Below are 63794 nucleotides of genomic sequence, written 5' to 3'. Positions count from 1 at the left end.
TGGCTGGCTACCTGACCACACTGGAGGTGTGCTTGGGCAGGCAAAGCTGGGGCAAGTGCTCCCATATCTCTAAAGTCCCCCAGACCTGGGACTGCCAGGCAGCTCTAGACCCTCTAGACAGGATGGGCAGGCAGCCAGCCAGGTGCCCTGGAGTGTGTCCACCATGCTGTCCATTCTCCATCCAGCTAGAGAGCAGTTTTGTGTCCACGGAGGAGAGCAAGCAGAAGCTGGTTCCCATCATGACCATCTTGCTGGAGGAGCTAAATGCCTCAGGCCGGTGTACTCTGCCAATTGGTATGTCCCAGCCTCTGCAAGGACCATGTAGCAGGGGTAGAGAATGGATGGCAAAGTGACAAGAAGAAATGAACCCAATCATAGGGAAGAAGGATAAGACTTATAAACAAATTGGGGGTCAGGAAACAGCCATAGGCTAGGCTGATGATGTCCAGAATCCAATGTGTAATGGAGTGGGGTTAAGGAGCCAGCAGAACCCTCCAGCTGTGCCCCCTGGGTATATCCCTTCACCTCTCTGGACTGTAATCTCTCACTCTATAAAAGGGGAAGGTTGGCCCTTCCTAGGGCCACTACCTGCCTCAAAAGATATAGGGAAGCCTGCAGGGTTATGGATGACCTCTTAGAAAAAAAACGACACCAAGAATGTGGGTGGGGACCCTTGCAGATGAGTCCAACACCATCCACTTGAAGGTGATTGAGCAACGGCCAGACCCTCCTGTGGCCCAGGAGTATGATGTTCCTGTCTTTACTAAGGACAAGGAGGATTTCTTCAATTCACAGTGGGACCTCACTACACAACAGGTATGTCAGCCCTTCCTGGGTATCATCATTTGGGCTGGCCACAGCCCTGGCCTCATCCTACCCACACTGACCCTGCCCTGTCCTGCCCAGATCCTGCCCTACATTGATGGTTTCCGCCACGTCCAGAAAATCTCGGCTGAAGCAGATGTGGAGCTCAACCTGGTGCGCATTGCCATCGAGAACCTGCTGTGAGTAGGTCTAGGATCATGCCCAGGACAAGGTTGCCAGCCAAGGCAGAGCCCAGGGGACTTGGATGTGGAGGCTGGGACGGTATGATTCCATGAAGCTGAACACAGCTGTCTCCCCCAGGTACTACGGCGTTGTGACACTCGTGTCCATCCTTCAGGTAGATGGATCTGGTGAGGTGGAATGTGGCTGGGCCAGGCCGGGGCTGTGAGATCCCCCAAAACCCCTTACTCAGGCCACTGTGCCTCCTGCTACCCTCCAGTACTCCAATGTATACTGCCCGACGCCTAAGGTCCAGGATCTGGTAGATGACAAGTCCCTGCAGGAGGCATGTCTGTCCTACGTGACCAAGCAAGGTAGTGTCCAGAAGACTATGAGCTCTGGGGGAGGCTATCTTGGAGAGGGGAAGGCCAACTGGTAAACTGACTCCTGACACCCACAGGGCACAAGAGGGCCAGTCTCCGGGATGTGTTCCAGCTATACTGCAGCCTGAGCCCTGGGACTACTGTGCGAGACCTCATTGGCCGCCACCCCCAGCAGTTGCAGCACGTTGATGAGCGGTCAGATGGGGATCCCTGGAGCATGAGGGGGTTGTTTGAGGTCAGAGAGATCCTCTGCATCTCTCAGGACTCCCGGATCAGGTGGGAGGCAGGGGATTCCCAGTGACCGGAACCATGTGGCACTGCCAGTACAGGCAAAGCTTCTTGGAGGTGATGGGCTTGGTATCCAATCTGGCCACTGAGATAAAATTGGAAGGGAGATGGCAGGAAAGGATCGGTCTGGCTGGCTGGAAGCCTGGGCAAAGCATCACGCCTCTCTCCCCAACCCCCACCTCAGGAAGCTGATCCAGTTTGGGCTTATGAAGAACCTCATCCGGCGGCTGCAGAAGTACCCTGTGCGGGTGTCTCGGGAGGAGCGGAGCCACCCTGCCCAGCTTTACACAGGCTGCCACAGCTATGATGAGATCTGCTGCAAGACAGGTGGACGCAGACAGGGCAGCTGGGGTGGAGTTGGGGCAGAGTGGCCAGGGTATGTGACCTCATCTCCACCACCTCACCCAGGCATGAGCTACCATGAGCTGGATGAGCGGCTAGAAAATGACCCCAACATTATCATCTGCTGGAAATGAGGCTTGTGGGGGCCGGACAGAGCATACTGCTGTGGCCACTCCCTCCTGCTAAGCCCTGCCTCCTGCCACATCCAGACTTGCTCGAGGTTAACTCTCAGTGTAAATAAATTCATTCATTTCAACCCCTTTATTGAATACAATTTCTGTATCATCCACCCAGGGCTTCAAACCAATTCTTCCAAGTTCAGTCATGGCCAACGAAGCAAAAATGAAGTAAACCCAAATTTGTAAGATGTGGGTGTAGTGGAACTAACTGGAAGAGGAAAAATGACAGGCTGGCACCCTGCTAGAAACTGAATCTGCCTCTTAGAAGACAAGGGCAACGTGCCATAGCAACCAAATCTCTGGATTAGCAGAGGTGTAAACAATAGTGGCCCGCTCAAAGATGGTAGCCAACTGTGCCACTTTGAATGTATGGAGCTCTCCACAGTCCTGGCAATAATCCAGTCTCCTGCATCAGGCTCCTGAAAGGGCTCACTACACCTCTTCCTGGTCTCACATTCTAGGGCTTCAACTCATAATCTTTCCCATTCTGGTTATCATTCCAGTACACCAACATTTTACAAATTCAGACCTGTTTTGATTTTGCTAGATCAGCTATAACTGAACTGGTTCAAAACCCTGCATCCACCAGAGACCCAGCAGTGAATGAAACACAATCCTGCACCTCTCCACCACTCCAGATCGCCACCTGGTGGTCAGGGCCGACAATGGACAAGTAAAACCCAAACCCATTGCCATGGAGTCAAATTCTGACTCATAGGAACCCTATAGAACAGAGCAGAACTGCCCCCATAGCTATGGTTTCCAAGGCTATACATCTTTACCAAAGTAGATTGCCTCATCTTTTTTATGTGGAGCTGCAGGTAAGTCTGAACTACAGACCTTTTGATTAGCAGCCAAACCCTTAGCCACTGTACCACCAGGGCTCCTTCCCAATAATTATGAACTAAAATACGGAGAAATAAACAGTCGAGGGGTTGTGATAGAGTGGGTTGGGACAGGAGCAAGGACTGCTCTGAGTTAGATGGACAAGGAGGGCCTCACTGAAGAGGTGACTTAAGCTAAGCCTTGAAAGAGGAAGAGTTCCAGGTAGAGGTAACAAGTATAAGAGCTCTGATGCAGAAAGCACTTTGGGATGTTGAGGAAGCCAAGACTGGAACACAGGGACAAGGATGAAAAAGGCAAGAAACAAAGTCCCCACGCAGAAGAAGAAAACCAGATCCTGCAGAGCTGTTGGTAAAGCACTTTGGACTTAGCATTCTGAGGGCCAGAGGCAATCAGAGAGGTTTCTTGCAAGTACTATCTTGTGTACACCTTTAAAGGACTCCTGGCTGTTCACGAGGGTCGAGAGTGGAAGTGGGTCCAGTGAAAAGGCTGCTGCAGTTATCCGTGGAAAGTGATGGCATTTCGGAGGTAGATCCAACGAGTTAGGCACGTGAAGTACTGAAATGAGAAAGCCATTATGAGAAACAACCAAATGGACTGAGATGGTGGCGCAGCTGTTGGAGGAGCAGATAGGGGGCAGGATTGCCCCCGAAACCGTGCAGGCTGACTGGACATCCGAAGAGAGAGAGGTCTAGGAAGCAGCGGCCACCGGAGTCTGGAAGTCAGGCGAGGGCCGTTGGTCACAACTGGTTGTAGGGGAGAAAGTTATGGAAGTCCAAATAGGGTTCTTACCTGCAAGCAGTCCTTTGGTCTGGGCCTGGAGGGCTCAGACCTTGCGCAAGTCGCCGGCAGGGGGCGGGGCTCAGTCCACACTGCGCAGGCGCTGAGCTAACTCGTTTCCGTGGCAACGAGGGCCCACGGGACAGCAACCGCTCCACAACTGTCCTGTTCTGAACTTTTGCCCCACCAGAGCCTGTCGTCTCCAAACATAGCCCTGTGTCAGATCCCCCAGTGCCTCAAGTCAGCCGAACCCCAATTTTCCGTTTTCTGCCTGCGGCCCCCGACATGAGCGACTTGGAACTGCTGCTGCCAGGGCAGGCTGATGTGCTGGTTCGGGGTCTGCGCACCTTCCAGCTACGGGAAATGGGCTCCGGAGGGTGAGACAGCCAGGTTGAGAGTTAGTCGGAGTCCCGGGGTCAAAGTTCCTTGTTGAGAAGCTTTGGACTTGGCACTGGGGGAAGGGGTTGCCAGGGTGGAGGAGCCCCCCAGGTGAAGAGAGAAAGCTCTCTGAGATAAGGGTATATAACTCCTGACCCCCGTCTGTCTTCTGGGGATCAAGTTCGCCTTCAGTAGGACCCAGACCCCACCCCCACTCTGACTGCATACCCAAATGCACGCACACTCCCTCTGGGGCAGGTGGAACCAGCAGCATGAGAATTTGGAGAAGCTGAATATGCAGGCTATCTTGGATGCCACAGCCAGCCAGAGCGAGCCCATCCAGGAGCTGCTGGTCACCCATGGGAAGGTATGCAGAAGTCACAGGTAGTGTTCCTATCTTCTTCCTTTGCCAAGCTGACCTCTATAACCCTCAGGAACATGTTGGGTACCTGTTCTCTCTGGTACACCTGTGTTCCCCAAAGGGCAAGGGGTGTGTTACACATTTATTCTGCACTGTTAGGCAGGACCCTGCTACACCAGGCCTGGTGCAGAGCACGGATTGATTAAGAGGACAATCATAGATCCTAGAACAGCTTAGGCTGCAGGGGGAGGGCCAAGTGCTAAAGGTATCCCTGAGTAGACTGTTAGGCTGGAAGGGGTCCCTACTGAAGTGTAGGTGAGGCTTTGACATGGAAGGAGGCAGCCTTCCCAATAGAGGAGTCGGGATTACACCAGGGATCCACCTGGCTAGAGCATGGGCTTCACAGTGGCCGTCGTAGATGACCTAAGATATCACTTAAAGAGGGTTCCCCTGCAAGGAAAATTTGAAACCCACTATTGGGGGGGGGGAGGTTCTGGTGGTGTAGTGCCTAAGGCACTTGACTGCTAACCAGAAGGCTGGCTGTTCAAATCCATCAGCCACTCCTCAGAAGGAAGATTGGGCAATCTACTTCCGCAGTGATACCGCCTCAGAAACCCAAGGAGGGGTCGCTATGAGTCAGATCTGGCTCGACAGCAGTGAGTTTGGTTTTGGTTTTATTTGGGGGAGAGGAAAAGGGCTCTGTGAAAGGCCCTATGGCTTAAGCTAAGACATTCAACAACCTCCAAGAGGGAGGCCTGCATAGGGGGGACAGGGCACAGGGAAAGGGGGAGCAAGGTGACTCCCAGCAACCTGGGGGCAGGGCAGGAGTAAGTCACAGGCAGCACAGGGGATGTCTCCAAAGATGTTAGCAACTGGAGAGATAGGTTTAAGGTTCAGGAGAGAGATCAGGGGGGAAAAAAATGTATTCATGAGGCCTGGGAGATTCTGAAGGTCCAGGGGAATTTAAGGATTTAAGGGGAGCTGGGCTGGGCCAAGCAAGCCAGGGATGATGTGGTTACAAGGCCAAGGCAAGCCTGCCTCATCCCTATCCTTTCCCCAAATCCTTGAAGATTCCAACACTGGTGGAGGAGCTGATCGCAGTGGAGATGTGGAAGCAAAAGGTGTTCCCCACGCTATGCAGGCTGGAGGACTTCAAACCCCAGAACACCTTCCCTATATATATGGTGGTAAGCTGGGCCCCCAGTTCATACCCCCACCCACCTCTTCAGAAGGTCCTGGACTGAAGAGGGCAGCTAGTAGTCCCTAACCATCACTCAGCAGTCCTGACACTGTCCGTGTCTTGGGATGGCAGGTGCATCATGAGGCCTCTATCATCAACCTTCTGGAGACAGTGTTTTTTCACAAGGTGAGGCAAGTGGAAATGAGTCAGTGCCCCAAGCCAAGGCGTGGCAGGAAGGGGGTTGTTTCTTGATGGGGAGAGTGTCAGAGCCAGGCTTCCCTTCCCCCTGCCCCCAGGAGGTGTGTGAGTCAGCAGAGGACACCATATTGGACCTGGTGGACTACTGTCACCGCAAACTGACTCTGCTGGTGGCCCGGAGTGGCCGTGGCCCCCCTGAGGAGGCGGGATCCCAGGACAGCACCCCTATGCAGGTGGGCTGAAGCTCCTTAGGGCTGACAAGGGCTTGGGCCTGAGCTCCCTAAAGTCTGGGCAGGCAGGGAGTGGCTCATCACAAGCACCATGTGGCCCCCCAGGAGCTGCAGAAGCAGGCAGAACTGATGGAATTTGAGATTGCACTGAAAGCCCTCTCGGTTCTGCGCTACATCACGGACTGTGTGGACAGGTGAGCAGCGCTGCTGAGCCTCACACCTAGAGTGGAGAGCAGGGAGGTTAGGCCTGTAGCCTCTGCTCACCTCCCTCTATACCCCCTGCCTCTAGCCTTTCCCTGAGCACTCTGAGTCGCATGCTCAGCACCCACAATCTGCCCTGCCTCCTGGTGGAACTGCTAGAGCACAGTCCCTGGAGCCGGCAAGAAGGAGGTAAGGGCCTCCCTGACCTGTCTAAAGCCTGACCCACTGTTTCTAGGGCATTCTCTAGGATTAGCAGTAATTGGTAGTTTGTACACAAGCAGACAAACCCTGCCCACCCCCCCAGCCCACAGAGGATACCAGGATGCCTCACCCAGGGTGGCCCTGGACCTGGGCGCTATAGCAAGCAAGACCTATGTGCCCATTACTGAGATCTCAGCCTGTTCTTGGGCCAGCAGCACTCAACCTGGGCAAGTCCTATGACCCAATGTCTCCCTAACACACCTGAGTAGTGGTCGGTACCCTAACCTCCACAAGTGGTTCACTCAAAGAGCACTCTACACCTATACTCAGTGTACTGGTCTCTTCAGGAAAGCTGCAGAGATTCGAGGGTGGCCGTTGGCAGACTGTGGCACCCTCAGAGCAGCAAAAGCTAAGCAAGCTGGACGGGCAGGTGTGGATCGCCCTGTACAACCTGTTGCTAAGCCCCACGGCCCAGGCCCGATACTGCCTCACAAGCTTTGCTAAGGGTCAGTTGCTCAAGGTGAGGAGTGGCCCCAGGCTCCCTCATGCCAGTGTCCACAGACCAGCACTGGGCTCCATGGGCACCCACAAGCACCCTCAGTCCAGCCTAGCCCTGGGGCCAGCACCTGCCTCACACTGTTTTCCCCTGGATACCCTTGCAGCTTCGGGCCTTCCTCACAGACACACTACTTGATCAGTTGCCCAACCTAGCAGACCTGCAGAATTTCCTGGCCCACCTGGCCTTGGCCAAAACTCAGACACCCAAGAAGGACCTGGTGTTGGAACAGGTAGGCACTGGGAAGTTACTCACTCAAGACTACTCCCCACTTTGCCCACTCCTCCCTGCCCCTCTCCACGCCTCTCTTCCCCACCCCCAGATCCCAGAAATCTGGGAGCGGCTGGATAGAGAGAACAGAGGCAAATGGCAGGCTATTGCCAAGCATCAGCTGCGGCATGTGTTCAGCCCCTCAGAGCAGGACCTGCGGCTGCAGGCACGAAGGTGAGGTCTCCTGAGTGGCAGAAGAGGTGGTAGGATGCAGGAGGTATGGGGGGGGAGCTCTCTAGCCCCCACCTGCAAGGCCCAACCAGGCCCTGCCAATCTCTTCCCCAGGTGGGCTGAGACCTATAGGCTGGATGTTCTGGAGGCAGTGGCTCCAGAGCGGCCCCGCTGTGCCTACTGTAGAGCAGAGGCCTCCAAGCGCTGTTCCCGGTGCCAGAACGAGTGGTATTGCTGCAGGTGAGGGAACTCGAAGATCCTGGGACCCTGAGCCCCATCTCCCACAAGGACGCACCCCTCACTGGCCCACCTGCCCACAGGGAATGCCAAGTTAAGCACTGGGAGAAACACGGAAAGGTCTGTATGCTAGCAGCCCAGGGTGACAGAGCCAAGTGAGGGCTGCAGCGGCCAAGGGATTCCACAGGGAGTGCGCCCCTGAACCTCGACATTTCTGCCCAGCCCAAGCCTGTTGGTGGGGCTCCGGGTGGGGAAAGACGCCAGCAGGAGTAAAGCTGCTGACACATCCTCCACCCCCACCCCCCAGAGAAGCGCTCTCCGCTTCCTGCCCCACCCTGGAGGGTAGGCCAACAGACAGTGTTGTCTCAGCAAGCTGGGGCTGGGGACCTGGGCTGTGGGCGGGGACCAGGGCGAGGGCCGGATGTGAGGACCCTCTTCCTCTAGCACAATAAAGCTAGCCTCCAGAAATACACTTTTCTCCGTGTGCCCCATCGTAGTCGTCGTCGTGGGCATAGGGCGGTGGTGTTCAAAGGGATGGAAGGAGGGAAGGCAAGGCGGAGATTCTTTGAGAACTTCCCGCCCCCAGTCACCCCCGGCTCCGCCTGCGGGCGGACACAACCCCTACGCCCAAATTTCCATTGCGCTGCTCCTCTCAGAGCTCTCCCACCGCCCAGTTTAGATCCTAGAGGCGGTGCCGCAGTCCAGTCCCGCCCCGCGGCCCCGCCCGCCCATCGCTCGCGCCCAGTGCTGCTCGCTTGCCGCCCAAAGCCGGCCAAAGTCCGGTCCGAACCGAGTCATGTCTGCCGAGCCTGAGCTTATCGAACTACGGGATCTGGCATCAGCACAGCGCGCCGGCCCGGGCCGCGCCCGCCTAGAGCGCGCCAACGCGCTGCGCATCGCGCCAGGCATCACGCGCAACCCCGCAAGGCAGCTGGCCCCCGGCCGCGGCCACCGCTTCCAGCCCGCTGGGCCCACCACGCACACGTGGTGCGACCTCTGCGGCGACTTCATCTGGGGCGTCGTGCGCAAGGGCCTGCAGTGCGCGCGTGAGTAGCGGCCCCGCGCACGGGCAAGAGCAGAACAGCGCGGCCGAGGGGCAGCGCCATCGCTGTGAGCCAAGTCGCAGCGGAGGGGGGCAGTAGGGACGGCCTCCGCAGACCAGATCCGTTACCTTTGGCCCACTAAGAAAATGAGTGCGGGAAGATAGTTTATCTCCTTGCCATAATTCACCCGCGTCTGGGGCACAGCTGGACAGGGGCAAGTTGCCTGTGAATAACAATGTGCTGATTTCAAGTTCCTTACCTTCTCTTTAAAGTGCCTTGGTCCTTCTTGGAAAAGGCTGTAAGCCCACTGGTCTCTGAACCTGCAGGCCTGCCTCTTCTCAAAGATTCACTCACTGCGTTTCCCCTCCAGAATCCCTGAGGTGAAGGGAATTAAGTGTCCTATGGAAGGGGACCTGGTAAAAGCTGAGGACCGTGGGTGGGACCCCCTGCAAGCAAAACTTTTGCTGAATCTTTGTTCAGCAAACACCTACTTAAGGACCCACTAACCCAGATACTGAAATACAGAAGCTAGCCACATTTCAGCATTGCCTCTGCTGAAATGACAGGCTTGCAGAGGTTGCCCTCCCACTGGCTGCAAAGCTGTTTTCCTCACCTGGGGCAGTTTTACAGCCCTGCCACCCCTTATAACTGGATCTCCCCTCAGAGCCATTCAATCAATTGCTGGGAGATAGGCAAGTAGGCATCGGTGATTTAGTACCATTCCCACATCATTCGGATGTGCAGCCTGTGTCCAGGGTTAAACGTAGAGGTGGTGTCCTATCCAGTGTGTGCATGGAGACTATCTGACCCAGTTCTTAAGTCTGTCCCATACTCAGCAGGGAGAAGCAGAGAGTTGTGATTGAATACAAAGCAAGAACAAGTACTGGAGACACTACAGTATTCCCAAGAAGGTACAAAGTGGCCATGAAGATGAGAAATAGGACAATTTGGGTGTGTTTCAGAAGACAGAGAAAGGAAGGAATCAAGAATGAGTTGGAATTTTGCCTCAAATAAAGAGGAAGACTGGGGAATGGTGGCTATTTTTTATTAAGATGAGGAACCCTGGTAGGATAGGTGTGAAGTGGAGGCAAAGTTAAATTTTGGTGTTCTTGATTTGAAATGTTTGTTATATATTCAAGCGAAGATACTAACACACAGGATTTTATCTGAGGGTAGAAATTAGAGCTGGAGCCTTGGATCCGGGAGACAAAGCAAACGGATGAAACAAGGGTAGGTGAGTGTAGAAAGAACAGAATCAAGACTGCGCCCCAGACACTCTGCCATTAACAGATGGGGGAGTTAAGGTGGAACCAGCAAAGGAGCTGAGCAGAAGCTGCAGGAAGGTAGGCGTGTAAGCACCTGAAGCCAAGAGAAACAAGTGTCACATGATGCAGTAGAGGTGGAGAATGAACTGCTAGATTTGGCAGCACAAAGGTTGCTGACAGCCCTGGCTAGGGCATTGTTGCGGAGGGGCAAGTCTTACTGGAGTGGATGGGTGGAAGGCAAGGAATTGAGTGTATTCAAAGCAATGTTGATAAGTTATGGTGTAAGGGGAGAAGAAATAAGTGACAACTAGAGGGACAAGTGACAACGTGAGTTAAAGGTTTTCGTTTTACCTTTAAGTAAATGACAGGGGAAACTAACAATCTAGAAAGGAAGAAATCCTGCGCTAGGCTCTATAGATCCGACTGTTAAACAGGCCTGGGTCCCTAACCGTTGCTTGAGGTCTTCCAACCAGTTTTCAGACGACCAGAGATCGGTATCAGTCTGTGTAACTGGACGACTAAAGAGTCCGGAGAAAACACCGGTCATGCGGGGCCCGCAGGCACAGGCCTTCACCTTGGGACTTCCCTTCTGTCCCGAGACGCTTTCGCGAGCTGGAGCTGGGAAACCTCCGCCTCACGACCCGGCCTTTCCGCAGACTGCAAGTTCACCTGCCACTACCGTTGCCGCGCACTCGTCTGTCTGGACTGCTGCGGACCCCGAGACCTGGACTGGGAGCCAGCGCTAGTGCGGGACACGAACGTGGTGAGAGGGGTCGGGGGCGTGCGGGCGGGACAGAATCGGAGGACGGGCCACAGCGCAGGTGTCCCCAGCTGCCGCCCCGGCACTGCGCACAATGAGAGTTCTAATAGCAGTTTTCGCCGAGGCCAACGTAGCTAATTTTGTGTGCGAGGTCCGCGCGGAACTCACAGGCCGGAAGCCGACCGCAGCAGACGCCGCACAGCCTAAGCTCTGCGCACGCGCATTGTCCGCACTTTGCCTCACTCGCATCCGGTCCAGAGGCCACGCGGGTGCACATGCGCACACGGCCACACTCCGACACGTCCCCTACGGGAAGTGGGTTTGCTAGATGAAGCGTGTGTTAAGCTGCTTGGGCGATGAGGTCATTCCTGGAAGTGAGGCGTGTGTGACCCCGCCCCTCGGTGTTCCTTCCCCAATGAGACAAGAGCTGGCTCCCGGCTGTCTACGTTTCAGTCTTAACGGTTGTGGCCGCGGACACTGGTGGTCTTAGCTCACGGGCCTACGTGCGCACGCACGCGCGCCCAACTCGGCGGTTGGCGGCTTCGGGCGCACGCGACCGGGGGACCGGGCGGGCGGGCGCGGCGATGGGCGAAGCGGACGCGGGCACGCCTTCTTTCGAGATGACTTGGAGCAGCACGACTAGCAGCGGCTACTGTAGCCAGGAGGACTCGGACTCCGAGCTCGAGCAGTACTTCACGGCGCGCACCTCACTGGCGCGCAGGCCACGACGGGACCAGGTGGGGGCCGGGGGCTGCCGGCGGCGGGCAGGGGGCGGCAGTTGGGACCCTGCCTCTCCGCGGTATGTTATCATGTGAGTTGGTGGACAGCCTCTTTTATCTGTTACAATACCCCCTGCCCCGGCCGGGGGACGACTCGCTCAACAGTGTGTGCGGCTTACAGCTCACTGTTCCAGCCCCTCGGTACCAGGGAGGCCGGTTGAACCGGGGAAAGCAGCTACGTGGCTTGGGGTCAACCAGGAATGGTCATTATTCACCCATGACTAAAGCCGACTGCGCAGTCTGCTAGCACCTCGATTTTCTCCTTCGGGCTCTCCCACCCCCTCCCTGGGGGACCTATTGGAGGAAGTGGAGGGGAGGAGCCCTCGCCCGGAGTCTGGAGTTGTGTTGAGGAAGAGGGAGAGGCAAGGAAGTTCCAGTCCGTTCATTAGTACTCGTATGTGTAGTGAGCTGAGCCCCCACCTCTTACCTGTCCTGGCCAGTCACTTGCTGCTGGAATGTGGAGGATTCTAATCCCTCTCTGGGGTGACGTAGAGAAAGGGATTTTGGGAATAGATCAAAGGAAGCCTTGCTTTGGACCGAAAACATCAAGGAGCACTTTACTCTTCTTACTTGCAAGAGGTTTACCCATCTCCATTGAAAAATGTCATGAGAGGGTTTAGGAGAAATCAGGATTACTAATCCAGAACTGTAACATGGGAAGGTTCCTGAGGTTAATGTCAGAGGAGCTGAGCCTCTCAAAGTCTTATTGTATTGGGTGTCCTCAAGCTGCTGATTCTGACTCATGGCGGCCTCATGTTACAGAGTAGAACTGCCTGGTGGGGTTTTCTTGGCTGTAATCTTTATGGAAGCAGTTTGCCAGGTTTTTCTCCCTCAGAGCCTCTGGGTGGGTTTGAACTGCCAACTTTTTGGTTAGTAGCTGAACACTTAACCATCATGTCACAAGGTGTTTCCATTATCATAGCCCCATGTGTCATGTGTCAGGATGTTAACTACTGGGCTCAGATAACTGTCCTCACACTGGGACCCTTTGGGGGGGCATCCAGGCCAGGGTGTTAGGAAAGAGATGGGAACCATGAGGCTAAAGAACTGGGGCAGAATCTCTTGTGTGAGCCAGGAAGAGTGGACACCAACTGTAAAAATGGCATGGTGGCAGTGTCAGACCTCCTCATCTAACTTCACAAGGGGGAGAAGAGAGAATCATCATCAGCAACAGCTGCCCAAGACCAATTGCTGTGAAGCGAAGGTCAGAGAGACCACTACTTTCCAACATTTTTACCAATTCTGACATCAGCTGTCCCTCTCACATCACTCTCTACTTCTCTGCTGGGTTAGATAATTCATTGCATTGGCCACACAGAACTCACAGAAAATGCAGTTAATGGGGTTTATTAGGGAACTAACAGGTTACGATTCAGGATCAAGAACCATGAAGGAAGGATACTGTTCTTCGCTGAGGGCAGCCTCTTCTCAGCCAAGCCCATAGGCAGGCCTCTCCCTGGCCCTTGGCCACTTGGCCCAGTCTCTGCCCTGCTCTTTAGCTCTGCCAATAAGTGCCTGGGGGCACCCCACTCCACCAGTAAGCCTCGGCTTCAAGGTGCTCAGCTCTCTTGCTCCGTGGCTCAGTAATACCCACTGTAACCACCTTGTTTTGTCATTCAGGAAGCCCACTGTTCTGTTTCTTGCTGGTCTCCTTGTCCTGCTGCCTCTGTTTCTCTGCCACTGCTTCTTTCTGTCTTGCACTGACTCTGGTGTTACAGCTGTGTCTCATGGGTCTAGTAGGTTCTCATCACAGGGACCCTGGGTCCAAAAAAATGCATTATGCTCCTATCTCTTTTTCTTGATAGTAATGATGTTCCCCCTTTCTGGGATGGCTCATTTTAAGCTTAATAGGATGGCAAAACTAATCCCCACTTCAGGGTTCCATATACCTTATTTGTGTGGTCCCACAAGTATGCCATGCACCTTATTTACATTATTTGCAAGCTGTCCAATCTCCTTAGTAGTCCACAAGCACCTTATTTGCATAGCCCCACCCATCATTTGGTGGGTGTTACAGGATCATGGCAAGAAAGGCCACATAAAACCGATCTGTCATGCCACAGATGTTTGCCTGGAGAAGAGGAAAGGCTAGAACTGAGTTCATTGTGGTGACCTGGAAAGGGAAAAAGAGGGAGCAAGGTTTCAAACCATCCCCAGGCTGGCACTCAGAGCTGCCTCAGGGAAGGGGAGTGAGTTGGTACCATCTTTGGGCCCTCTGTTTCTATAAAGGAGCTCTGGCAGTTCAAACCCACCAGCTGCTCCACAGAAGGAAGATGGGGCAGTCTACTTCCATAAAGATTTGCCTCCTTGGAAATCCAGTGGGGGTTGCTGTGAGTCAGAATCAACTCGATGGCAATGAATTTGGTTTTTTCTGTTCTATAAGCAGAATGCTGTTCCTTTTTGCCCCGGCACTACGGTCTGCTCGGTGTTACTCCTTCCCCTAGCCCTAGAGCTTCTCCTGTCTGGGCATTCCTTTCCATCAAGGCACTCCTTCCTGCCCCAAGCCCCCTCCCTGGGCCTGAATAAACACATCTACCCTTTATGGCCATCATCCAGTCCTCATTTTACTCCCCAGACCCCCATTTCCCAAGGATCTCACCATTTGTTCTGACTAACTTGACAAGGTTGCTCATTGTCCCCAACAAAGTTTCTGCTAGATTTTTCACTCCTGGGTGTTCTCCATCTAGGAGACCTTTGGAAAATGGAAAAGAAAACAGAAACACAGGGGCTTCCCATTCCCACCTTTTCCCCAAAACCTTTGTGCAAAAAGGGAGTGAGAGGATGAAAATCAACATCAATGGCCCAAGGCTGATTCCTATGAGGTAGAGGTCAGACAAGCCTCTACCCTTCAATCTTTTTACCAATTCTAACACCAACTGTCTTTCCCATGGCACTCTACTTCTCTGCTGGGTTCAGTAATTCTTTGCAATGACTGTACAGAATATCTGCCTTAAACATTGTACTCTTTTACAGTACTCTTTTAGAGTACAGTTAGAGCAGTGAGTTGATGTTAATAGGGGGAAACAACTCAGAAAAGGTGAAAACAGTTGCACAATTTGAAAAATGTAATCAATGTCATTGAACGTATGTGTAGGAACTGTTGAATTGGTATATGTTTTGCTATGTATATTTTCAAGAGCAAGAGTAAAATAAAATATATAAAAGAAAGAACCCAGTCCCTGGCAGGGAAGGAGCCAAGTGGTACAGCTAAACCTGCAGATAGCAGGGATAGGCACAGCAGTCCACTAGTGTGACAGGTGCTACCAGTAAGCCGTCTGCAAACTTCTGGCAGATTGGAACCTGACCTGAAGCTGCCTTTTGTGCTGATTGGGTCAGGGTTAAATGGCATATCCCAATGGTTTCCTATGTCTGAGACAAACAGGATCAAGCCCAGGTTCTCAGGGATATTTGTGCTTTGTAAGTTGCCCTTCTGCCCACTGGTGGCTGGGCACCTGGTATGTACCAGTCCCCACACCACCTACCATACAGTGGGTCATGGCTCTGTTCTGGGCGGAGAAAGTGGGCTGCCTTCTCCAGAACACACCCTGATCCCACCCAGTTAGGGTGTCAGAATCAGGCTCTACAGTTAAGATGTGGTATTACTTTAAATTCCGGTAGCATAGTGCCTAAGGGACTTGACTGCTAACCAGAAGGCTGGCGATTCAAACCCACCAGCCACTCCTGGGAAAGAAGGTTGGGCAATCTACTTCCTTAGTGATACTGCCTCAGCAACCCAAGGAGGAGTTGCTATGAGTCAGGTCCGATTAGATGGCACATAATAACAACAACAACATTACTTTAAACAAGGATTCTTCCTCAGAGTCCCTTATCTTTTCTTGACCCCTGGCCTTGTGCCTTCAGCTGCCCCTAGTTAGGGATGGAGTCTTTGGCCAAGCCCTGTAGGCATCACCTCTCCTCAGGGACACACCCAAGGCTGAGGAGGCCCCAGGCTGGCAGCAGAGAGGAATCAAATGGTTCTGCCTTTGCTGTCTCCATCCACACACCAGAACCAGGAGCAGTGAAAGGCTCAGGGTAGGCACTGCTGAGTAGCTATGTACATCTGCAACAGGAAGTCAAAGGCAGCTGTGGGATCAAGCCACAGGGCCAGGGATTCTTCATTAGGCCTCAAGCTTAGTTGTCGATTTCCAAGGGCTACCCCAGAGACAGTTTTTCAGGAAGACCCTGGGTAGGCCAAAACAAGCAGGCATCCCAGCCCACCTCCCTGGAGGTGAGGGGTGATAACAGCCCCTCCCTCCAAGAAGCCTCCCTGCTTTTGACATGCATTACAGTAAGATGTGCTCTTCAAGGTCCCCATGTCATGCTGGTGCTCTTCTCTCTTTCAGGATGAGCCTGTGGAGTGGGAGACACCTGACCTTTCTCAGGCTGAGATTGAGCAGAAGATCAAGGAGTACAACAGCCAGATCAATAGCAACCTCTTTATGAGCTTGGTGAGTTGAAGGCCTGGAGCCAGGGAGGTGGTGAGGTGCATGATGCTCACAGTTGAGGTATTCTTGGGTGATACATTTACACCTAGCCTAGCCTCAAGTGGACTGACAATACCCAAGTCTGTTCCACCTTACCTGGGTTCTGCAGTCATGGTCTCAGTCTCTTCCTCTCTTCAGAACAAGGACGGCTCCTACACAGGCTTCATCAAGGTTCAGTTGAAGCTGGTGCGCCCTGTCTCAGTGCCCTCCAGCAAGAAGCCACCCTCCTTGCAGGATGCCCGGCGGAGTCCAGGGCGGGGCACTGCTGTGAGGCGCCGCACCTCCTTCTACCTGCCTAAGGATGCTGTCAAGCACCTTCATGTGCTGTCACGCACAAGGGCACATGAGGTCATCGAGGCCCTGCTGCGCAAGTTCTTGGTGGTTGACGACCCCCGCAAGTTTGCACTCTTTGAGCGGGCTGAGCGCCACGGCCAAGGTGGGCTTTCCACTGCACCCCTCCATCTGTGAGTGTATATGCATGTGCTTGTTCATGCAGGGGCTCCGGAGGCTGGGCCTAACTCTTGACTCACTTCCCCTCCCTTCCCACCTGGCCCCCAGTGTACCTCCGGAAGCTGTTGGACGATGAGCAACCCCTGCGTCTGCGGCTCCTCGCAGGGCCCAGTGAGAAAGCCTTGAGCTTTGTCCTAAAGGAGAATGACTCTGGGGAGGTGAATGTGAGTACACAGTTCTCTTTAGTTTCCTGGATGTCACTAGGAAGGGCTGGTGGGTTGCAGCTACAGTAAGGCTTGGAGAAACAACAGAGCTGGAAGTCAAGCCCTCCAAAGCCTAGAATCTTTCTGGTCCCAAGGCTGCACCTGTGGAGTGGAATTACACTCAGAGGCTGGGCATGACTTACTCCATGGGAGGCTAAGGAACATCTGGTGTGGTTGCCTGTCAGATTACTGCCCTACTTTGTGGGCATCCATCTTCTACACTGAGTGCCATCAGAGATCCCAGGCCATTCAGGCAAGAGCTTGGCATCACAAAACCCCAGCCTATCTTGTGTGACCACGTTATGCTGGTCTCCTCTGAAGAGGGTCTATTGGTTCAGCCCATACCTGCTTCCAGCCTGTGTTCTTCCTCTTGTAGTGGGATGCCTTCAGTATGCCTGAACTGCACAACTTTCTGCGCATCCTGCAGCGAGAGGAGGAGGAACACCTCCGCCAGATCCTGAAGAAGTACTCCTATTGCCGCCAGAAGATACAGGAAGCTCTTCATGCCTGCCCCCTAGGGTGACCTTCTCCATCCCAAAGGGTGGAAGGAGGAGAGTAGGCAGCACCAAGGGCATGCCGTGTGAATGTGACATGGCCTGTGGGGCCTGAGGAGTGAGTGTGCGTGGGAGTTCTCCTCTGTTGGGGATACGAGCCCAGAGAACAAGCTAAGGAGGTGACCTTTTTTGTCCACCAGTGGGTGCAGGAGAGTACGGCTCTACACCCCTTTGTACTTAATGTACTGGGTTATGGTCAGCCAGGGCTGTCCTAGAAAGCTGCTTCAGGCTTGGCAGCAGGAGTAGAATATTCAAGAGGCTCCCTAACTCATGGCTCTGATGTGAGAATCATGGAAACCCTACAAACAGGTCAGGAACATGTTTCCAGGGTGAGGACCCTCATCTGTGGGCAAAGATTGTATATCTTGAGTCTTAGATGGGGTCTCAGGATAATCCTATAGAGCCAAGGATGGGTGCTCAGGATAAAGTAGGCATCGAGGGAGAGTAGGTTCCCTCTAGAGTGCCTTCTGACCCCTCATACACCCTGGGGTCAGTGAATGCTGTTTCACAGTGCAGCAACGATGCCTCAGTGCCTTTGAGGAAGGTGTCCCTGGGCCAGAGTCCATGCAAGTGTGGGTACTGCCCAGATCTGTGCCTTGTTTGCCAACCAAAGCCAGGGTCTCCAGTATTTTTGATGATGTTGTGAATGTGTGTAATGTTTTGTAACCTCAACTGAATGCCTTCTGTCGGGAGAGGGGTGGGGAGTCAGTCATCACAGCCTGGGGCCTAAGAGAATTGACTGAATAAAGATTTGCGAATACTCCTGCTTTTGGACTCTTTATCATGGGCCCACAGCCACAGTTCCTCCTTATGCTAGTAGCTGCCAAGTGTGATGGACAAACTCACAGGGCACCTCTTTTGCCTGGATCTCCACTGGACGGATTTATAAAAGAGTGCCGTACTCAGTCAAGGATATACTCAAAAACAAACCAAACTCACTGCCATGGAGTCAGATTCGACTCATAGTGACCCCTCCCTGGGTTTCCAAAGCAGTATCACTACAGAAGTAGGTTGTCCAATCTTCCTTACCGAGGAGTGGCTGGTGGGTTTGAACCAACAGTCTTCTGGTTAGTGGTAAAATCCCTTAAGCACTATGCCACCAGAGCTCCCTAGTCAAGGATATACTCAGTCATTACTCAGTATCCTGGGGCTCCAGTAGTGATTAGGGCTGAGTATCAGCTGTAAGCCTAGAGAGAAATACACCAAGCTCTGGGGCGCTCCTCTTAATATTGAGCTGCTAATTTTACTTAAACCTGGTTTCTTTACATGCAACAGTGGCTGTCGAAAAGACACGGTTGTAGCAGGTCTTGGCGTAAACATAAGGCTTGGCAAACCCATTCCTTGCTACAGCTGGCCTGGGTTTGGGGGTTCAGTGGTTAACATATTTGGCTACTAACAAAAAGGTTGGCAATTCAAACCCACCACTTGCTCCAGAGGGAAAACATGTGGTAGGCTGCTTCGTAAAGATTACAGCCTTGGAAACCCTATAAATTAATTCTACTCTGTTCTATAGGATCACTATGAACAGAATCGACTTGATGACTGGGTTTGATATTTGGGGGGGGGGGGGGGCAGGTCCGCTGGGCCCGAACTCTGGGAGCAGGAGTGTAGGGGCCACCACACACACCACCGCGAAGAGGTCTTAAGAACACGAAACCTAGGTTGGACCTGCCCCAGACTGGAGAAGCGCAGCTTGCCAAAACCTGGCGTTTCGCAGCGCATTCTGGGATGTGCAGCGTCTGAGGGCCGCCATTGGTGTCGTTCTGCGGACCGACGAGAACGGCAGCTAATCAGAGGGAGCACCGATCGGGGCGTACGGAAGCGGAAGTGAGGTTTCCGTGGAGACGGCCGAGCCAGCGGAAAGCGACGGCGGCACCTGCGAGCGGAGGCCGAAGCAGGGCATGGCGGTGCCGTCGGTTCTGTGAGGGCGGTGCGGCCGCGGGGCCCGCCATGCGCCGGCGGCCCTGACATGGGCGCCAGCGGCTCCAAAGCTCGGGGCCTGTGGCCCTTCGCCTCAGCGGCGGGGGGCGGTGGCCCAGAGGCGCCTGGCGCGGCGGGTGCCGAGCAGGCATTGGTGCGGCCGCGAGGCCGAGCCGTGCCCCCCTTCGTCTTCACGCGCCGCGGGTAAGGGTACGGGCCCTGCTCGGGGTGGACAGGAGGGCGTTCGCACCATTTGGCACTCCCGCCGCCTCACAACCCACACCCAGGTCTGGAAGACTCCATATTTTAAGCCCTTACTGGAGCAACAGATGAAGAAGGATGGGCTGTTGGCTCCTGGTCTTTCTAAAAGGAAGGTCTTCCTAGATGAAGAATGGGCCTGAGTTTTGTCCCTGGGGTTGAGGCAGGCAGGCTTCCCTTCCTGCACTCGCTATAAAGCCAAGATAAGACCTCCAGGAGACCTGGGGGCCTCTTTCATTCCATCCATCCCAATCTGCAATCCTAAAGCTCCTAGCCCCACCCTCTCTTTCCCATTCTTCCTGGGGAGAATGGCCTTCTCTGTTCTGGCTGCTTCCTTTGCCCACAGTGATAGGGCTGGACCTTTGAGGGCAGAAACCCAGAAAGCAGGGGAGGGGCTGGGGAAGAAAGACTCTTACAGGAGTATATTCTCCAGACCTGGAGCACTGACATCCCTAACCAGAGACCCAGACAGGAGCACCAGATTGGTTGCCTTGATGGGCCTGGGGACAGACACTCAGGTGATGATGGAAATTTGAGTAGCTATCAGGGAGATCTAACAATGGCAGGTTGGCTGCACTAACCACCTCCTGCCTTTAGGCTCCCTCCTAGCTCAGGCATCTGCTGTCTCAGGCTTCATCACTGGACCAGCAGTGTCTTATGGAGTGAGATCAACATGCCCAGGCCATCATCCTGCCAACTCTAGAGATCCTGTGCAAGTTGGAGTGGCCTGCCCTTGCTGAACAAAACAGGGGTGAGAATTGGCCTTGGCTGCCTAGACAGTGCTCTGGTGTGGCCTCTCTCTTGAGGTATGACGGAGTAGCACTGCCTACCACTCCACTCCCCACTGCCTTCTAGTAGATCCCCTTCCCAGCAAGGGATTCTCCAGGCATATTAGCCTCTCTTCCTTCCACAAAGTTGTTCCTACACACTTGGGTATGGGCATACTTCACTATGGTCTATGTGGCATTTACCATGATTAGGTGTGGGGTTCCAGCCCAGTCTATTCACCTCTCCCTCTACACAGCTCCATGTTCTATGACGAAGATGGGGATCTGGCTCACGAATTCTATGAGGAGACAATCGTCACCAAGAACGGGCAGAAGCGGGCCAAGCTGAGGCGGGTGCATAAGAACCTGATTCCTCAGGTGAGGGGCAGGGCAGTGCTCACAAAGCCTAATTAGATATTAGGAGGTAGGCCCTAACAGGGTCTGCTGTCATAGTGGGAACCTTTGTGGGAGGAGCTGGGAGGAACCCAAAGACTTCCTGGAGGATGGGCCCTGAGCTGGTCCTCACTAGCCTCTGTTTCCATGGCAGGGCATCGTGAAGCTGGATACCCCCCGCATCCACGTGGATTTCCCTGTGATCCTCTATGAAGTATGAGCCCAGGGGGCTGGCAGGCAAAAGCACCCCTGCCCCAACAAGAAACTCCCAGGCTCAAGGTTTGGCTTCCTTTGAGGAACTCAGGCTGGGGCACAACCCTGAATAAACTACATTGGCCTGGAACCTTCAGCTGTGAGCAGGGCAATCCTGCAGTGTTGGTTGGATATTGGTTTCTGTATGAACAAGAAGCAAGACAGGACTACCCTGGTCAGGAATGCCTGGTTCCTGTCCCCTTGCCTGGCCTCTTTTCCAAGCTTGCCTAGGGCGCAGCCCTGGTAGAGGCTATAGCACTTTAGAAGCAAGGTCTGCCTTCTTCCAGCCCCTGGGCTGTGGGGGCTGTAAACAAGTGGAAATTTCCTTTCTTTCACTTCCCTTATCCCTTTGTTGGAGCATTTCAGCCATTTGCTACCTCGATTCCTCTTGTGTTGGACAGAGGCTAGGGGAAGTACCAGCCTGATGTTTCCTGGGTACCTACCTGTCTGTTCTCACTCCCAGATGGATAAACACTTCACTGGCAGTTGATAGTAGAGGGACTGGTGTGGGAGGATTCTTCTGCTACCTATGGCTGGGTTGACCTCTCCCCGGTGTAACTAATTGTTGCATTGGCTACCCGTTAGAGGGTGCAGACCAGGGTCAGGAAGGGGTGTGGATGCCTGTGCCTATGGGGAGTTGCTCCAACCCACCTACTCTAATCCCCTTTGCCTTTGTGCCCGCCCCCCCAGGGGACTGTCCACCACCCTGTGATAAGGGACAGCACCCCAGGGCTGGTGCCAGTAGCTCTGAGGAGCCCATCAATGCTCCCCCTATAGTATCCCACCCTTTCAGGATCAGTCAAGGGAAAGTACTGGAGCCCCTGCCTTTTGTGCCCTAAGTAGGGACAGAAAGAAGGGAAAACAATAAAAGGAAGACATAAAATGTGAAGGTTTGTAAATAGTCTAGTCTATAATGTAGGGGCAGAGTCTGATTTCTATATAGAGATGGCTTTTTTTTTTAACTCCTTACTGTGCAAGCTGTGTGCTTCTGAAGTGGGAAAATGGCTCGGGGAAGGTGGTCCCCCAGCCTGAGAAGGCTGCTGTGTTAATTGTTCAATTTCAATAAAAGGATTTGTAGATCCCACACACAAGAGTGACATCCTCTGGGACTGAGCCCAGCTTACAGCCAGCAGGTGGCAGTGTATACACAGCTCAGGAACCTTGCTGCTGTTGCTGGAGGGGGGTGTGTAGGGGTGGGGCTCAGGATGGAGGCTCATTGTGTTCAGTGTGGTGGGGAACCCTGGAACTGGGAGGCCTTGGGATGTCTCACTAAGTATCGGTCCCACCTGCCTGACCCCAGGTAAGGGTATGACCCCAGGTAGGTCTGGAAGAGCTGCCCTCTCCCAACAGTATCAGTGAGCGAGCCCAAGTGAAGCCTGAGTCCCATGGGCCCCCAAGGCTCAGCCCTAGGTAGACAACAGTCTGATGGGTACCATCATGTCCTCAGCCTGTTTCCAAGCTGTGCAGCCCAAATCTACTTGACACACCAACCTGGGAACACCAGGAAAGTGGACTCAGAACTTGTGTTTTAGCAGGCAAGGCTCAGTGCCCCAACTATTACAACTGCACCTTACTGCATAGTCTGCTCACTTGCACCCTGTCCCTGTGGACATTTCTACCTACACATCTCAGGGCCTGCTATGAAGCAAATTCTCTGCTAGGCTTAGCTCTTGGCAATCAGCCCAACTCCCAGGCTCCTGGGTAAAGGGAGCTGGCTTGCCTCCAAGTCTGGGGCAGGATCACCTTGTGCAGCTTAGACTTCCAGTCCTATGCACCTTCCCATTTCGCCCACAAGGTGCCAGGCTTAAGGCCCCATCATCTTCCACATAACCCCCTCTTCCCCCACAAGTGACTGACCTATGGCCTAGGCTCACCCATCCAGATGACATCCCATCTCCCACTACCACTGTCCCAGCAAAGGGTAACTCCCTGTGCTGGGCCTGCCCCAGCTGACCCCAAAGCTGGAAAACAATGGGGGTCAGGGCAGTGCTTCCCCACTCCCTCCCAAGGGCTGTGCTCACTTCCTTCCTGCTGACTGCCTGAGGAAGTATCCCTGGGACAGTCTGGTCTGGTTTTCATTTCCCTTGGGGCCCCCACCCCTGGAGTTCCCTAGACCTCCATACAGGGGCACAGGAACACTCCACCCTTCCATGCCAAGGACCAAGCTAGGTGCCCACCTCCTCTAGGCACCCCCCTTATCTCACACAGCCTGTTAGGAGAGAGGCCTAGGGCATCTGGAGGTGGGACAGTGGTGTACTGGAGGTAAGAAGGACCTTGGTGATTTGAGGGTATATGTCTGTACCTCTGGAGGGATCTGCTGGGATTCTTCCTTGGGATCAGCAGCATTATGGGCCCCCTACTCACAGAAATACAACCCTTTCCTCACCCACGTTGTACAGATCCTTCTGTTACATAGCAAGCTCAGTGAAAATCTCCCGGGAGTGTTCTCCAGGAAAGTCCCCTGCAGAACTCTCCCCCTTCACCTCAGTCACATATATTAATACAACTGCCCATTCTGGCACACTTGGGATGTTTCTGCTCTCAGTGGGAGAAGAAAAAAAAGACTTCTGTAAGTCCCTCCTCCAGACCCCCTCTTATTCTTTGGCACCAGCTCTGGAGAACCATCAGCTGAGCACTGGGCAAGTAGTCTGATTCTCAAAAGCACTACATCACTGGAGTGCCCTCTACTCACACTCTTAGGTTTGAGCATGAGCCCAACCCAAGGGAAGGCTGGGGAGGTGGGCCTGGGCCCCAACCGTTCCTGTCACCTGGAGCAGTTGGTGGGACCAGTGACCAGTCGGAGGAAGTTGGGGAGGGAAGCCAGCCAGCAACCATATGCCAGAGGGAAACAGAGTCTAGGCGGTTCCCTCCCCCGCGCCTGCTCCTGGCCCTTTCCTCCCGGAGGGCAGCAGGAAGTGAGGAGAAAGGGCTGGGGTGGGAGGCGGGAACGGGTGGGAGGGGATGGAGTTCATCAAGTCGCCCGCAGGCTGCCCATAGGGCAGCAGCTGGTGCGACTGGCTAGCCAGGAGAGGCTCACCGGGGAAGAAGGGAGGCCGCCGACCTACGGGGCCGACAGGCTCCCACACAGGTGAGCCTGCCGCAGGCTGCTGGTCTGCATCCCAGTAGATATGCCCCGAGCAGCAACCCCTTCCTCTCCCGGCCCTTTGACGAGCTAAGTCCCAATACTGAGGGAGCGAATCTAGAAAGAGGCGAGAAGCGCTCACACAGGGCTTGCCCAGCTCCATGTCTGCTTCTCACCAGGAGGGGCGTGCGGGGCTAGTAGGCCCAGGATATTGGATGGAGCTCCCCCGGAGCTTCTCCGGACCGTCTTCGCGTTCCATCCAGGAAATTCTGCAAGAGTGGCACCTTCCTCGGAGTTGAGAGGGAGCCTTGGAGGCTCCCACAAGCCCCTCCGCCGCCCCCTTTCCCCGCCGCCTAGAAATTGGGCAGGAGGGAACGTGAACCCAGGAATTGTCCCGCCGCTATGCGAGTAGGAGGCAGCGAGGCGTCCCCTCTCTCCGAGACCCCGCTGGGCCTCCCCGTTCCCAGTCCCACCGGTCAAACTGCGATCCGCAGACCGAGTTGCCAAGACAACCACTGCCTCTCGGCCCAGACCCTGGAAGGCTAAGAGGCGGATATTTGACCCCCTCCCCCAGCCTGGCAGAGGGCTGGGCTTCGCTCCAGACCAGGAGAGGGGGCGGAGCATAACTGTGTCGGATGGCCGAGAATAGGCTCTAGTCTGGGTCCCTTGGTCTGCACCGAGGATACCCAGAGCTGGGAACAATACTTGAAGGTGCAGAGACGGATCCGCTGGTCCATACAGGCACGGTTTTGAAGTCCCACAGCATCTCCTTATGGCCGAGCGAGGGGAAAGCAACCTCTTTTATCCTCTTTTCCACTGTCCCTTGTGCTTATCCCTTTAAGGGGCTGGCGAGGCCGCGGAGTGGGGAGGACTGTACCACTGGCCGCAGATTACAGGGGAATAAAACTCGGGTCTGAAAATCTCGGGCGTTCGTGTCTGAGACTTCGGCAGGAAACCTCCCCCAGAAGGGCTTTATGGTCCCACATTGGCCGCCACGCTTCCCAGCAGAGGGTGTGGGGGCCTTAGAGGCCGAAACCAGGAATTGAGAGCGCTAGAAGCCGGTGTATCCTCCCTCCCCGGCCAAGAGTCTAGCCTGGGGCCCGCCTCCTCCCTGGAGTCTTAAAGGAGCCGGGGCCCCGGGGGCGGAGCCAGCATAAGCGCGGAGCCGAGGCTGCGCCTGGGCGAGTGGCCGGAGTTTGCGGGGCTGGGCCGGGGACTGCGGTGGCCATGGAGGGGGTCCTGGCGATCCCCTGCGCGAGGTGAGGGCGGGCAGTGCAGGACTTGGGGGCTCGTTTTTTTCGGGCTGGGCTCTTAACCCTTCCCCGGGGGTGCGCCCAGAGGAACGACCCGGGGACCCCACCCCCACCAGGCCGGGTTCAGGCCCCACGTGCGGGGCGGGGGCGGGGTCCCGCACAAAGGCCCAGTGGTTTGCACCCTGCCGGGGACTAGCCTGGCGGGCAGACGCGCGAGTTCCCAGCGACTGCAAAGGTAAGGGCCGGTTGGCCGGAGCCACTGTGGGAGGTCCGCCGCCCCTTTGTCCCCGCGGGTCCTCCACCGAGCCTGGGAGAGAGTCTGTGAACGAGACAAAGTCTTGACAGCTTCAGTTTTCTGCCGGGCTGGCCCTACACAGATAACAGCTTCCCGGCGTGAGTCTTCACTTTTCCGTGAGTCTTCACTTTTCCGAGAGTCTGCATTAGCAGTGCTCTGCCTTACCTGGATGATAGCGTTTCTTGGGACCAAAGGTTCTTTACAGGGTGCCAGATGTGCCTCAGGTTCAAGGCCCTCAGAACCATGTGCTGGGTATATGCAGGCATGTGTGTGTCTTTTCACGATGGGTCTATTGCCCTATTTGTCCCTTCTCAAAAGGGTCACAGATCTGAGAGATCCCTGCCAAGTCATAGGCCACCTGCTCTAGGAAGGAACCAGATGCTCCTAGCAGAGTTTCCAAGATGTCTTGGTTATAGCCATGTATGGTCTTAACAGCCATGGTCGTAGTACCCATGCAGAATGGGTTTTGGGAGTGGGGATTGGCTTGTGGTGAGTAACTCTAGGATTCTCCAGTCTGACCTGCTCTCCACCAACCTTCCCCCAGTTCCTGAACTGGTGCCAGTCAAGTGACACCATCTTCCTGCAGTCCCCAGCATGCGGGCAGGCCCGAGCCCCGCCGTCACACTGGCCCTGATGCTGGCGGTGGCATGGGCCACAGAGCTCAAGCCCACAGCGCCTCCCATATTCACGGGCCGGCCCTTTGTGATAGCATGGGACGTACCCACACAGGACTGCGGCCCACGTCACAAGGTGCCACTGGACCTGAAGGCCTTTGACGTGCAGGCCTCACCTAACGAGGGTTGGGTGAACCAGAACATTACCATCTTCTACCGGGACAGGCTGGGCCTATATCCACGCTTTGACTCAGCAGGGCAGTCTGTGCATGGTGGTGTGCCGCAAAATGGCAGCCTCCGGGCACATCTGAAGATGCTGCAGGACCATGTGGAACACTATATCCGCACGCAGGAGCCTGTGGGGCTGGCAGTCATTGATTGGGAGGACTGGCGGCCTGTGTGGGTACGCAACTGGCAGGACAAGGATGTGTATCGCCGGTGGTCACGCCAGCTGGTGGCCAACCTCCACCCCGACTGGCCACTGGACCGTGTGAGCAAGCAGGCTCAATACGAGTTTGAGTTTGCTGCTCGGCAGTACATGCTAGAGACACTGCGCTGGGTCAAGGCAGTGCGTCCACGACACCTCTGGGGCTTCTACCTCTTCCCTGACTGCTACAACCATGATTATGTGCAGAACTGGGCCAGCTACACGGGTCGCTGCCCTGACGTTGAGGTTGCCCGCAATGACCAGCTGGCCTGGCTGTGGGCTGAGAGCACAGCCCTCTTTCCCTCTGTCTACTTGGATGAGACACTTGCCTCCTCTTCCCACGGCCGCAAGTTTGTCAGCTTTCGTGTACAAGAAGCTCTTCGTGTGGCTCACACCCACCATGCCAACCATGCACTCCCAGTCTACGTCTTCACGCGGCCCACCTATAGCCGCAGGCTCACAGGGCTCAGTGAGGTATGTGTCTCACAAGACCCTGCCTTCTGCCTTGTCCCTTGAGGAACCACTGGCAGGTTTGTGCTACTAAGCCTATGTTGTTATGTGCCGTCGAGTTGAACATGACTCATAGCGACCCCTCCTTGGGTTGCCAAGGCAGTATCACTACAGAAGTAGATTGCCTAACCTTCCTTCCGAGGAGTGGCTGGTGGGTTTGAACCGCCAGCCTTCTGGTTAGCAGTCAAGTGCCTTAGGCACTGTGCTACCAGAGCTCCTATACTAAGCCTATACTTAGTGGCTATTTTACATCCCCTCACCTCATCCTCTCTGCAGTCATATGAAAGGATAGACTCATTATTGCCATTTTGCAGATGTGAAAACTGAGGCCCGGACATGCTGAGAAATTTGCCCAAAGATTCCCAGTAAATCCAGGGCTAGGGACATTGGCCTAGGCATTCTGACATTGGACTCCTTCCAGATAGATACCCTAGGCTCAAATGTGCACTATGCTTGGGAAACTGAGGGCCAAAATGGGGGTGGAAATAGGCTTAAACACTTAAGGAGGAAGTGAAGCAGATGTGTCCCTGCCAGAATGGTGAGAAGTGCTGACCTCCAGCATGGAGAGGACTAGGCTGGAGGATCAGGAGGTTAGAATAGCCTAGGGCCTGCCCACCCTGTTTGTTCTTAGCACCCTGCATCTCTGTCTCCCTCAGTGACTATTCCCTTCCCACACAGATGGACCTCATCTCCACCATTGGCGAGAGCGCAGCCCTGGGTGCAGCTGGTGTCATCCTCTGGGGTGACGCAGGGTACACCAAGAGCATGGTAAGAGGGAAGACTACAAGAACAGGCAGAGAGTTTGAACCTTTGGCTCCTCAACCTCAGGATGACCAAACCTAGTCTGGCCCCGTCTTCCACTTTAGGCATCCCTGGTCCCAGCAGAGAATGAAGGCACCCCCACCCTGCTCCCAGGAAAGGGGAAACTCCATTCTGAACAGCTGTTTAGTTCCACCCTTCTCCTCGTGCCCAGCTGGGCTTCAGTCTCTGCCCCCACCCCCTCCCAGCAAGAGCTGGTACTGAGGGCTTAGGCATGTACTTGCATGTACACATACGTGCACATACATGTATATTGATGAAACAAGGTATAGTTAGTGCAGTATGAACCGTTTTCTGTGGGCCTGTGGGCTGAGGTAGCTGACCCTGACCCTTGATTCCTGGCCTCTGTCCCCAGGATACCTGCCAATACCTCAAGAATTACCTGACACAGCTGCTGATCCCCTACGTGGTGAACGTGTCCTGGGCTGCCCATTATTGCAGCTGGGCTCAGTGTCATGGCCATGGGCGCTGTGTGCGCCGCAACCCCAGTGCCAGTGCCTTCCTGCATCTCAGTGCCAGCAGCTTCCGCCTAGTGCCTGGCCATGCACCCGACGAGCCCCAGCTACGACCTGAAGGGGAGCTCAGCAGGGCTGACCGTGACAACTTGCAGGCACACTTTCGTTGCCAGTGCTACTTGGGTTGGGGTGGTGAGCAATGTCAGTGGGACCATGGGAAGGCAGCTGGGGGTGCCAGCCAGGTCTGGGCAGGGCCTCACCTCCCCAGCCTGCTGGCTGTGACAGCCCTGACTCTCACCAGGACTTTATAGGGGTCTCCCACCCGGCTGCCAGGCAAGCTGGACTCTGCCGGGCATGTAGGAGCCTGCATGGGTGGACTAATGAGTCTGGAGGGGGCAGAGCCCCCAGAATGACCAGCTGAAGCATCCATACCAGCTCTTACCACCCCCCCTGTTCTAAGGGGGGGCAGTCTCCTGGGAGGCCCCCATCTCTCTCTACCAAGGGGGAAGGGGGCATAGTCAGATAGGGGAGGGCCTGACCCTACTCCCCTGCCCTTGGATAGTTTATTATTATTTTGGGGTCTCTTTTGTAAATTAAATGTAAAACAAATGCTTCTGTGCTTGGACTTTCTGCACCTGGGCCAGGGTGTGAGAGATTCCAGGGTTTCCCAAGAGGTTTGAACTCAGCTTTGTCTCTGCCTGTGAGATCCTGTTCTGGGGGACTTCTTGTCTATAAAATGTATTTGCTGGGACCTGGGTCTTTGGACTCAGAGCTATCTATTCTGTGGCTGTTCTGCTGGGGCAGGGGCCACTGGGGGTGGAGGGACCCACATTTTGTCCCAGCACCAATGGCCTTACTTTCTCTATATTGATTGGAAGGGGGTTGGGCCATGTGCGAGGGACAGAGCTCACTGGGCTTCCACCACTTGCCCCTGCACCCTCAGCTGGGCTAGTGCCAGCTGCCTTGCCTCGCCCACCCAGGGAGAAAGGAGAAGTGGATGTTTGATCTTCCCTGGCTGGGCAGGTAGCCAGGCCACTCTTCCCTGCTGTTCCTACAGGCAGGAACCTCTTTTCCACTCCCCTCTCCCAAGGGCAGTGGACTCCAGCCACAAGCCGCATCTTTTCCTTTCTGGGTCATAGCCCTACCCTGAGTCGGGAGGGGGAGCAGGCAGGGTCCTGGGATCTGAATCCTGAAGTTCAGTCCCCTGTCTCACTGCAGAGATACATGCTAAGACTGGGGGGCCTTTCTGAGCCCAGGAGCAGAGATATCTTCAAAATCAGCTCCATCCTGACCATGGGAGGGCATGGCTAGTGCCAGGTTGTCCCAGGGAGGAGAAGTAGTAGTCAGACCAACTCTGACCTGCTTCACCACCCCACCTCTGATAGGAGTTACTCAGGAGGTCTCTGCCCTCCCCTTCAGTCATCAAACCCACACCCTAGTACCCCTGTCTGAGTCAGATGACTCACCCATGGCCCCTGCCCCTTCCTCACTGGGAGATAAACTCAAGAAACAACTGAATGGCAAAGGCAGCCCTGAGGGACACTGCCTGGCCCAGCCACAGGAACTCAGGGCAGACATCTCAAGAAGTGCTTCTTGCCTGTCATTTTGGGAGATGAAGGGGAGAGGCACATCACATGCAAAGACTGAGTCAGGTGCCAGACAGTAGAGGAGGCTCTCAAGAAGCATGCAGGCACAAGATGGCATGGTTGTAAAACAGACCCCTGGAGGAGCAGCCAGGCCAGATGGAGGTCAGTCAGGTAGTGAAGGCATCCCTTTGGCTACTGATGAGCAGAGAATGGAGAGAAGGTGGGGTGGTAAGACTGGGAAGGCAGTGAATAAATTCATGTGGTAGAGGAAGTGACAAGATATCCAAGTGCTTCTGGCCATGGTGGGAAGAGGCTGGGCTGGAGAGAATATTCAGGTGTTAGTTTGTGGAGCCCAGCAGTGGGACGGCAAGACAAGAGGCACTGTCATGTGTTCCCCATAGTAACTTCCCTACCCCTACCCAGCTGTGACTCTCCATGCCTGTCACCTCCCCACACAGATGTGATCCATGCTACCTGTGACCTGCCCCACTGTTCTGGTTACCTAGTGCTGCTCTGACAAGAATATACCACAAATGTGGATGGCTTGAACAAACAGGAGCTTATTCACAATTTGGAGGCTATAAGTCCAAGCTCAAAGTGCCAGGCTCTAGGGGCTGGGTGAAAGCCCCTCAACCTTGGGATCCAGCTCTGCCTCCTGCTCCCACTAGAGGCATTTTTTCACTCAGACAGCTGCTGGCTACTGAGGCTGAAAAACCCAAGGTTGACAAGTAAAAAGGCACAGTCCCAATGTTACCAAACTACAGGGCAGGCCATTAATTTAAGTCCATTGTAAATCCCAAGGTCGGCAGAGCATGGCAGGCTGCTGAACAATGACATGGCTACATGCAGGGTCCGACCGTGCCATAAACTCGACACTATCCCCAAGGCTTCTTATATGCAGGAAGCAGACCACATCCCAGAGGCAGCTACCTACTCAGCTGCTTGTGGTAGATCCCACCATGGAGTTGATTGCCAGTCTCATTGTGGGGAATAACTACCACCAGCTGCCTAGACACTCAACCAGGCCCAGCCAAGTTGACATACAAATTTAACTGCCACACCCACCTATACCTATAATCACACACATACACCAGTGGTCAAGACACACCTGTGATTTCATAATACACAGTTGTGATTTCCCACAGCTGTGATCTCACCCATACAACTGTGACCCCTAACACCAAAACCAAACCAACTGCTGTAGAGTTGATTCTGACCCATAGTGACCCTATAGGGCAGAGTAGAACTAGCCCTATAGGGCTTCCAAGGCTGGAAATCTGTATGGAAATAGACTACTGCATCTTTTTACCACGGAGTGGCTGGTGGGTTCATACAGCCAACCTTTTGGTTAGCAGATGAGTGCTTTAACTGCTGTGCCACCAGGGTATGATTTGCCACTAGTTTTCTTCAATTATTTTTTTTACTGTCTACCTACATTCAGAATTTTTTCCCTTTTTTTCTTCCTGTCTGGCCAGGCATCAAATCTTAAATGATCCAAACCCATTACCGCTAAATTGGTTCTTACTCATAGCAACCCTAGAGGGAAAGTAAAACTGCTCCCATAGGGTTTCCCAGGCAATAAATATATACAGAAGCAGACTGCCACATCTTTCTCCCACAGAGCAGCTGGTGGGTTCCAACCACCAACCTTTTCATTAGCAGCCAAGCACTTAAACCACTGTACTACCAGGGCTCCTTACATACTATAACCCTGTATGCACAAAGCTGTGACCACCAAAGACAGCTGTTACCTTTCCTAAACATCTGCAACCTTTTTTACACAGCTGTGACCCGCATCCATCCAACTGTGTGGACACATCACTTTCCTAGGAGGAACTGGAGGATAGCCTTGGGAGAGTACAACTCAGAGACAACCAGAGCTGTCCTGTGATGAGGTGGGAGAGGGTAGGAGCAAGATAGCCCAGGGCTGAGGTATGTGTAGCCAGGCAGAGAGCAGGCAGGAAGCAGTCAGAAGCTAGACTGACCTCACACATACCACTTTCACCAATCCAACCAGACCAGCGTGTGACAGCAGGTCTCTCTGGTCAGGGCCCTGGAAAGGTGAAGGGCTTTGGGAAGGCATCCCCAGTCTCTTCTTGCTGGCTGCCATTTACAGTTTCTCCTTTTCACTGAGGCCAGCTGGAGATGCTTGCCTGCTGGTTGCCTGGGTTGGGCTAAGTGCAGCACTGGGTTTCTGGGGGCACCGAGGCAGCATAGAACCTTGGGGACGGGAGTTAGAGGCTGCCTTAATGCTCTCCTGCCCCCTCAGCCTTCAGGAGTTGTGCCAGGCTTTCTCTGGGCCTACATGGTCTAGGTCATATACAGACAAGATCAGCAGCCACTACCTCCATGGCTACACATTTTAGTCCACAGCCACTGTGCCCACAGCCCCCAGTATCCTGAGCTCTCACCCGTAAACCTTCCAGCTTTTCCTTCTCAGCCAGCCTATCCCTGGAGGACTAAGAGCCAAATAATAGCTAACTGAGTGTTGTTTCTGCAGCAGCCACCAGACCAGGGGACTCACTGACTCAGACTGCTGCCATTCCAGGCAGAACTTTTATGCAGGGTGGGGACATGGTAGGTATTTCCTTCACTCCACCCTGACAGGCAAGCCTGGGCCTAGGCACCTGGCAGGTCTATATAATCAGCTCCTGAATTTGAACAAGTAAAACTACAAATGACTGAACAAGCACATGGTCACAGATGAACCCACAATCACACCCAGGGGCACACAAACACAGGGTCTCAAGGTCATAGACAACAGGGCCTTCACACACTTGGCCCCAGGCACAGGTCCCACACACTCAAATGCACATACCACTGGAGTTTGTACAGAGGTCCAGGTGGTCACTAACTGGGGCTTCACAAAAACACTATGACAATGACTTAGCACATACACAACAGGTGATGACAGCCCTTACTTCACAAATGCAGAGTCTTTCCAAGACAGTGTCGAAGGCAGGGCTCACATCCACTAGGTAGCAGGCATAGAACCTGAGACATACAATACTTTTAGGGACCCATGCAAATGTTTTAATTTTTTTTAATCTGAAGAAAATAATAATGAATATATAAAAATGAACCCAGCCTGGATTATATGTTTTTATATCAAAATAGTTGTAAAATATATTTTCAAGGAGGAAAGGACACATGAAGGCAAAAGTACCCAGAGCCCACAGATGTTGTAATTTTAGGCCATGCCTGAAAATAACCCAACCCCTAGGCACCCAGACTAGAGTACCCAGAGGCCTGTCCAGCTGGGCTGGCCACTTAGGCAGCCACCCCCCACCCCCCTGTCCTCCCAGTAAAGCCACAAAGCCCTGCCCTAGTAATGACAAGGTGGGAGGGGTTACTTCCTACCCCAACCAAAGGCACTTTGCTGGGGGTGCAGAGGTGACTGCTGCTTGGCATGGCTTCCCAACCCAGGGCCCACCCCTTGGCCTGCCCCCAGACTGGGCGGGGTGACCCCTACAAAAGCTCAAAGTTTCCAGCAGCAGCTTCCTCCAAGAGTTTCTGGTGCAGCTGGGGCCAGAGTTGAGGAACAACGGAATCTGGATGGGCCCTGCCTAGGTCCCCACCCTGAGGTCAGGAAGTTTGGATATGAGGTCCTTCAGCCCTGAGGTTAGCAGGGACAAGTGGGCAGACTGGTGGGCATATATGAGGGCTGGGTTCACCTGTCCTTGGTCACTAAGCAGCCCTTCCTCTAATGAGTGGCCAGGATTCCTGGGGGAAGGGATGGGAAAGGCCCTCATCAGCAAGTCAGCCTAGGGGCCAAGGGCCTGGCTCTTGGCTGCTCTTTAGTCTGAACAAAAAAACAGCCTTTGTAGCCCTTGGGAAAAGATATGTGTGTGGGGGTTGCAGTTTGATGCCAGGGTAAGGACTGTGAGGAGGAAAGCAGAGGCCCGGCCCATGGGCAACTCAGATGTGGCCTCCAATGGCAGGTCTCCCCTCCATGCCTCTCCTCTGCCCTCTGACTCACCTGGGCCCTGTAGGTCAATGTTTGCCTAAAACCAGAGCAGGGGTGGGTTAATGAGCAAGGGGCTTGGCCTGCCTGGAGGCCCCCCTCTCATTTCTGCCTCCCTTGACCAGGTTCCCATAGACACACCCCGTGCCATGGCAGCCCCTCTGTTGCCCTTTTGCGCTCTCTTCCTTACCTTCTTGGGCATGGCCCAAGGCTCCAGGGGCCCCCTGGTACCCAACCAGCCCTTCTTCACCGTCTGGAATGCAAACACCCAATGGTGCCTGGAGAGACACGGCGTGGACGTGGATGTCAGTGTCTTTGATGTGGTGGTCAACCCAGGGCAGACCTTCCGCGGCCCTGACATGACTATTTTCTACAGCTCCCAGCTGGGCACCTACCCATACTACACACCCACAGGGGAGCCCGTGTTTGGCGGCCTGCCCCAGAATGCCAGCCTGGACACCCACCTGGCCCGGGCACACCAGGACATCCTGGACGCCATGCCTGCACCTGATTTCTCAGGGCTGGCAGTTATTGACTGGGAGGCATGGCGCCCACGCTGGGCCTTCAACTGGGATGCCAAGGACATATACCGGAAGCGTTCACGGGAACTGGTACAGGCACAGCACCCTGACTGGCCATTTCCTTGGGTGGAGGCAGCAGCCCAGGTCCAGTTCCAGAAAGCTGCACAGACTTGGATGGCAGGCACCCTCCAACTGGGGCAGGCACTGCGGCCTCGTGGCCTCTGGGGCTTCTACGGTTTTCCTGACTGCTACAACTATGATTTTCTAACTCCCAACTACACTGGCAAGTGTCCACCGGGTGTCTGTGCCCAGAATGACCAGCTGGGGTGGCTCTGGGGCCAGAGTCATGTCCTCTACCCCAGCATCTACCTGCCCAAAGCACTGGAGGGCACGGGTAAGGCACAGATGTATGTGCGACACCGTGTGGGTGAGGCTTTCCGTGTGGCCAAGGGTGCTGGAGATACTGACCTGCCGGTGCTGCCATACGCCCAGATCTTCTACGACATGACAAACCGCTTCCTGCCGCTGGTGAGTTATTTTCTGTGACTTTGTCTACCTTGTGAGCTCGCCTTCTCAGGGACTGAACTCTGCAACTCAGGGGCACTTCGATCCATTTCTTCACACATTCATTGTGCCCCTGTTTTGTGCCAACCTCTGTGCTAAGTACTGGTGATTCTGCATGCCTTAGAAAGCTGTAGTCCCTGCCTGTGTGGTACTCATGGTATCTGGCTAGGCCCTACCTAAATCTTCACTGTGGGGTCAGGACATTTGGAGGCAAGCAGGAAAAAGGATTGCCTCTGGCAACCAGAACAGCTCCAGGAGGAGGGAGGGTTATTTATCCCATCCGATGGTGTTACATCAGCTTTCCCTGGGGCAGGAGGGAAGCCCCACTGACTTGTGCTGTCCTTCTTTCTCAGGATGAGCTGGAGCACAGCCTGGGGGAGAGTGCAGCCCAGGGAGCAGCAGGAGTGGTGCTGTGGGTGAGCTGGGAGAACACACGAACCAAGGTGAGCTCAAGGTCAGGAGTGTGGTAGGGTCCATAGGCTGGCTGGGGAGACCCTAGCCAACCATTTCCACCTCTACAGTCACAGCTGGCCAGCAGGTTAAGTGCCTCACTGCCGTGGGTAGGCCTCTGCATGGCCACAATGTCCCTGACGGCCCTTCTTCGCCCCCAGGAATCGTGCCAGGGCATCAAGGAGTATGTGGATGCCACGCTGGGGCCCTTCATCCTTAACGTGACCAGCGCAGCTCTTCTCTGCAGTCAGGCCCTGTGTTCAGGCCATGGCCGCTGTGTCCGCCGCCCCAGCCACCCTGAGGCCCTCCTCATCCTCAACCCTGCCAGTTTTTCCATCCAGCTCACACCCAGTGGTGGGCCCCTGACCCTGTGGGGTGCCTTGTCCCTTGAGGATAAGGCTCAGATGACTAAGGAGTTCAAATGTCACTGTTATCGTGGCTGGTGGGGAGCATGGTGTGAACAGCAGGGCATAAATACGGTAACTGATCACCTATGAGAACACACACATTGAGCATCTAATAATGCGCTCTAGGCCTGGCCACAGCTTTTCAAGTATAGGCAGAGTCAGACATGGTCATAGTCAGGAGTACACCCAGTCACCATCATGAGCATATGCCCAACACATGCACTCATCTCATAGCCCAGAATAGTCACATAAGGAGTAAGAGCCATTCCAAGTCCACAGGCACCCACCCGTCAGAGTTTCAGCCAACTCTTCCAAAGACCTTGAGCCAGTCTTTAAACTACAGCCATTACATGAAAACTGACATTCACAGCATCTTGTCTACCTCAAGCCCTGTGCGGAGCACTTAAAGTGGAAGAGCTCATTTAATCCTCTCAAAGCTATGATTAGGAAACTGAGGCACACACAGGGAGGGTAAGCACTTTGCCCAAAGTCAGTCAGGAGGAGAAGCTGAACTTCAAACCCATGCTGTCTGGCTCCAGAGGTGGAACCCTTAAGCTCCTACAATGTGTTGACGGTGACTCCTGCATAAATTCTGAACCTACTTAGAGGCACTAGCCCTACACAACCCCGAAACTAAAGCAGACATGAACTTTCTTCAAAAGCTGTTTCCTGAACGCCTAAAATGTTCAGACCCCAGAAACTAAAGGGCACAGGAAAGACTCGTCTCACTCGGTGAGGTATCTGTACGAGGGCAGCTGCTTCCCAGGGCTTGGCCCAAATTTCAGGAGGAAAGTGCACCTGCCTGATTTCAGGGAGGTAGGACCAGGAAGAGAGGGGAGGGAGTCGCCCAGACAAAGAGAAGCAGGGCCGGGACCTGTCCGAGAAGGGATCGGGGCAAGGCGAGGCGGAGTCACCTAAAGGAGGGCCCTGCGCCCGGCAGAGGATGTGACGCGTTAGGGTGGGGCAGGGCCTCCGCGGAGCTGCAGAGAGGCTGGATCTAAGCTGAGGTTCACAGAACCCAAGGCCTGACCTTTAAGAGGCGGGGCAAGGAAAAGGGGAAGCCGGTGGGAGGTGGGGCCTGCGTTCCTTCCGAGCTGTGACTCGCCGGGAGCAGCTGACTCAGCAGGAGGGGGCGGGGCAAAGGCGGGGCCAAGGTATAAGCTGAGTCTGCGCCGGGTCAAAGTTATGACGCGCTGAACCGGGGGCGGGGCCTAAGAGGGGTTCGCACTAGGCTGGTAGCGGTACCTGGCCCCTGGGCAAGATCCTGCGGAGCTGGTTGTGAATCGCGAGCCGCGATGGCTGCAGTGTATCCTTTGGACCGCTGAGGGCCAAAGCGGACGAACGGAAGAGTCCGAGCCAGAGCGAGATCCCGAGCCGTGCAGACCGAAGACGCGGAGCATCCAGGAGGCCGGCGCCAACATGTCAGTACCGTCCCCTCTCTGCGCGCGGCGTGTCTGTTCTCGCCGTCCGTCGCGCTTCCCGTTTGAGTCGCATGTGCAGTCCCCAAGTGGTCGTACTGCCCCCACGACCCCCTGCTTTGGTTGTTACTTCCTGGAGTATACCAGGCCACACCCACCCACAAATTCCTGACGCCCCCACCCCCCAGAAACTCCATGGTCTGTGACCCACTTGTAGGGAAGGGGAAAACGAGGTATGGAAGGGATGGTGCAGTTCTCTGAGAAACCCCGGATCCGAGTCCCGCCCAGCTCATTAGAGGAGAAGTCGCCACTGAAGGGGTTAAGCCCACGGGGAAGTTTGGGGCTCCCTCCTAGGGGCGGATCCTGGGGGCTTCCTCTCTTCTGATCAAAGAGTGCGAGGCTGCTGCGCAGAAAGTTGGTGCAGGTGAGGGGCTACAGGCCTAAGCAGGGTGTGGTATGAGGAGAGGGAGAGGGGCTACCTGTTACTGACCAGCGCTGAACTGGCCTCAACTTCAGGGGCCTTTCTCTTTTGGGGGAGATGAGGGAGGGAAGCCAAGCCACTCCTTCTGGAGTAGGTGAGTATTGGGTTGGGACCCAGTTCTCCCCCATTTCCAGACATCCCACAGTGGTGACCCTCCTGCCAGAAGAGCCTGGGGCAGAGTGGGCAAGTAGTGAGATCTGGGTACAAGTCTAGACCCCAAGCTCGGCAGCCGTTGGGCACCCCAGTGAATGTAGGAAGGAAGCTATGGCCCTTATCTACAGTGACTATGAAACTCAGGCCAGTGGGGAACCAGGCCTATAGGCACCTCACTGACTGGTGACTGTGAGCCAGATCCTTTGCTGGTTCCCAGGCCCAGACATCATGGGGGGGGCCGCAGTTGAGTCCATGCTCAACGAAAGTGTCATGAACTGGGAAGAGCTGGAAAGGGGCCATGAACTCTGTGCCCCAAACAGGGAAGGCTAAGAAAGGAAAGCTGAGCCTGTTGGATGAGTAGAGTCCCAGGATTGGCTAAGTAGTGGGCATAACTCACATGTTGAAAAGGCTGGGAGCTGGAAGAGAGCCAGAATGTAAGGAGAAAGAGCATCTAGGGATACCTGTTTTGTCCCAGAAGGGAGCTTTGAGTGGGCTTAAGCAGGGAGGTCACTAGATTGAATTTGCATGTTCTAGCCTACTTTGGTGATAGACTGCTGAAGAGAGGATGACTATCAAGGAGGGCTGGGTCAGCTGTCCTGGCACAGTGAAGTCCAGGGAACACAAAGTTGTAGCCAGCATAGACTGGGGCCAAGACTTTTGGGTTTTCCCCTGGCCTTCAACAGCTTACTATTGCCCTCAGCCTGTCCAGTGTGGGGCAGGACACCCTGCACTAATCTGCTTGCTCGTCACCTGAGTCAGCCCCATAGGTGTAGGGAGTGGATTTCCTCTAGATTACCTGTGCCATCAGGTGAGTGTGAGGACAAGGTACAGCCCACCACTCCCCAGTTTTGGGATTATGACCCCCCATTGTATACTTACACTTCCATGCCCCAATCCCTGCCTGCCTTCTGGCCCGGCCCACCTGGGCTATTGTCCACAGGAGACCCCTTGTGTTCTGAAGAGATGCCTGGAGACCATGGTCTTGACCCCTAGCCTGGTGCTGAGCTGCCTGCAGCCTGGCTCAGCTCTGCTTGGATCCTGTGTGCACGCAAGAGCTGACTGAATCCGATCCTACCCAAGCCAACCCCAACCCCAGAACTTGTATACTGGATGAAGCTGATCTTGAAGCCCAGCCCAGCCAAGCTGACCCTGGATCCTGCATGCCAACCAGAGTTGACCTTGGATCCCTCACACCAACCAGAACTGACTCTGAGCCCCAAGCTAGCTGAGCTGACCCCAAGTCCTACATGCCATCCAGAGATGACCCTCAATCCTGGCACAGCTGAGATGATTCCGGATCCAACACACCAGCCAAAGACTCTAATACCAAACATGGCTGAGCTGACCCTGGAGCCTGTGCACTGCCGGCCTGAGCTCCTGGATGCCTGTGCTGACCTCATCAATGAGCAGTGGCCTCGCAGCCGAGCCTCCCGCCTGCACTCCCTGGGCCAGTCCTCAGACGCCTTCCCTCTCTGCCTGATGCTGCTGAGCCCTCACCCCATGCCTGAGGCAGCCCCTATCGTGGTGGGCCATGCCCGCCTGTCACGGGTGCTGGACAGGCCCCAGAGCCTCCTGGTGGAGACAGTTGTGGTAGCTCGGGCCCTAAGGGGCCATGGCTTTGGCCGTTGTCTCATGGAGGGCCTGGAGGTCTTTGCCAAGGCCCGGGGCTTCTGCCGACTGCACCTCACTACCCATGATAAGCTGAACTTTTACGCCCACCTGGGCTACCAGCTGAGTGATCCTGTGCAGGGCCTGGTCTTCACCAGTCGAGGACTGCCCACTAGCCTTCTCAGTGCCTTTGCCAGGGCCTCCTACCCCCAGCCACCCTGCAAGGCCCCCAGCCTGACTTCCCAAGCTGCCCCAAGAGCTCCCAAGAAGCCCCCATTGCCACCACCCCCACCCCTGCCTCAGCCCCCAGTCACCCTAGCCCCAGCAGTCTCCTCCCCACAAAGCCTACTGGAGACACGATATCGAGACCTAAAGGGTCGTCCCATCTTCTGGATGGAGAAGGACATCTAAAGGCCACCCAGGGCAAGGCACCATCCTTCTTTGTTAACAGACTGCCCAGGAAAGTACCACCCTCTAGCCCCTGGGTGTAGCTTTAGCCTTCACGAGGTTCCCGAGTGCCTGTGGGGCCAGGAGGTGCCTTCAGGGCTCTGGCTCAGAGCCATCAGTGTGGCTGAATAAAAGCTTCTGTTCAGTGTAGATGTGACTGCTCATTTGTTGACCCCCAGCCTTGTCTCAGGACTCCTGCCCCTGCATGAGCCCCCAGATCTACCTTGGCCCTGGGGGCCTGGCAGAGACACCTGCCCTTTGCCCTTCCCACCCTGCCAGGTCCAGGAGAAAGGAACCAAGGTGGCTATCCCCTTCCCCATTCACTCACTCATCATCACTGCCTGGACACCTACTGCATGTCAGGCACTGGGCTGGGCACAAGGGTCTTTACCTAAAAGAACAGACGAAGGGAGAGAAATAGGCATACAGCAGCAGAATCCATGCTGGGATGGGGGAAGTACAGAGGTTATGGGAGCCCAGATGCCCTCATTCCACCTGTGGATCCCGGAGCCCTCCCAGAGGAGGTGCTATCAGCAGAGATCTGAGTGTTGATCAGGAATTAGCTAGGCAAGGAGGTGAGGGCTGAGTGTTCTTGGGGCAGAAAACAAGATGGGTAGAGAAGAGAAGAGGACTTTTCAGAGTGCTGGGGTGGTGGGTTCAAGGGCAAAGTGGTATCATGGTAGAGATGGAGTACATGGGAGGGGAGCTGTATAGGCCAGCTTGGGGCATAGATATGAGAGGGCTGTGGGACCCCATGGGGACCATGCTTTGCCCAGCCCCAAAATCCTTTTGGAAGAGGCTGAGGAACTGCCCCTGCTGTATGGAAGGTATAGCTATGGCTGTGGTCTCTAAGCTCATACCTCCTCTCTCCTGCAGGTTTCCATCCCTGGGGCATGATCATGCAGCTAGGCCTGCCCTTGGTGCTGGGGGTGGCCCTGTGCCTGGGGTATGGCCAGCCCCCACCTGAACGCCCCTTCTCAGTACTGTGGAATGTGCCCTCAGCACACTGTAAGGACCACTTCGGCGTGCACCTGCCACTCAAAGCCCTGGGCATCACAGCCAACTGTGGCCAGCGCTTCCAAGGCCAGAATGTCACCATCTTTTACAAAAATCGGCTTGGACTCTATCCCTACTTTGGGCCCAGGGGCACAGCTCACCATGGGGGCATCCCCCAGGTTGTGCCCCTTGGCCGTCACCTGGTACAGGCTGCCTGTCAGATCCTCCACAGCCTGCGACCTGGTTTTGCTGGCCTGGCAGTACTAGACTGGGAGGAATGGTGTCCACTCTGGGCTGGGAACTGGGGCCGCCGCCGGGCCTATCAGGCAGCCTCACGGGCTTGGGCACGGCGGGTGTTCCCCCATCTGGACCCTCAGGAGCAGCTGCATGAGGCCCGTGCTGGCTTTGAGCAAGCAGCTCGTGCACTGATGGAGAACACATTGCGGCTGGGCCGAGCACTGCAGCCCCATGGGCTATGGGGCTTCTATCGCTTCCCAGCCTGCGGCAATGGCTGGCACAGCATGGCTTTCAACTACACAGGCCGCTGCCATGCAGCTACCCTTGCCCGTAACACCCAGCTGCATTGGCTATGGGCTGCCTCCAGTGCCCTCTTCCCCAGCATCTACCTCCCACCCAGGCTGCCACCTGCCCACCGCCAGGCCTTTGTCCGACACCGCCTGGAAGAGGCCTTCCGCGTGGCCCATGCTGGGCATCTGCATCCCCTACCTGTCCTGGCCTATGCCCGCCTCACACACTGGAAGTCTGGGAAGTTCCTGTCCCAGGTGAGTAGAAACAAGCCTAGGGATGTGAATGGACTTTGTCCTAGGAAGGGCTGAGGAGACCTTGCCTAAGATTATCCTTCCCTGGGGCATCTGATGAAGGAGGCATGGCTCTATCCTGGAGGCTCTTGTGGGGAAGGCAAGGTCCACCCTTTGGAACACTGGTCGGTAGGGAGACATTCTCTGAGTGGAAGGCCTGAGAGGCCACTTTAGATACTCAGTGCCAAGGGGCCCCATCCTAGAGGTAGAATCAGATCATGGTACTGAACCAGGAACACTTCTTAAAAGTGAAGGTGGGCCTAAATGGATCTGACCAGGCCAGACTTGGCTGAACAGCTCTCTGCCCTAGGATGACCTCGTGCAGACCATGGGTGTAAGCGCGGCACTGGGGGCAGCTGGTGTGGTGCTCTGGGGGGACCTGAGCTTCTCCAGCTCTGAGGTGAGTACTACCCCCTCCAGCATCCCATTCAGACCATGCTGGGGTCTGTGGGGTCAAAGAGAGGCCAATGCCAGGGCCTTGGAGCAGGAGCACTGGCACATCCTTCTGCCTTCCCTCAGGAGGAATGCTGGCGTCTCCACGACTACCTGGTGGGCACTTTGGGCCCCTATGTGATCAATGTGACCAGGGCGGCCATGGCCTGCAGTCATCAGCGGTGCAATGGTCATGGGCGCTGTGCCCGGCAAGACCCAGGGCAGCTGGAAGCCTTTCTGCATCTGCAGCCAGATGGTGTCCCTGGAGCTTGGGAGTCCTTCAGCTGCCACTGTTACCGGGGCTGGTCTGGACCTTCCTGTCAGGAGCCCAGTCCTGGGCTTAAGGAGGCAGCATAAAGCCAGGAATTATTTTCCCCTGACCTACCATTCTTCTTGTCCCTACTGCCACCTGCCCAGCCCTGCACTATTCACCTCACAGTCAACCCTCCCATGCACACACCCCACTCCCTTCTCCATCGCTGAATAGAAAGGGCCAGAAAAAACACTTCCACCAAATCTGACCTCTTCTGAAGAGGAAGCAATCCCAGCTTCAGCTAGGGTTCCAGCTGGTTAGGGCTACAGGTACAGGTCTATGTTCCTGCACCTGATTGGGTCCAGGAGCAGGTGAACCCCAAGAAAATCTTGGCTGAGCTCTGGGCATGCTAAACTGTTATCTGTACTCCGCTTTTTTCATAAACTCACTTTTTCTTTTATTGTATGAGTTTTGATTATCCTTACTTTTCTATCCATCCCGACGCACCTCTCATGGTCACCTGATCAAAGTGGCCCTGTAGGCCGCGTTGCGAATGTCCTGCCTCTAGTGCCCTGAGATGCTGGTCCTCCTGTAGAGGGCTGCTCCAAGAGGGCAGATTCAGAGTTCATGTACGTGTGCGGTTCGTGGGTATGTGTGTGGGGGGGAATGCAGGGCATTGTGGGTACATAGTTCAGCTAGAGCGTCGTCTGCTTACGAGGCCCACGAGAAGACTACAATTCCCGAGGTGCTCTGCGCCCAGTCGGCCGGCGGTAATACGTGCGCGCAACCTCCTGGGAATAGTAGTTTCGGCCGCGTGGATGAAAGTCTGAGCCCTACGACTAGGAACTCACCTTCCCGGCGGGCCGTTTGGCAGGGCGGGGCGCCTTGCGAAGATGGTGGAGTGCGCGGCGTGTGCCTCCAGTCGCTTGCCTAAGTCTCAGCGTCGCGCACCGGCCGGTGTCTCGCCGGTCCGGAGCCCCCGCCCGCCAGGTCTCTGACCCCGCGCCCCCAGTGTTCAGTCCCCGGTATGCCCCGCGCCCGCAAGGGGAACGCGCCTCGTAAGGGCGGCCAGCGCCGTGGAGGGGGTGAGTAGGGGGCGCGGAGTCGCTGATGGGCGGAGGACCAACCCCCTGTACGTGTCCCCGTCGGTGACTCCAGAGGTCCTATAGTGGGGATCCTTGTCTTGACCAGCCTGATGCAGCCGTCTGGAACTCTCCTGCGGCCGGCACGTGCGCCGGGAAGCAGCGGCCACGTGTGCACCCAACTTGAACGTGCTGCTGCCTGTCTAGTCCACGCTCCCGCGCGTAATCAGACAGGCATCAGCCACCTGTTTGTCCATTGCCCCTCCACAACAGAGGAGTTGGAGTTGAACAAACCCACCAGAAAGGGAAAGTAGCTGGCCCCTTCTCCAAGCCCTAATCTTTCCCCAGACTGGACAAGGAAGTTGACGGAGGCCTGGGAACCCTGGCTTGCCTGGGAGAACCAAAGGAGAGGGAAGGAGAGCCATCAGGAAGCCATAGGAGTCTGTTCTTAGTGGCCCGGCCCCAAGGGGATGTAGGGAGCCCACGCCCTGGAACCCTGTTCGGTCCTAGACTTTTATCAGCATCCAGCAGGAGTGTGATGTGGTGCAGTAAACACATATGTTTACTGTGCAGGAATGGGACACCCATGGGGCACAGCTCAGACCTGTCCCTGCCCTAATGGGACTTGAATAGGAGGACATTTAAGTGGATAGTGACAAAGCCAGCGGACCAGTAGTAGGGCATGTTCCTCAAGTGGTATCATCCCCAGACTTAGGAACTAGACAGACTTCCCAGGGGAGGAGCTTCTGTGAGTCCTGAGAAGGTGGGGGAAGACAGCACCATGCTGAGGGAACAAGTAATGCAAAGGCTGGACTACTTTGGCAGGGAGAGTGGTGAGAGAGGATTGTAAGCATAGACAAGTGTGGAGCTGGACTTTGTCTGGCAGACGGGGAGTATTTCGTGAGAAGTACAGCCAATCTGATGACCAGAACCTGGCCAGCTGTGAGCCTTATCCTGAGCAGCGTCCCCACACAGGAATGCTCTAGTCCTGCTGATCCAAATACACTCTGTGTTCAATCATTTTCAGGGGCTCACACAGTTGGGGGTCACTTCACTTTCTGCTCCTATTCCTAAGGTTGGAAAGAACTTGTATATCTGTCTCTGAGGGCTGAAGGCCCAGGATGGACCAAGGGGAGCTTAGAGGACAGTATGCTGGAAGCCTGGGATACCAATTTACCCTCTAGGATCCTTGCTACTACTCCCAGGGCCAGTGGTTGGCCTGGTGAGATTGTTAGCCCACAGAAGAACCACAACAATAAGTAACTTACTCAGTCACTGTCTGTAAAGATATGGAGCCAGAATTTCAAATCTGGGTTTGTCTGATTCTAGAATCAACTTCTCTGACCCTCCCCTGCCCATTTTGTGGTCATAATCCAGGCTGGTGGCTGGTCTCCCCCAAATTCTGCCTGTACATGGTCCCAGGCTGGGCCACAGGCCTAGGTGGGGACTGTATAACTCCTTCTGCTTCTAACTCCCTCCTAGTTTTCTTAAAGAAGGCTCTGGTCTCAGGGTGACACTGCCCACCAAGCCTGACAGGATTTCCCTAGGCTGGTCCTGACACCTAAAGCCATCCAGCAGATAAACCTTTTTCCCTTTCTCCTGCTTCCTGGCTCAGTAGCCCCTGCATTAGCCCCTGTGCTGCCCACCTCTGCCTCTGTTTTCTTATCTCTGAGAGGGGGCCAGACTCTTGCCTTGTGGGGTTATGGGGCTGGGATGAGATACCTCCAACCATTCCTCATCCGGTGGAGGCAGGCCAAGCACCCCATTCCATTTTCCCCAGGTGCCCGGAGCAGTGCCCACGCTGACTCAGGTTCCAGTGAGGATGAGGCGGCCAGTGAGGCCCGCAGCACCACCAGTGAATGTCCCAGCCTTGTCAGTGTCACAACAGAGGACTGCCTTGGTGAGAGCTGGTGGAAGCAGGCAAGAGCTCAGTGGGGGCTCGATGGGCAAGGGCAGGAAGCTGGACTGACCAGCTGGCTTTGCAGGGGGTGATGCTGTGGATGAACAGGCTCAGCAGGAAGACCTTGAGGATAAGCTGAAGGAATATGTGGACTGCCTCACAGACAAGAGGTACCCCTAGCCACCAGCCAAGGTCTTCCTGGTCTTCCCTCCATCCATGTCTCTGCTCAGACCAATTGTGAGCAAGGGAGGATGGCCCACATGACCCTCCTCTACCCCGTAGTGCCAAGACCCGGCAAGGTGCCCTGGAGAGCCTGCGCCTGGTCCTGGCATCACGCTTGCTGCCTGACTTCTTGCTGGAGCGCCGCCTCACACTAGCTGATGCCCTGGAAAAGTGCCTCAAGAAAGGTTGGGAGGAGGAGTGTGTGAGAGACCTGGACTTGGTGGGTGCTGACCCTTGCTGCTCAGGCTAACTAGAAAGTATTCCCTAGGAAAGAGTGAGGAGCAGGCCCTGGCTGCTGCTATGCTAGGTCTGCTCTGCGTGCAGCTGGGCCCTGGGCCCAAGGGTGAAGAGCTGTTCCACAGCCTGAAGCCCCTGCTGGTCTCCGTGCTCAGTGATGGCACAGCTAGCCCTGCTGCCCGTCTCCATGTGAGTGTTCCCATGCTTGGTTACACTACCCCCCCCACCCCCTCCATCTATCCCTATGCAGAGTGGTAGGTTCCACTTAACTCCAGGCTCCCCTACTTTGAGGGGCTATGAGGCTTCTGAGTGGGACCCAGGCTCAGCCTCCTGACGGGGATTTGAATTTGCCCTCCCAACAGTGCGCTTCTTCTCTCAGCTTGGGCTGTTATGTGGCTGCTGCTGATGTCCAGGTGAGTGGCCTTTGGGGACAGGTGGTAGAGTACCTAAACCCCTGCTCTGCCCCTGAGCCACTCCCCTGCCTCCCTGTGCCCCTAGGACCTAGTCTCTTGCCTTACTTGCTTGGAAGGTGTTTTCAGCCGGGCCTGCGGTACGCGTGGCTCCACAGCCCTTGTGGCTCCTGCCAGCCTGCATGGCCTGCTGTGTGCTGCCCTGCAGGCCTGGGCATTGCTGCTCACCATCTGCCCCAGCACCCACATCAGCCACATCCTCGACAGGTAGGGCCACCGGGAAGGGGAAGGGAAAGGTGAGGAGCCCCCCACACATACACATGAAGCTTAGCCTGCCCCTTTCCAGGCAGCTGCCTCGGCTGCCCCAGCTTTTATCCAGTGAGAGTGTGAACCTGCGGATTGCTGCCGGCGAGACCATCGCGTTGCTCTTTGAGCTCGCCCGGGACCTTGAGGTGCAGAGATGGGTGGGAGTGGTGCCTGATGATTCTACCTGCTCCTCCCAGGCTGGATACAGGGGATGCCACAGAGAACAGGGTAGCCTTAGTGAGATGTAGAGGGGAGATGGCCCCAACATAGACACTCATGCTAGGTGCTGTGATGGCGTCCCTGGCAAGGGTGCCTGGGCCAGGGGTAGGGGTGCAGCAAGGAGGGGCTCAGGCAGCCAGGTGGGAGAGGAAGAGAAGGGCTTTCTAACAGTGAAGGAAGGGTGTGGGTAGCCCATGCTGAGAGCCAGCAGAGCTCAGGCTCCTGCCCACATGTTGCATCACTGCAGGAAGACTTTATTTATGAGGACATGGAGGCCCTCTGCAGCACTCTGCGTACTCTGGCCACTGACAGTAACAAGTACCGTGCAAAGGCTGACCGCCGGCGCCAGCGCTCGACTTTCCGTGCTGTGCTGCATTTTGTCGAGGTGTGTGAGCGCGCGTGTGTCCTAGTGGGAATGGACCCTACCCCCTGGCACAGTAGCCAAGCCCAATCTTCCCTGCAGGGCAGTGAGTTTGAGGAAGAGACAGTCCGCTTCGGGCTTGAGGTGCTCTACGTGGACAGCTGGGCCCGGCGCCGGGTCTATGCCGCCTTCAAGGATGTGCTGGGTTCTGGCATGCACCACCACCTTCAGGTGGGGGCAGACAGGGTGGGAGCAGGAAGGGCTGCTTCTGACTGTCCTGATCTCACTGTCCTCTTTGTCCCCAGAATAATGAGCTACTCCGTGACATCTTCGGTCTGGGCCCCGTGCTGGTGCTGGATGCCGCTGCACTAAAGGCCTGCAAGATTTCACGCTTTGAGAAGGTTTGTACCCTTTATCTTTTCTCCATCCCTGTGTTGCCTGGGAAACTCTGCAGAGGTTACAAGAGGAGCTCTGGAGCCCTGGGCTTCCCCCTTCCCAGCTTACCAGCTCATCACCTGCTGCCCCTCCAGCACCTGTACAACACTGCCGCCTTCAAAGCCAGAACCAAGGCTCGTAGCCGTGTGCGGGACAAGCGGGCAGACATCCTGTGAGGCAGGACCGGCTGGAGAGGAGACTGTCTATACCCTTGGCTATGTTTTTAACAGAAGACAGTGCAATGACTGGTCCCTGCCAGTAATTGTCACTTTATTTTTTTAATGATAAAACCAAAAACAGACATGGGTGGGGGGAGCTGGTGGCAAGGCTGCTTGGAACCTTGGCCCTTTGCTCCTATACTCAGCCCTGTCACCTCTTCCTACCCTATCTCAGGCCTGGCTAGATATGTGCCTATATCCCAGGGCTGTAGGGCAGGCATTGGGGCGGGGGACGGGGGGCATTGTCCCTTTCTCTCATTCTCAGGCCTTAAGCTACTTATTGGAAGGGACTGCAGAGCATCTAGACAGCCACCCCAGCAGGTAGGGGACGAGGCTACCTGGAATCAATTTTTGTGCTGATTTTTTAAGATTGTTAGAGACAATTAAATGGAATGCTTAATCTTCTGTGGTCCTGGCTTCTGGGTGTTTCTGCCTATCCCCTCCCCTCCGCCACCTCAGGCTTCAGCTCAGCTGGTTCTCCCTATTTCACCTTTGCCCTCCAAGGCAGCCTCTCCCCATGTGGTCCCCTCCCCCTCCTCAGAGCCCAGCCTGTCTTGGGAACTAAAGCCAGACCCCCACTAGGAGACCTGGCAGAGTCTTGGTGACAAGAGTAAGGATGGTAGGCAGCTCTTTCTGGACTTCTTGAACCTGCTATCTGGGGGCAGCCAGAAAGTGCTGGCAGGCTACAGAAGGAGCCAAAAGGCTAGTGCCCCCTCCTCTGACCTTGGGCCACCGAAGACAGGGCCTTGGCATCAGAAGACATGGCTAGACCTGGCCTGTAGAGGTCAGGACGGGCCAGCAGCTGTAGGGTCAGGTCCTGCTCTTGTACAAAAACCTCACCAAGGAAGTGGTATAGATGTAGCCAGCAGTGGGAGAGGAGAGCCCTGCCAGTGGCCACTTTATTTCCCCTTCTGTACACCCCCAGTCCCCAGGTCCAGGCAACATCTCAACTGGGTGCTTGAGCCTCACTCAAGTTGAGCCTCCGCAGCTGGCTGAGGCTGGCAAGCCGGAGTTTGAGTAGTGTCTCCTCTTGTGTCTGCAGCGTATGCGCCAGGACACGCAGGGATTCACTCTGCAGCACTGCGGTGGGCAGGGGAGGGAGGTGGATGGGCTGTCAGCCAGGTACCATCCCCTAAGTCTTCCTGCCCTAATGAGCCCCAGTGCTGGGGTGCCCGTGGGCACCATCCCACATTCCATCCTCCCCACCCCCTGCTGCTCTCTGGCTGTGCCTTCCAGCCACACACAAGGGCTTTTCAATCCGATCCCACTGCCTTACCCTCGGTTGCACCAGCATCCCACACCATCCATACCACTCAGGTAGACGGCCAGGACAGCAAGCGCCAGACAGATGAACACCAGCAGTGCGAGCAGCAGCAGGAAGCTCCCGCGGCTGTGCACAGGGCCACAGCCGGCCTGTGCGCACAGTGATGGTGGCAAGACCCCCAGCAGTTCATCCCATGGCCGTGCCTCCTCAGCCAGGTAGGGGTACAGTGAGCCTGTGGGGGAGTGTCAGGAGGGCAGTGGGTGTATCTGCTCTCCTCCCCACCCATACATCTGTCCCACACTCCTGTCCACTCACCTCCGCTATGCAGGTCGCTGATGGACTCCACCCTGTGCAGGCACACCTCCTGCACGTGGTTGGGAGCCAGTGATGCCCTGCTCCTCGGGCTCAGTGTAGGCACCATGGTATCTGCAGGGCCAATATGGAGCCGCCTCAGCCAGCTGGTCACTCCTCCCTCCTCCCCAGGTCATCTCAGGAAGCAGGGACTCTTGAAGGATGGTGACAGTGGAGCATTTGGCTCCAAATCACCTAAAACTGGCTCAGAAATAATTCTTGCTTTGGAGTCAGGGTGACCTCAGACCCCCTTAGGCCTGTTTAAATGCAAGAGGTCAACTAGACCTGCTCGTATTTGTTTCCTTCTAAGCTCCTCCAGGACTTGCAGGTTTCCTCTCCAGGTTCCTTTCTGTACCACTTGCCTGTCAGTTGGTCATACTGTGGTGGCTGATGTGTTGCTCTGAGGCTGGAGGCTATGCCACTGGTATTTCAGATACCAACAGGGTCACCCATGGTGGACAGCTGAGTAGTTTTAGTGAATAGTTGTTCAGAACTTCACCCACAGTACATGGAATTCAGTCCTGCCTCTTCTGGTACTGCTCTTCCCTGCAAACCCTGTGAGTTAGCTGCCAGGCCAGATCCAGGGCCTGATGGCGGCGCCGCCTCCACCCAGCCCAGAAGCAGCCCTGCTCTAGCCTTTGTGGTGCCTTTCCTGCCTGGCCTTGATGCTGCCTTCTTTAACATTATCAGCATGATGCTGCTGTACTAGGATGAACCCTGCTGTTTTCACCAGCAGCTTGGCAGGAGACAATCTTTCTTATCAGACTGCTTTACATGCCACTGAGATGTCTCCCTGCAGGCATTCCTCTGAGGCTGCCTGGACAGTTAGGGTGCTTCTAATTCCTTTTGGAAATAAACAACCCCCCCAAAAAAGGACATCCATCACCATGAAGTATATGGACAGCCATTAATATGAAAGTTTTTCCCAGTTTCCTGACAGTTATTAAAGACAGATGCCCAGAGGTAGACTTACTAGCTCAAAGAACAAGGATTTTTTAAAGCTGTTACCAAATCATCCTCCAGAATGGCTGTTCAACGGGGTGCAACATCATTAGCTTGAGGATCCCCATTGAAATAAATACTGTATTTGCTGATTTAAGAGATGAGAGATGAGAAAAGGCCTTTCTTGACTGGTTTGATTTGGCTTTCTTTGCCTGAGGAAATTGGCCATTAAATGGGTGACTCCCTGCTCAGAATTCATCCATTCACAGCCTGTGCCCATTTCATCTCTGAGGTGTGAATATTTTCTTATGACTTTAACTGCATTCCATCCCCCATAGAAATACTTGTTTTGTGATTTCTAAATAATTGATACTATTTTCTTCTGGATGTTCTTTGACTTGGTTATATTTGTCTTACCTTGGCCCCTTAAGAGTATCAGATGCCCAGCTGGAAGCTAATAACAAAGTATGTGTGTGGAAGCCACCTTCTGATGGGGAAAGGGTGGCAGGGGAAGCTCTGGACCCATCACCCTCAGGACAGTACCTTGACTTTCATGATTTGCTTGAAAATGTCCCCTTGAGCAAGTAAAACAGAAAGGTGGGTTGGAGGTGAAATTGAATCCCCTCTTAGCACTTTGCTGTGCTCTTCTCACGCTCTAAATTGAACATGGATTCTGTTTATTACTAGGAAAAGGCAGTAAATACTATTGTTAAGACCCCAAAAGAAGGCAGACATTCCCCCAGCCAGGGGCTGGGCCCTTCCTGTCCATGTTGAAAATGTGATAAGGCTGCATCAAGGGGAGTTGGCCAAACTGGGCTGTGGCCATGAGCCAGCGCCCTGGTAGCTGGTCTTGCATCCTGTACTGTACCTGAAGCTAGCTGCACACCTGGGTCTCTGCTATGCTGAGGTTCCTCAGCCTCCATACCTCTTGCTTGCAGCGGAGCAATTAGGTGAATGGCTGCCAAGGTCTTGACTACCTAAGTCAGTCTGGCTAGGTCAAGAGACCCTGACCCTCAGCCACTGGGGACACTGAGCCCCACGTTGGGGGAGGCCAGAGGCCTGTCCACTCCTAGTCCTCTGGCCAGATACCCACCTCCAGTCCCAGCTTCCTCCCTGAAGAGTGAGCTGAACTGGCCAGGCAGCTGCCCAGATGCCCACACCCTCCTTGGGCAGTTTCCTTTCACCCTGCCCCCTGCTGTTCACAGCAGAGGAAAATATGACAGGGCAAGCCTCTCCAAGCATATAGGGCAGGTCCCTTTTCCCTGGAGCTGGAACAGGATGCTGATGACCAGCCAAAGAAGTGAGGTATCTATGGTCCATGGGGTCACAGATCTGGGATCCCCCCCCCACCTTGGGGTCATCCTCTCCTACCTTCTTGCACTTCCTCAGGCATGGCGGATAGTGGGCTGTCAGGGCCAGTGACATTGCCCCATAGCAGAACCGGACAGAGGCAGCAGGAGCTCCTCTGAGAGCCAGGAGAATGCCTGGCCACCTCCCATTCTGGGCCTAAAATAGGTCTGAGCTCAGCCCACTGGGCTATATTTAGAGGGGGCTGCTCTCAGCCCTGGAAGGGGGTAGAGTGACCCACGTGGGCCAGCCTGGACTGTCTACCCAAGGGCACGCCCCCACTAGTGCATGTGCTCAGGGTCCTACTTGGGAACCATACCACCCTGTAAGTATGCAGGACTCTGGATCTCCAGGCCAGCCACCTCACGCTCAGCTTCCAGCAGTACACCACATGGCAGTCAAGACATGCAAGGATACCTTGTCCTCTCCACCTCTGCAGACCCCCTCCACAGCCCTGCTGGCCTCTGCTCTCAGCAAATGGATGCTGCTGGCACTGTAACCAGAGCTCAGTGCCATGAGGACTTGGCCCAGAGAGCACAAAGGAGTAAAGACACTTCCCCACGCACACAACACATTAACTTATACAGGGCAGTGGGCCAACTGATGAAGTTATTACTAAGCTTAGAACTTTGAGTAGAAGATTGCCCTTCTTTGGCCTCGGATTCCTCATCTATAAAACGAGTAGCAGTGGTTCTTCATAGCAGGGTCCATGTGAGAGCAGAGATGCATCCATGTGTCTCAAACAGGATGCAGAGCTCAGGGCCTCCTTCCCTTCTGTCTGCAGGTGCAGACAGGTTACATGGTTATGTGAAGATGCAGGCACATGCTTACCCTTGAAGTGTGAAAAGGTAGTCCATTTGTGGTCCCCATTATCTCCCATCCTCTGCCTTGTGACCTCATGTCCCTCTTTCCCAACTGCGCCAAAGCAAGGCTCTGCTCATGACGTCCCAAATCTTTTACTCCACTGCCACGTTTCCTTGATGTCCCTCAAAAACTGCAAGCTTGTTTCCCCATCAGGGCCTTTGCACTGGCTGATCCCTCCTCCTGGAACGGTTCTGCCCCCAGATACTGCCATGGCTCAAATGTCATCCCTTCAGTGAGGCCTTCTGCTCACATTCTTTTCTACATCAACCAGTTTTATTTTTTTCATTAGTAGTTGGCTCTGAAATTACTCAAAATGTACCCCCCAAATGCCCTACAGACACCCCTTGGTCACATGGAAACCAACAAACTGAGGCCCTGAGACTGCTAGGAAGGTGCCCAAGGCCACATAGCAAGTCCTAGTACTAGCGGCTGCCCACTGCTGGCAGTTCCAGCTTGGGCTGATAGTTTATTGCGTTACTTTAGAAAAGTTGGCCTGCCCCACCCCTGCCCCCAGCAGCCCGGCCTGTTCACAGTTTTCTGCTCACTGCCCAAGAAGGGGGTCCCTCCCCCAGGATGGGCACTCTGGGCATCTCCCTGGCTCCGGTATTTGCTCTGGAGCTTCGCCTCTCTGCCCTCTCCCTACTGGCTGACCGCCATGACTGGCCTGGGCCGCCCCTTCCGGGGCTACATTCAAGGGTTATCTGTTAATAAATAAGCCGGCGCGGGCTGCCCCTAGGCCCAGGGCCTGTCAGTTGGTGTCTCTGTTGGCCAGGGTCTGCAGTGTGCCTGGCCCTGACGCCTTCGTCACTGCGTCCCGGGGTCTGCCCTTCCCTCTCCCGCCCGTCATCTCCTGCCCGATCCCCGGCTGGGGAGGGCCTGGTCACCAATGCGTAGCACTGCGCGGGCCCCGCTCAGCGCGCGGCTCGGGGGCATGCGTCCGCCGATTGCGGCCCTTCCTCCGTTGTTCAGGGAGTGGTGGGCGCGGCGCGGGTGGCGGGCGACACATGCGCAAGGAGTTCGCGCCGCCGCCGCCGCCGCCGGGCTCCACCAGCTGCAGGAAGTCCCGGTACCAGAGCTTGGGGCCCAGTGGTGCAGCGGGGGCAGCCTCCTCGATCCGCGCCAGTCGCTCGGCCTGCGCAGCGTTCAGCACGTGCAGCGCCAGGCGACGCAGCGGCTGCGAAAAGCCGTGCTCGACAGCGGCGCACAAGTACACGCCCGAGTCCCCGCGCCGCAGCCCGCGCAGCAGCAGCCCCTGTGCGGTGCGCTCGGCGCGTCCCTCTGCTGGCACCTGCAGGCGGGGCTGGCGTGAGGTTGGGACCTACAAGGGGACTGACTCCCTGGCCTAAGCAAGGGACGACGGAGAGGCAAAGGGGACAGCGGGTGACAAGTGGGAAAAGGGGTGCTTGAGGGTGCTCACTTAAAGATTGGATGCATCCGGGCCAGTGGTCTGCAAGTGTGGAGACCCGAAAGGGGCGGGGTTCACCTGAATGTAGGAGTTGGGACAGAGATCTCAATGGGCGGGGCTTCTTCTGGATGTGGTGGTGGGGCTCAGGAGCCAAAGTTGGATGGGATAGTCCCTCATTTGGGCGTGGGGTGCAGGTAAGAGCCCAAACTGGAAGGGCCTGGTAGGATGGGGCCTCACCTAGATGTGAGGAGTAAGTCAAGGGCCTCCTTTGGCAGGGCGGGGCCTCTCCTAAATGTGGAGGTGAGACAGGGGCCTGGTTGAGAGGGATGGAGCCTATTCACCTGAGTTCGGGCCTGCTCCCCTACACGCTGGAAGGTCCAGTTCACGCGCGCCTGCAGAGAGCGGGGCTCACATTCCAGGAAGGCGCTGCCACCCTCCACACCAAACACCTTCCTCTCCAGTAGCGTGGGGCGGGACATGTCTGGAGGCGAGGGGAATGTCAGATTCAGGCTAGGGGCAGGGCGTCTTCTTGGGCTGAGGTGTGGAGGCAGGTAGGGCAGTCACCTCCAGAGCACAGCGTGCTGGGGTCACCGTTCCTGACATCTTGTCGCCGGAACCGCCTGGGAGGAACGTTGAAGCCTCAGTGAGCCCTTCTTCCACCTTGGTAGTGAAGGACCCTGGGGCACCCTCCCAGCAGCCTGCCCTTAGCCTCGCCCACCTCTTGACACTGGGCTGGAAGCGTGTGCATGCGGCCCCATCCCAGGCGCAGTATGGGTCACGCGCCAGGCAGCATTCGGCACAGGCGCGGCCATGGGCAGCGCATCGGTGCAGCGCGATCTGGGCCACCGCGCTCCGTGAGGCTACATACAGCTGATGCTGGGAGACAGGGGACTCCAGGGTGACCAAGGGTGGCCCCATGCCCACCTCACACTGGTCAGGGATCCCTTCTCCCACTTGACAGACAGGAACACTGAGGTCTCATTCAGGTCACATGGTCTAGCCAAGGCAGAACCTACACTAGAACCCGAGGCTGAGAACGATCAGGGGGAACATGGGGTTGGGGTGCTCATGCGATTGGTCCATCCCACTCCTTCAACATTCTGGTCACTCACCCTCTTCGAGGAGATCTGCATGCTGGTGACAGCAGCTGAATCCTGAGAGGGAGGAATCATGGTGGTGGGGGTCAAGGCTTAGTGGGATGGGGGGGACTCAGGGAAATGAGGAAGTAGCCTCACCTCAAATACATTCAGCTCCTCTAGGAGCAGCCCCTCGGAGCTAGGCCGGCTGCCCTTGGGGACAGAGATTACCTTCAGCACCATGCCAGTGTCTGCAGGGATGAGAAGGGATGAATGCCTTCCTGATGTTCCCTGACAGCCAGGGCTGGGGTCTCCTTCACTTTGAGGCCTCCACCCCCACCAGGGTTGAGTTTGTTGAAACAATCAGGGCAGCATTCAGGAGGAGGTGATGGGAACACAGCCCAGCCAAAGATGTGGAGGTGGGATGGAGCAGGGAGAGTTTCTATTACCAGGCCACAGAGGCTGCATGGGGTCCTGTGGATGGTCACAGAGGCACTAACCTGTGCCAATGAAGAGGACATCGTAGTGTCCATCAGCAGCTGCTACTCGGTCAGCAACGATTTGGGTGAAAGTGTACCCAGCGCCCACTTGCAGGAAAAGAGGGCGCCCCCCCATGGGCAGAACAGAATTGTACATGAGGGGATGGTTGCGGGCAAACTGGATGACATCATCGGGAAAGTCCTTGGTGGAACTGAAGGTGCCAAATGTCTTGCTAGGGCACTGGGGAGAGGGCACAACAGAGGTGTGGGTGTAGGAGCTTGGTAGGGAGCCCCCTACGGCGGCCTCTGACAACCTGGATGGCAGGAGACAGAGCCCTGCCCTGGGAATCAGAGAGGAGACCTGGTCTTGCCCTAAGGAGTCTTGAGCAGGGAAAACATGGTCTCTCTTGAGGAACCCTGTCTGGTGGTAATAACTTTTTCCCATTCATAACAAATAGCAAAGAAACGAAAAGAAGGGAAGGGCAGGAAGAAAGGAAGAAAGCACATTCACCAAGAAGACCCCAGGCCAGCTGAGTTTCTCCAGCCCTGAGGCTCTGAAGTGGGTTGTGAAAGGAGTCCCCAGGCTACACACCATGCCAGGCCGCGGGTAAGGGACGCGGCCCTGGTAAGACACCCACTGGTGCATGGGCCCCTCTTTGTGTGCGAAAGGTCCCAGGAAGGCCCGGCGTATGTCATTCATGCTGTACACGCACACTGCGGAGCCCTGGAAGATGCCACTGAAGATGAAGATAAGGAAGGAGTGAGGGAGTGCCCTCCGGGAGCCCAGCTGGTCCCTCTTGGGGTATCCTCTCCTTTCCCCAACCTAACCTGGACGTGGAAAAAACAGCGTAGAGCAGCGGGTTTCGGGGGTCTCTCGAGGGCAGTAGGAACACATCCTCTGTAGGGATGGAGCCTGGCTGGGAGAGAAGCTCCCGGGGTGCACCCCAGTTCCCCTTCCCCACCTCACCCCCTACTGCTGGCACTTACGAATCTGATCAAAGTGGGTGTCGCCCTCAACGCCTAGCACCGAGCACACCAGCCGTGCCTTCAGGAACGTTGTCCACTTGCTGACCAGGCTGCGCTGGCCGCCTACATCATTCTGCCAAGGGCAAAGAGGAGATGGGGGTGGTCTGAGAGAGCAAAAGGACAGCATGAGGTAGCCTGGTGTGTCCCAGAGACTCCTTACCCGGCAGATCTGGCCGACGCGGGACACCGACAGGCGTCCTAATGCCGGAGCTGCCTCCACCGCCATCTCACGGAAGAAGAAATAGATCTTGTCGTCGTCTGGATTCTCGCTCTCCGGGATCCAAAAGACCTTAACAAACTTGGGTTCTGGCCGCAGTAGGAGGTGCGGAGTCAGTGGATTCCTGGTCTAGCCAACCACCCACCCCACTGTCTTGATACTGGACCCACGCTCTTCCTTTCCTCTCCCCGGCGCCAGCTGGAGGCCCCGGGATAAGGTCGGACGGACAAACCAGGCTTCAGGCCTGAGTTCAGTTGCGGCTCGATGCGCGCGGATCAAATCCAAAGGGGCAGGGCTTGCAGGCAAGGAAGCCGCCACAAGAGGGCAGCAGAGACCATGAGAAAGGTCCCAGGGTTCCTCTCCGGGCTCCGGGAAGGGAACCCTGGGAGGCCTCTGACCTCGCCCTTCACTGTTACCCAGGCTTGTGGACAGGGAAGAAGGCAGATGGTGAATCTGGTTTGTTCTTCATTTGTGAATCCTCTTCCCTACCAAGAAGCAGATGCTCCACCCCTGGTGCAAACCGGTCTCCTGAGTCCTATATTGCTCTTATAATAAATTACCCTGACCCCTGACAGTCCTAACTCCTTACCACTTTTCTCCCTCCATGAACCTGTTTCTTGGTGTGTTCCTGCCTCAGGGCCTTTGTACTAGCTGTTCCCTCTGCCTGCAAAGCTCTTCCCTCAATCCTGCTGGCTGGCTGTCTCACTCTGGGAATTAGTTAATATCTCCCTTCAACAAAGCGGACTCCTCCCCTTCACCAGTCTCCTTTTCCTTCCTCTCTGTTCTCTCCTTGGCCCCATAGCCATTGGAATTGATCTTATCATGTATTTGTTCTTCAGTCTGTGAACTCAAAGAGGGCACCAGCCATACCTGTCTTGTCTGCCCCTGTGCTCCCAGCACCTGGCACTAGGCTTGGCACACAGTAGGTGCTCAGTGAGACCTGGCTCTGCCCACTGCTCACTCACTTCATGGGCCTTGCTTGGAATCCGCCCTGTGTGGGGATGAGGGCCCCTTCTTGCCTGGCCCACCAGCCTCTCACCGTTGAGCCATCGGGAGTCGTGTGGCTCTGTGCGGAGACTCGGCCGCCGGCCCAGGCTGCGGAAGATGGTAAAGTCCCGGCCCATGAGGTCTGCGGCCACCCCTGAGTACAGCTCCTGCCCTGTGGATAGGGTAAGGACTGCTCAGCTAAGCTGAGGGTACTTGGAGTGGGAGGGCATGGGCAGCTCCTGGGCTTCTGGGGGAGTCATGAGGCTATGGGGGATCTCCAGGGCTTTAGGGTGGATCTTAGGACTGTATGAGGTTCTAGAGTCTCTGAGAGTTCAAGGAGCTCTGTTGGGGGTCCCAGCCTTTGGACTCACCCACCAGCACGGAGGCAGCCCGATGCTTTGGGTCATAAGGACTCTTCCCCTTGCCATCCTCTAGGCTTTGAAGGTCCAGGCGAAGCATGGGCTCCTAGGAGAAGGGGGAGGCTTGCTACTGCCAGGCCCTTCCTTCTCTCCCTCCCTCCTTTGCCTAGGTCAGCCCTTACCTCCAGCCGGTGGCCCACCTCCACAAATGCACAGGTGGGGTGGAAGGCCCCCGTTCCACAGACCAGCAAGTGAGTGTGGTTGTAAACATGTAGCAACTTCACGAAGTTCATGCACTCAGTCTAGTGGGCAGGCAGGGGCAGTGAGGCCTCCTCTCCAGGGAGGTTGGAGTCCTAGCTCACCAGTGGCACCCCCATCCCTTCCTCTTTTCTAAATCAGCCCAAACAAGCACCAGTATGGGTCACAGGAACCCAGGTGCCCTTAGTGGCCAGTCCAGCCCACTCTTCACCAGGGTGGGTACATGGGGATCATAGCGCTGCACAGCCCCCTCCCGTGATTCAGAGGCCTCCAAGGAGAATCACATGAGCCCCTACCCTGACTCACCATCTCGAGACCTCAACCACCTCAACCTCTGTGCCCTCAACCTAGTCAGAACAGGCAGGCTTCTGTCTTAGCACTGCCTGTCTATGGGGTGAGGGGCTGACTCTTCCCACTCCCACCCTGGGCAGCCAGCACTCACAGCAATGTCCTTCCCCGCCCAGTTGCACTCCTCTCGCCATTCCACAGGGGCCGGCCAGGCCAGCTATGGGAGTGGGAGAGCACAAGAAGTCAGGGTCTCTCCGCTTGGGACCCACAGTCTCCCCCACCCCTCTCTCTGGGCAGTCTGGAGGGGGGTCCCTGGGCTCTGCCCTCAGCACCAAGGCTGGGGGGCCTTGGTACCTTCTTGGCCCGTTTGCTGATGTTGTCCAGGCTGAGGGAGGCCACATGGTTCTCAGCACCTACAAACAGGCGTCCACGCTCCTCATCCACCAGAAGTGCTTCATAGCAGCAGGTCCGTTCCAGCCGGAAGGTCCGGAGACCATGCCGGGCCTGGAGCTCTGCAGGGTGGGGGCACCACTGAGGATTCACAGCCCCACTGGAAATCTCCCCTAAGGCCTGCTTGGGTATCTCTATCACAGGCCAGGGTTGTACATGTGACTTGGCTAACACACATGTGAGTTTACACACGCAAAGACAAGCCCACCCAGGTGCGTGTGCATAGCTGCTAGGGTGGGCGGCACAGCCCCCAGGAAGGGGAAGCAAGTTGAACTTGAGCATGCACAGACAAGCAGTGTCTCCAGGCGGGCGGGCGCACTGGGAGGCCAGGCTTGTGGACGCCAGGGTTCTGGGGGAGGCTGGGCATGTAGGGACAGCCAGAACCCCAACCCCAAAGTCAAACTGAGGGTTCCCTCCCTGCCACACCACCATCAGCCTGTGCTCAGCAGAACTGCCTGCCAGATAGCACTGCCTAGTAACCACCATCCTGTGCAATGGGGAGTGAGAAGAGGGTGTGATGGCCCCCACACCTCAACTTCATTGTGGTCTCTGTGGCAGGGGCGTAGTCTGATTGGGGGTAAGGGGTGGATCAGAGACAGTCTGTTGCTATGGGGACAGAAGGGCTCTTTCTGTGAAAGCGTGAGGAGACTGTGAGCAGAGAGGTTGGGGGCCTGAGACCAGGACAGGGTTAACTGACCTGCGTCTCCCCACACCAGCCTGGAACCCAGTTCCGTGACAGGCATACAAACACAGCACCCCCACATTCTCACTGGGTCCCTTTCCTGCTCAGCCTGAGCCGAGCCCTCCCACCCTCCAGGTGCACCTACCTTGGAAGGAGAGCCGCAGGCGTGGGGTGCTAGGGGCAGCAACCCCCAGCGCTGCGGCCCAGAGCAGGGCCAAGCCGGGGATCATGGCGGCGGCCGGGGCCCGCCCCATCCCGGTGGCAGCTCAAGGCGCTCAGGGTTCAGCAGGCGTGTGCAGAGGAGCCTTGAGCTGCCCTGGATTCTGCCCCGGGAATCTGGAAGGGAAGGAGTCAGCAGCCAGCTCCAGTGCAGTAGGCGAGGGGGGAGTCCCCAGGGATCAGATTACAGCCCCTAGGGGCGCATGGCTGGGGGGTCACATTCCACTTCCGAGCCCTCCCCTAGGAGGGTGCACGGCCTGGCCACAATCACAGACACACCCACACTGGGCACACCCTCGAGGTCAGAGGTCACCCCCACACAGGCAGGCGCCCGCCCCACGTCACCCTCCCCAACCACCCCCCTCCCCTAGACACACGCACAAACATTGATTCACAAACACTGCGTGCCCACTTCATGCCAGCCTGGGACTAGGAGTGGAGACACTGGGGGACGCAGACAATGACCCTGTGAGGGAAGGGGCAGAACATCAAAAAGAATTCAGATTGGTGCAGTCATTGCAGACACCAAATGCAAGGAGCAAAACAACCCAGTGATAGGAGTGACAGTGACAGGAGGGGGTCAGGCCTCTGCCTCCAGGAGGTAGCTGTGCACAGAGAAACACACAGGTACCTTCAGGTTTGGGGCCAGGGTGTGGATGTCTGTGAGTGTGAGTGTTTCTGTATGTCCTTTGTGTATCTGTATGTGTACATGCATGCATACACATATGCATGTCCATATGTGCACTGTGGGGTAGACAGGTATATGCTGTATATACACATGTGCATAAATATGTGTACATGTCCACATGTGTGGCACATGCCTGTCTAGGCAAGTGTACCTGTGTGTGTATACTGTATGGTATGTGTATGTTGTGCTACCCAAGTGTGTACATATATGTGTGCCATGCAGGTATGCATGCATATGTATGCATATCTGTGGGCATGCATGTGAGCAAATACAGTTGCAGCACCAGCAGCATCGCCCACCATGCCCCTCAAATCAGAGACACAGGCGAAACCCATTTCTCAGAGGGATGTCTGAGGCCCAGGTCACTAAGAGCCTGGGTCTCTGGGTCTGGGCAGGAGCCTCAGCCTCTGACTTGGGACTGCCCCACAGGCTGGTCCAGCTCCCCCAGCCCCCAGCTTGACCTTTCCCTCTCAGTCCCCCAGAGAGAGCGGAAGGGGATGATCACACATAGAGATTTTGTGAGGTCAGGCCTCAGACTAAGAGGAACCCAGTAAAGAAAGCCAAGGGCCTGAGATGGCCTCTCATCTCTGATCTCAGTTGAACTGCCCCTCCCTTCCCTCTCTGAGCCTCTAGTCTCCCTAAGTCTCTCCCTCCCCCTTATCACCTCTCCTTCCTTAGTCTCCCTTAAGGTTTAGCCATCTCTGAGCCCTGCACCTCTCTGCGTCTGGGCCCTTCCCTGGACCCCTCAGATGATGGCTATAATGCCTGCCCTCCTCTCCAGTAGCTGGCAGGGCAGGTGCTGGACACAGGAGCCCTGGGGTGAGCAAGGTCCTGGGGTAGAATCACATCACGAAAGTGGCACAGTGTCTAGGGAAGGTCCCAGACCCCTCCACCCATATCCCTGCCCAGGTCTGGGGTCCCTCGCATGCCAAGACACCCCCCCCTCCCTCGCTAACACTTGCCGCTGCCTCTTCCTGGCCGGTGAGGTCGCGATGATGCCTTGAAACACCAATTGCCTCCCCACACTCCAACAACTCCAGCATCAGCACCTGCCCACCCCAGCCCCTTCCTGCCCTGGGGAAGGGGAGAAGCCTAGGGGCCACAGGGCACCCTCCAACGGCTCCTTTAAGACGCAGCCCCCGCCCCCATCAGCCCAGCTGCCACTTACTCCACAAGCCATAAAGTTTATGGGTTACTGGGCGGATCAGGTGACCAGGCAGGCGCCCGGGACGGCTAGAGACAGCGGAGCAGCAGAGTGAGCGCCAGCCAACGGGCACATGGAGAGAGAATGGGTAGAGATGACTCCTCCCCTGACAGGCTCAAGGCAGAAGGGTACCCAGGCAGCAGTCGCTAGAAGAGGGGTGGCCAGTCAAGGCGAAGGAGGAAGAAGCAACAGAGAGACCTCCCCCAGCCCCAGTGGCTCTGCACAGCAGGCAGAGGGCACAGCCCAGTCAGGGACTCCAGGTTTCAGTTTCTCACCTGTCCCTCCACAGCTGGAGAGCTGGGGACAAGAGTAATGGGATATACCTGCCAACTCAGCTCCTAGGAGCCGGCTGAGATGGGATGGGAGGGCTGTAAGTAGGGAAGGGGATGATTCTCAACTAGAGGGCTGATGGCCCCCTGGACCCTGGCTTCAGTCCTTCTTTGTCACTGAGATAATTTCTTGATGTTTCTGCCACCCAGCCAGCAGTGGCAGCAGTGACAGCTGCAGGGGGAGTGGGAGGGGGGCTGGGGGGATGGAGAAGGGAGAGCCAGAGAGGGGCAAGCAGAAGTACAAAGCTCACTTCTGCGCTGCAGGGTGTAGGCCCACCAAGAGTCCCCCATCCGAGGTGGAAAGTAGAATTGTCCCCGCTAAGCACAGAGCCAGGGACCAGAGGGGGCTTTAGAGATACAACTTTGGCACCTCAGTTGGGAAGGGACTAGGGTCCTGTTCTGAACTTGGCTCTGGAGGACACAGCCTGTTTGGACTGTGAGGGACACTTCTTTGGAAGTGTGGAATGTTGACAACGGCAGAGGGAGGCCCTTGGGTCCATCTGGATGAACATGCAAGGGCTTCAACCCCTCAGTCTCCCCAAAAGGCATCTTCCTGCCACCTCCCGAAAGCTGATCATCAGCACTTCAGGTGTCATGGATGCTGTTGACACCTCAAGAGAGTGCGGTTCTGTTGTCCACCCCCGGGGTGCCATCCAGCCAGGCAGGGACAGGGCAGAAGGGAGACTCAACTCCAAGCCCCTTGGATCAGAAGAGTCTGCCCAGCCAGTGCAGGGCCATGCCCAACCACTCCTCCTTCCAGATCTGGTGCTCCTGGGTTGGCCTGGCTGGCTGGCTCTGGGAAGCAGGCAAAAGGCCAGCAGAAGGGGCAGGGGCCTTTACGAGGGCGAATGGAGGGATGCAACCTTGCTTGTGCCCTGGCCTTCCCAGATGTGGCCTCTTCCTGCTTCAGGGCTAGCTGTCTCTTGGACCTGGGCAGCCTCGCCTGGCCCATGCAAGCAAACAAAATTCTTTGGCTGTTTACAATTTTCCACCCAAGCAGCCAAGATCAGCAAGTGCCTTCGAAGCTTCCATCCCCCCACCCCACTGTGCCCCCTGCTTGCCTCCACTCCCTTTAGTTCTGCAGGCCCAGGGGCCCAGCCTCTGTTTCATCATCACCACCACCCACCAGCCCTGAGTCCATAATGGGAAATGAGACCAGGACCCCCCCATCATCTTTCTAACACCCTGGAACTCAATCCCCAGCCAAAGGCCCACCTGGGCCCTGTACACTGTCTTCCTTCCTCCAGACGTGTCCCCTGCCCTGAGGAGCAAGGGAAGTCCTCCCAGGTGTGGGAGCTCAAGTTGTCCCCCTCCCCACAAGTTCTCCTTTCTGCTCCCTAGCCCCAGGTCTAGGCCCTGACATCCAATTGTATGCCATGCCATGGTGGGGGCTTTCCTAGAGATGGTACTCCAGAAGAGGGTCATTGGCTCTGTGACTGTTGGTCA

The 63794-nt window shown here is 55.7% G+C and overlaps 11 protein-coding genes across 11 annotated transcripts in view; 9 read left to right on the top strand and 2 right to left on the bottom strand.

Moving 5' to 3' along the window:
* Window positions 1–2131, top strand: part of NPRL2 (NPR2 like, GATOR1 complex subunit) — a 2984-nt gene extending 853 nt beyond the window's left edge. The window contains exons 3-11 of the mRNA XM_007952005.2: window positions 1–26; window positions 186–294; window positions 680–816; window positions 907–1004; window positions 1126–1162; window positions 1265–1358; window positions 1445–1562; window positions 1840–1982; window positions 2064–2131. The exon at window positions 1–26 is cut by the window's left edge and continues 143 nt beyond it. Coding sequence (XP_007950196.1) covers window positions 1–26; window positions 186–294; window positions 680–816; window positions 907–1004; window positions 1126–1162; window positions 1265–1358; window positions 1445–1562; window positions 1840–1982; window positions 2064–2131 — 830 coding nt within the window. The remainder of the gene's footprint in view (window positions 27–185; window positions 295–679; window positions 817–906; window positions 1005–1125; window positions 1163–1264; window positions 1359–1444; window positions 1563–1839; window positions 1983–2063) is intronic.
* A 1953-nt stretch (window positions 2132–4084) lies between these two features.
* Window positions 4085–7941, top strand: ZMYND10 (zinc finger MYND-type containing 10). Its single transcript, XM_007952004.2, has 12 exons — window positions 4085–4176; window positions 4436–4544; window positions 5609–5725; window positions 5851–5904; window positions 6015–6149; window positions 6252–6340; window positions 6436–6536; window positions 6896–7068; window positions 7211–7336; window positions 7427–7548; window positions 7660–7785; window positions 7866–7941. The coding sequence occupies exons 1-12, from the start codon at window positions 4085–4087 to the stop codon at window positions 7939–7941; spliced, it is 1320 nt and encodes a 439-aa protein (XP_007950195.1).
* Window positions 7942–8563: 622 nt separating this feature from the next.
* Window positions 8564–17349, top strand: RASSF1 (Ras association domain family member 1). Its single transcript, XM_007952002.2, has 6 exons — window positions 8564–8828; window positions 10747–10853; window positions 15973–16077; window positions 16252–16549; window positions 16672–16787; window positions 17203–17349. Exons 1-6 carry the CDS (start codon window positions 8579–8581, stop codon window positions 17347–17349), a joined length of 1023 nt encoding a protein of 340 aa, XP_007950193.1. The 5' UTR covers window positions 8564–8578.
* Window positions 17350–19349: 2000 nt separating this feature from the next.
* TUSC2 (tumor suppressor 2, mitochondrial calcium regulator) lies at window positions 19350–20938 on the top strand. The gene is made up of 3 exons (XM_007951999.2): window positions 19350–19504; window positions 20583–20703; window positions 20873–20938. Exons 1-3 carry the CDS (start codon window positions 19350–19352, stop codon window positions 20936–20938), a joined length of 342 nt encoding a protein of 113 aa, XP_007950190.1.
* Window positions 20939–26194: 5256 nt separating this feature from the next.
* HYAL2 (hyaluronidase 2) lies at window positions 26195–28736 on the top strand. Its single transcript, XM_007951998.1, has 3 exons — window positions 26195–27115; window positions 27830–27919; window positions 28326–28736. The coding sequence occupies exons 1-3, from the start codon at window positions 26195–26197 to the stop codon at window positions 28734–28736; spliced, it is 1422 nt and encodes a 473-aa protein (XP_007950189.1).
* A 2301-nt stretch (window positions 28737–31037) lies between these two features.
* Window positions 31038–39988, top strand: NAA80 (N-alpha-acetyltransferase 80, NatH catalytic subunit). The gene is made up of 2 exons (XM_007951997.1): window positions 31038–31051; window positions 39055–39988. Exon 2 carries the CDS (start codon window positions 39080–39082, stop codon window positions 39986–39988), a length of 909 nt encoding a protein of 302 aa, XP_007950188.1. The 5' UTR covers window positions 31038–31051; window positions 39055–39079.
* On the top strand, window positions 33612–38299 carry HYAL1 (hyaluronidase 1). Its single transcript, XM_007952079.2, has 7 exons — window positions 33612–33632; window positions 34101–35024; window positions 35414–35503; window positions 35672–35989; window positions 37157–37342; window positions 37690–37759; window positions 38187–38299. The coding sequence occupies exons 1-7, from the start codon at window positions 33612–33614 to the stop codon at window positions 38297–38299; spliced, it is 1722 nt and encodes a 573-aa protein (XP_007950270.2).
* Window positions 39989–40917: 929 nt separating the features above from the next.
* Window positions 40918–42627, top strand: HYAL3 (hyaluronidase 3). Its single transcript, XM_007951995.2, has 3 exons — window positions 40918–41802; window positions 42149–42238; window positions 42358–42627. Exons 1-3 carry the CDS (start codon window positions 40918–40920, stop codon window positions 42625–42627), a joined length of 1245 nt encoding a protein of 414 aa, XP_007950186.1.
* A 746-nt stretch (window positions 42628–43373) lies between these two features.
* Window positions 43374–47871, top strand: IFRD2 (interferon related developmental regulator 2). Its single transcript, XM_007951994.1, has 12 exons — window positions 43374–43608; window positions 45386–45505; window positions 45591–45675; window positions 45788–45912; window positions 45996–46153; window positions 46327–46377; window positions 46463–46641; window positions 46721–46826; window positions 47147–47284; window positions 47363–47491; window positions 47566–47661; window positions 47791–47871. The coding sequence occupies exons 1-12, from the start codon at window positions 43551–43553 to the stop codon at window positions 47869–47871; spliced, it is 1326 nt and encodes a 441-aa protein (XP_007950185.1). The 5' UTR covers window positions 43374–43550.
* A 988-nt stretch (window positions 47872–48859) lies between these two features.
* LSMEM2 (leucine rich single-pass membrane protein 2) lies at window positions 48860–52697 on the bottom strand. The gene is made up of 5 exons (XM_007951993.2): window positions 52649–52697; window positions 51842–51970; window positions 49493–49603; window positions 49224–49409; window positions 48860–48993 (listed from the first exon to the last, which is right to left on the bottom strand). The coding sequence occupies exons 1-5, from the start codon at window positions 52695–52697 to the stop codon at window positions 48860–48862; spliced, it is 609 nt and encodes a 202-aa protein (XP_007950184.2).
* An 864-nt stretch (window positions 52698–53561) lies between these two features.
* Window positions 53562–60162, bottom strand: SEMA3B (semaphorin 3B). The gene is made up of 17 exons (XM_007951992.1): window positions 60054–60162; window positions 59131–59288; window positions 58931–58993; window positions 58413–58532; window positions 58243–58336; window positions 57924–58043; window positions 56828–56973; window positions 56629–56740; window positions 56470–56539; window positions 56234–56378; window positions 55663–55882; window positions 55322–55413; window positions 55199–55240; window positions 54805–54962; window positions 54651–54706; window positions 54428–54567; window positions 53562–53969 (listed from the first exon to the last, which is right to left on the bottom strand). Exons 1-17 carry the CDS (start codon window positions 60160–60162, stop codon window positions 53562–53564), a joined length of 2253 nt encoding a protein of 750 aa, XP_007950183.1.
* Window positions 60163–63794: the final 3632 nt, after the last annotated feature.

The sequence above is a fragment of the Orycteropus afer genome, unplaced genomic scaffold (genome assembly GCF_000298275.1).
Source record: "Orycteropus afer afer isolate SDZICR_OR568_19922 unplaced genomic scaffold, OryAfe1.0 scaffold00323, whole genome shotgun sequence".
NCBI lineage: Eukaryota > Metazoa > Chordata > Mammalia > Tubulidentata > Orycteropodidae > Orycteropus > Orycteropus afer.
The sequence above is the reverse complement of the archived record's forward strand: the minus strand, read 5'-3'. Positions and strand labels throughout refer to the sequence as shown.

Excerpts from the sequence above, each read along its gene's own strand:
- ZMYND10 (XM_007952004.2), top strand. The coding sequence starts at position 4,085 with ATGAGCGACTTGGAACTGCTGCTGCCAGGGCAGGCTGATGTGCTGGTT. Across the intron at positions 4,177-4,435 it reads CGGGAAATGGGCTCCGGAGG|GTGGAACCAGCAGCATGAGA; the intron begins GTGAGACAGCCA and ends CCTCTGGGGCAG. Across the intron at positions 5,726-5,850 it reads CCTTCCCTATATATATGGTG|GTGCATCATGAGGCCTCTAT; the intron begins GTAAGCTGGGCC and ends TTGGGATGGCAG.
- RASSF1 (XM_007952002.2), top strand. The coding sequence starts at position 8,579 with ATGTCTGCCGAGCCTGAGCTTATCGAACTACGGGATCTGGCATCAGCA. Across the intron at positions 16,078-16,251 it reads GCAACCTCTTTATGAGCTTG|AACAAGGACGGCTCCTACAC; the intron begins GTGAGTTGAAGG and ends TCCTCTCTTCAG. Across the intron at positions 16,550-16,671 it reads GGCTGAGCGCCACGGCCAAG|TGTACCTCCGGAAGCTGTTG; the intron begins GTGGGCTTTCCA and ends CCTGGCCCCCAG.
- TUSC2 (XM_007951999.2), top strand. The coding sequence starts at position 19,350 with ATGGGCGCCAGCGGCTCCAAAGCTCGGGGCCTGTGGCCCTTCGCCTCA. Across the intron at positions 19,505-20,582 it reads TTCGTCTTCACGCGCCGCGG|CTCCATGTTCTATGACGAAG; the intron begins GTAAGGGTACGG and ends CCCTCTACACAG. Across the intron at positions 20,704-20,872 it reads ATAAGAACCTGATTCCTCAG|GGCATCGTGAAGCTGGATAC; the intron begins GTGAGGGGCAGG and ends TTTCCATGGCAG.
- HYAL2 (XM_007951998.1), top strand. The coding sequence starts at position 26,195 with ATGCGGGCAGGCCCGAGCCCCGCCGTCACACTGGCCCTGATGCTGGCG. Across the intron at positions 27,116-27,829 it reads GGCTCACAGGGCTCAGTGAG|ATGGACCTCATCTCCACCAT; the intron begins GTATGTGTCTCA and ends CTTCCCACACAG. Across the intron at positions 27,920-28,325 it reads CAGGGTACACCAAGAGCATG|GATACCTGCCAATACCTCAA; the intron begins GTAAGAGGGAAG and ends CTCTGTCCCCAG.
- HYAL1 (XM_007952079.2), top strand. The coding sequence starts at position 33,612 with ATGAGGTCCTTCAGCCCTGAG. Across the intron at positions 33,633-34,100 it reads TGAGGTCCTTCAGCCCTGAG|GTTCCCATAGACACACCCCG; the intron begins GTTAGCAGGGAC and ends TCCCTTGACCAG. Across the intron at positions 35,990-37,156 it reads AACAGCAGGGCATAAATACG|CGGTACCTGGCCCCTGGGCA; the intron begins GTAACTGATCAC and ends CTAGGCTGGTAG.
- NAA80 (XM_007951997.1), top strand. The coding sequence starts at position 39,080 with ATGAAGCTGATCTTGAAGCCCAGCCCAGCCAAGCTGACCCTGGATCCT.
- HYAL3 (XM_007951995.2), top strand. The coding sequence starts at position 40,918 with ATGATCATGCAGCTAGGCCTGCCCTTGGTGCTGGGGGTGGCCCTGTGC. Across the intron at positions 41,803-42,148 it reads CTGGGAAGTTCCTGTCCCAG|GATGACCTCGTGCAGACCAT; the intron begins GTGAGTAGAAAC and ends TCTCTGCCCTAG. Across the intron at positions 42,239-42,357 it reads TGAGCTTCTCCAGCTCTGAG|GAGGAATGCTGGCGTCTCCA; the intron begins GTGAGTACTACC and ends GCCTTCCCTCAG.
- IFRD2 (XM_007951994.1), top strand. The coding sequence starts at position 43,551 with ATGCCCCGCGCCCGCAAGGGGAACGCGCCTCGTAAGGGCGGCCAGCGC. Across the intron at positions 45,506-45,590 it reads CACAACAGAGGACTGCCTTG|GGGGTGATGCTGTGGATGAA; the intron begins GTGAGAGCTGGT and ends CTGGCTTTGCAG. Across the intron at positions 46,378-46,462 it reads TGGCTGCTGCTGATGTCCAG|GACCTAGTCTCTTGCCTTAC; the intron begins GTGAGTGGCCTT and ends CTGTGCCCCTAG.
- LSMEM2 (XM_007951993.2), bottom strand. The coding sequence starts at position 52,697 with ATGGGAGATAATGGGGACCACAAATGGACTACCTTTTCACACTTCAAG. Across the intron at positions 49,604-51,841 it reads GCCTGAGGAAGTGCAAGAAG|ATACCATGGTGCCTACACTG; the intron begins GTAGGAGAGGAT and ends TTGGCCCTGCAG. Across the intron at positions 48,994-49,223 it reads CCTGGCCGTCTACCTGAGTG|TGCTGCAGAGTGAATCCCTG; the intron begins GTATGGATGGTG and ends TGCCCACCGCAG.
- SEMA3B (XM_007951992.1), bottom strand. The coding sequence starts at position 60,162 with ATGGGGCGGGCCCCGGCCGCCGCCATGATCCCCGGCTTGGCCCTGCTC. Across the intron at positions 59,289-60,053 it reads CCTGCGGCTCTCCTTCCAAG|AGCTCCAGGCCCGGCATGGT; the intron begins GTAGGTGCACCT and ends CCCACCCTGCAG. Across the intron at positions 54,963-55,198 it reads TGCAGATCTCCTCGAAGAGG|CATCAGCTGTATGTAGCCTC; the intron begins GTGAGTGACCAG and ends CCTGTCTCCCAG.